The sequence below is a fragment of the Gopherus evgoodei genome, chromosome 7, assembly GCF_007399415.2.
Source record: "Gopherus evgoodei ecotype Sinaloan lineage chromosome 7, rGopEvg1_v1.p, whole genome shotgun sequence".
Taxonomy (NCBI): Eukaryota; Metazoa; Chordata; order Testudines; family Testudinidae; genus Gopherus; species Gopherus evgoodei.
Window position 1 is genome coordinate 96,103,621 of NC_044328.1, and position 72,089 is coordinate 96,175,709.

Here is a 72,089-nt window from a genome sequence, read left to right on the forward strand (position 1 = left end):
TGAGGACTGGGTCAACTCTAGCTTTTTCTTATTTGTGTAAAGAATGGTAGGACAGTATGAAAGCAATATAATCTTTAGAACATCTTGGATCTAAATAAGCAATCTTTTATGGTTCACACTGCTATGCATTTTAAATATTTTTTAAATAATTAATCGCATACCTTTTAAGGCAAAGGAAGGTTAAATTTATTTTGTGGAAAAATTAGTACTAGTCTGGAATTAAGAAAAGAATGATTCCTTCCAATTTCATTTAGGCTATGGAAGTTAAAAACCCACCACCACATACAGAATGAGACTTACACACACACACACACAGCTCTACTGTTGCATTACTGTCCACTGGAAACCCAGACTTCTTCCCAGAATCAGACAGACAGATCCCTATGGCCTTTCCCCCTAGCTACAAACTACTTAGAGAAAAATGACAAATCACGTTATTAAGTTGGATTCTCACATCATTTGCCAAATATCTGAATCACCAATATACCCTGAATCTTTTCATGTTAGTTATATAAATGTTAATTACACACTAGACAGTTTCTGGACAATTTTATTCTATAAAGGGGAAAAACTTGCTGGCAGGGATGTTCACACCACACAAGGAAGAACATGTTAAATTAGGCTAACCTACCTGATAGGCTGCAACTGAGGGAAAGCCAGGGATGGAAAGGGTGATTGATGCAGGAGCCTGACTGGGAAGGAACAGGGAGGGCTAGTACAAAGCCAGGAATTCGGCAGCAGAAAGGGGCTGCAGGGGAAGTAGCCTGAGTCACTCCCTGGGAGAAGGGAGATGGTTTTTTAGGGATAGGAAGTGGTTACTTCCCTGGAAGGAAGTAGCTTAGGCTTGTAAACCCAGAGGTGGGAGCCAGAAGACATAGGAAGAAGTCCAGGGAAAGAGCAACATGGTCTGGAAGCAAGCAGACCACTGTTGCTAAGCACAGGATCCCTGGACTGGAACCTGGAGTAGACATCAATCAGCTCCAGGTTCCCCTACCAGCCACTGGAGATATGGCATAGACTAGGCAGGGGAGAAGAAGGCTGCCTGGTACAATCCTCCAACAGGATGTCGATACACTAGAAAGGAAGGACTATACTGACCTGGGCAGTGGGCCAAGTCATGAAGTGGGAGCACCCTAAGTTGCGCACAGAAAGAGATGGCAGGGTGTGTGAACAAGCAGAAGTGGCATAAGACCTGGAAGGAGCTAATCCCCAGAGCAGCAAGGAGGAGGTACCCTAGCACTGATTGGACCCCATTACATTCACCCTATGCAGAGGGTCATCAATAGGCCTATGAATTACCCAAATTCCATTTAAACCCTCAAAGTTTGTGAGGGGTGTAAACGGTGCATAGGACTTCTGCTAGCACTGAGCTGAATGTTCTCTTTTGGCCCCAATCCTGTGACTGATAGTTTAGTTTTGTATGACAGTATCAGAGGGGTAGCTGTGTTAGTCTGAATCTATACAAGCAGCAAAGAATCCTGTGGCACCTTATAGACTAACAGATGTTTTGGACCATGAGCTTTCGTGGGTGAATACATGTCTGACATGCATCTGACAAAGTGGGTATTCACCCACGAAAGCTCATGGTCCAAAACATCTGTTAGTCTATAAGGTGCCACAGGATTCTTTGCTGCTTGTATGACAGTAGGGGCAAGAAGCCCTAGTTTTATGGAATGACTCCATTGTGCTAGGTGCTGTACAAACAGAGCAAAAAGATGGTCCTTACCCCCCAAAACTTAAAATCTAAGTACAAGACAAGAGACAACAGATGGATGGAGATGGGGGAGTTCAAGAAAACAGTTGAGACTGTACTGGTCAGCATTACAGTCAGTGGTCTTGGCCAGTAGGGTAGTCAAGGGTAAACATAGATAAACTTAGTTTACCCACTTCTCTTTTGGGGAATAGGGAGTTCACTCACTACTTTAATGCCACTGGTCTTGGCACACCAGCAGCATAACTATTGTCAAGTTTTTTTTTTTTTTTTTTTTTTTTTTGAGGCATCGCAGCAAAGGAGAAATTTAAGGAGGGATTGTGGGTGGAGCCCTACTTACTTCAGTGGGCCTCTCCCCAGGTGTAGAAGTCTGCCTGCACACTGTCAATGGGGCCTTGGTGTTTATGCGGCAGGTTCCGTCACTAAGTGAGTTTGTTTACGTAAGTGCAATTAATCCCAGTCTTTGTATAGCCTTGGTTTCTATTATCTCTACACCTCAGTTAAGGAACTCATTACTATTGCATCTAGCTTTTGAAGTTTTCTGTTCCCAGGACACTCAGCTCCTCGTGTGCGGTACTACAGAATTGTCGCCATAATGGGAAACCATTGAACATTTAACACTTTACTCATTGGTGCTCCATACTGAACCCTCCTGCTTTATGGTTGTATATTTATCAAAGGTTATACTTGGCATGTTGTAATAGAAATTTCATTAAGCAAATTTAATACAAGAAAATCCCCTAACATTCTGTTTAGGAACTCTGTCTTGATAGCAGAACGAGACTCTGGGAATGCTGTTCCAGTTTGACAGCATGAGAAATCAGGGACCTTCAAAGTTGTAAGTTCTAGGCTTTTTAAAGAGTGATTATTGTAAGTAGGGTACAGCAGCTATTCTCTTTTTTTTGGTCATTTTACTTGGTATGATTCATACACTGTATTGTGAACTTATTTGTAGTATTGTAGTGCCTTGGCCACCTGAGTCACAGACCAAGATCCCACTGAGACTTAAACACTCATTCATTGTGTTTAAACACATGTCAAGATATTTTAAACTGACCCACAGTAGCAGTAATAACACATGTAGAACTCCATGTGCTTGGCATGTATACTGCAGGTGGTACTTTTGTTGGTATAGCAGGTTCTATGTACTTTTTCTGCAGGAAGCATGGCAGTGTTAGTTCCTGGTCCTGCAATCAGATCTGTATGAGCAGACCCCAGTGGTCATGCTGAGATCCATTGAATCAACTGGAACACTTGTGATCATAAGGGGGGTCTCTGCATAGAACAGTTTGAGGATCAGGGCCTAGGTGTGATCTATCAAAGGCTTATGTGCTTATCATTAAGTGTGGAAATAGTCTAATGACTTCACTCTCATGCTTAAAGTAAAGTGCACAGATACAAATCCTGGTAGGATCAGGGCTTAGGATAAAATCTTCAAAAGTACTTAAGTGACTTGGTTAAGTTTCAGTGAGAATTAGCCTAACTCACTTTTGAAAATGGGACTTAAATCTCCTAAATCAGTTAGATACTTTTGAAAACTGTACCCTTAGTCTGTAACTGATTATCAAATTTGCTCTTCTATGACTAATTTAACACACAAACACAGCTGATGTAAATAACTGCAGTTCTGTAAGGGCACAGGGAGATGATAGATCAAAAATAGGGGGTGGGTGGTTTCTACATTATACAAAATCAAGTAACATTTGCAGGGCTCTAAATTTTCCTCCATTAATTTCTAGTGGTAATTGAAGGGGAGAGGGATTAATGTATTTACTGCTTGGTGTATTGCCTTATCTGCAGTAGCTATTACTTAAGACTGACAGAATGGAAAAAATGCTTCCAGAAGTACACAAATTGCTTTAATCTAATCAGGCTGGAGATGAGAAGGGTAAGAGCCAACTCTAGCTCCCTTTTCTGTCCTTTCTGGTTTCATTGTAGGCTTGCGATTAAGTGTGGTCAAGTTTCTGTGGTTCACCTACAGCATTAGCTTATTCTTTCCCATCCCGCTAACCCCCAAAAGAAAGATAAAGCTCACTTTGGTCCTACATTATCCAGCCTGCCCAATTCACATGCAAACCACGTCAAGGACATGGGGAATGGCGTTTACTTCTGTAACAGTCAACTCTGCATCCTTATGTTAAACTTGGAACCTAAAACCCAAATCTGGACATACTTGTAATGACTTTTCTAGTTCTTGTGGGACTGGAAGCCTGCATTTGAGACTGGGAGATAAAGAAGCTGCCCATAAAAAACTTGGTAAGATGAATCCATGAGGACCCATCTGCACAGCATGTACAACTGTATCAGGGTCCTGGTTACAACATGGATCTCTTGGAGCTGGGCTTCTGTTAGTTGGGGAAAACAACACACAGTATTTGGACTGTGGGCAGCCTGAGTTGCAAGTGGACTCCCTTCTGTATGCAGAATACAAACGTGGGGGGTGGTTGTCTTTCAGTGAAACTGTCTCTTGAAAGTTCATTTAGCATTTGCTCTAAATGTAGAATTAAGGCATCTGTAGAGAGATTTGGAATGCTGACGTTTCATAGTATTATCTGCTCCTATGAGGAGAGGAGATGTGTTGCTGAGACCTGCACCAGGCCAAAGGCTTGTATGCTGGCATGAAAAGTGCAGCCCTTCTTAGTCTATCCTGTTTTAATGTGGCTTGTTTTACCTCCTCATTATGGCCCAAACTCTGCTATATATTATGCATCCAGTGCCTACTGAAGTAAATGAAAGAGGGGTGCATATCTGAAACACAGAATATGGCCCGTATGACTACTGTAAAGGAAAATTCTAATGAAATATAACATTCCCAGTCACTTAACTAATGCAAATTATGATTAAGGACCTGATCCTGCAATTTTCAGCAAATTGGTATGCACATGCAGAAGTTCCATTTACATGTAGAGTACACCCATGTACAACCAACTGCGGGGTTGAGACCTAAATCATAAATATATATTGATATGTTATATATAGTATTAACAAGTATAACTTCCTCAACCCAAGTATTCATGTTGCCTGCCTGATGTTTATCAACCTAGGATGATGAGCTGCAGTTATAGATAGGGAAAAGCAGGAGATTTCCACTGATGAATTTTATAGAAGTTTTCAATTTTTTTTGTGGGGGTGGGGGAGTAGTGGAGGATGGGTTAAGGGAGGGGTGTTCTATTTCTATCGTTTTTTTCCACCCCAAAATGTATCCATGTATTGCTTACATTTTTGTCAACTACAGTGCCCCACACTAATCAGAAATGTGTCTGTTTCTGGCTGATGCTCTGATCTTCATGTTCTGATACAATACCAGGTTGTGTTTCCCCTTGAAGGCAGAATTGCCAGTCGGATATCAAGTGATGAAAAATTGAGTCAGATACCCAATAATCATGAGATTGGCTTAAAAATCACACCCCTTTATTTAAAAAAAAATCTTTGGCTTTTTGAGCCAAGAAGAGTCTCTGATGGGGTGTATACACCATACTGGTATAGAAAGGGCTAAGAGGAGCCTGACAATAAGCCCACTCTGTCATATGTGGCAATAGCCCAATATGTTTGTTCTGTGACATGTGGAGAAGAGAGAGGCAATTAAGGATTAAAACCAGACTGGATAGTTCTGGTAAAGGAAGGACTGCAGGGCAATAGGGAGAAGAGATATCGGATAGAGGTAGCTGGGAGTTTCCTCTTTGGAGGAAAGGAACTTACAGAGGGGCCTGAAGGAAGGAGCTTGTCCTGAAGGGAGAAGTAAGCTGAGGAGAGGGGAGACCCCTAAAGTAGGCCTCAGAGAGGCCCTGAGGGTCTGTGGCTTGGAAGGCACTGGGCCCCTAGGGGGAGAACCTTGGGAGGCAGCAGTATATAATGGTGCGGAAGAACTCTGCAGAGCCTGAAAGGGGTGAAGAGTCAGCAGGGAACTAAGCCCAGGAAGGTTGGAGGAGTTTTGGTTCCTTTTGAGTTGAGGTAGAACACGGTTACCCCTGGAAGGGGTGGAACTCTGATTGTGACTTTGCTCGATGGCCAAGTCACTGCATAGACCACCGCAGTGCAAAGGAGGCTGAGGCACAGGGCTGCAATGCTGTGTCTTGCTATGGGGAGGTGCTCCAGGCTGGTGAGTGTGACAGGATCATATAGTCACACTTCCCTCTGCAAAAATTATGGCTAGACACTTACTTTCCAAAAATAAATATTTATTTAATAGACCCTCAGGACTCCAGGAGCTGGGGCTTTAAGAAAAACACCAAATACCATGAGACTTGCAATAACAGTACAGTAGGTGGCAGTCCTATGGATTTTTCAGTTACCAGTTTCTATCAGTAGAAGTTTTAAAACACTTTCTAGTATTGAAGGAAATTACAACTAAAAAAATTATTTAATCAAAATATGGAATACTTTCCATAATCATCTAAGGCAGTAGGAAATTAATCACTGCAGTTAGCTTTTAAAATATGCCCAGTGCTACTCCAGGGCTGTATTTATCTGTAGGATCCCAATCTGCTGCTGCCTTCAGAGAAAGGCAGTTTTATCTGAAAGTGAAGTTTGAAGAAATATTGCAAAGTTGAAAGAGAGAATTACAGAATTCTTCTATATTTAAGTGCCCAAGACTCCTCATTTTGTCCTATCTGTATTAACCAAGTTAAGAACACCTTACTTACAGGAATGTTGAGGCTCATTCCATTAATACTGAAGCTGTTTGAGATCCTCAAATCAAGGTATTTCAGAAGCGGTAGGCTCAGGTTTTCAAAAGCCCTTAACATTGGCCTAACAGGAGTTAAAGCTCCTGTTGACTTCAATAGGAGCAGAGTTATGCCAGTGTTGAGTGCTTTGGAAAGTGTTACCCATAAATTATTACATAGCACTCCACTAAGTCAGAGTTCTATTTTGCTGCTGCATGGGGGATGTAGGGCGAGAAGCTCTGATGTAGCACAGGGTGGAACTTGGCACACTGCATTTTCACTGCACAAATGCTGTTTTACTCTGCACCCAAAATAAATAAATTTATATAATATTCCTGCACGTGCATCCTGGATACCAAAATAGCACTGGAGAAGGAATGAGTCAGGTTGTGAGTCTGTTGTGGGGGTGGGAAGCCTAATGCTAATATTTCATTGCAAGGTTTATATGAGGCCTTGTATGTCTGACTGGCTAGTTAATGCAGCATTTTCTGGTTAAATTCTTTCAAACCTTACACTTTAAATATTGTATTTAGCAACCCTTTATTAAAAACACAAAACAAGGTTACTCTTGCCACTCTGTCATCATCCATTTTATTGTCACCACCTATTGTAGTGTATGCTGAGGAGCGAGAGGCCAAGCCACAAACTTGACTCATTTCAGCTTCTATGGCTTTTTTTTTAAAAAGGTCTCCTTTCTGACTACCTTAATATATTATTGATACTAATTATTAATTAGTATCAATATCACACAATGTTCCCCCCAAATAGTGGTTTCTTCGCTTCAGCTGCTATATTAAAACAGTTTTGTATGACAGCCAAGGGGCTATGAATTTAACCTTCTAACATGGCAGAAGTGCAACTGGGCGTTTAGACTGGTTTCTCTGGGCTGTAGTCCTTAGCTGCTTGTGTGTTTCTGCTCAAAAGGTTATCTGTTTGTTTAAATTGCTGCTTCATAAGATGATCCCTTCTCTGACTACATTAAAAGGACTAAGATTGTAACATAAAGGCACGGGTGCAGTGGAGAAATGTGCCATATTCATTTATCTTTCAACATAAAATCTTTGTGATCATAGTGGAGAAAAATATAGCAAACTGCTTGGGGTTAAAGACTAATAGGTGATTAAAAATGCTATTCAAATCGACTTTTGAGTGGAATATGACTAGGAAGTAGCTGCTCAATATTTGGCAAATAAAACTTTTTATAAATAAAGGAGCCTGATTTGTTTTATTTCTGAATGCTGAGTACCACTGACTTCAGCTAGAGAAGTGAGTGCCCAGCACTCTTGAAAATTGGACCTCTGTTCTTCAGGAGATAAGACGGGGTTATATAGCAATGCAGGATTGAGGTCCAGGCTTTCTCCATTTCCATGGTATTGAGCTGGTGGCAAGCAAGAGATGGTTGTAGGAGTCACCACTGTGGTTCTCAGCCATTTTATTATCCCCCTGTGTCAGGAGGGATTTCCCCTGTGACCCTGTGTAGATGGCAGGGACTCGCCCCTGCGGCACCTCTTGCTGGTCATCCTCCAGAATTAGCTCTTTGACCCAGGAGTGCCCTCTGCAGGCCAATGATCTGCTTGCGGTTGGCCCCTGTGTCCTTCCCAGGACCCCCCAGTGCCCTTATCTCAGGGTTCTGCCTCCTGCAGTACCCCAGAATCTTACTGGGTTTCCCCACCCCAGAGGAACCCCCACTCTCTATCCCCATGTCACCTCAGTCATGGCTACTGCCAGTCTCTGTTTAGCCCCCACACCCTGGGGCAGACTGTAGTGTATCAGCCAATCATCATAGGCAACAAGGGGTTTGGACTAGCTGCCTTTTCCCACCCTCCAGCTTCCCCTTTGCAAGCACAATACTTAGGAGGCCTAGAACTAGGCCCTGCAGCCTGGGGAGTTACTGGCCTAGGGCTTCCCAGCTCCTAAGGCCTTTCCCCAGCCCTGCCTCCCTCTAGGTCCCCTGGGTGAGTTCCCCAGCATCCAAATGTGTCTCCCTCTCAAGTCAGAGAGAGACTGCTTCCCTGGCCTTCTTATAAGGCCCAATTGCTTAGTTTGGGGCATGGCCAGCTGCAGCCACTTCCCCCAGTCAGCCAGGGTTTTACTTTGCCCAGCTCCAGCCCTCTGCAGGGCTTTTCTAATCCCTCCAGGGCCTGAGCAGGTGCTCACCCCACAACACCCTGAAACAGGCTTTAGGGTAGCTTTGCACCCAGAGAGCAGCATAAGATTGTTGTGCCCCAGGTTTGTCCCACATACTTGGTTTTACAGTTCTAGAATTGTCTGCCTGTCTCTGGGCATTCTGGGATTCTGAGCAGTGAACAGTCAGATGCAGGAGCAAAGAGGAGATTAGTATAAAAGAGGGTCAAATCTCAGTCTCACAAACCAAACCTAGTATTCTGGGTTTGCCCAAGTGAAGTAGGATCCCCTCTCCCACCATGCTGTATGTTGGAGCCAGGGAGCCTGTATAAAGAAGTAATGGCTGCTATTGCTGGCTGTAGGGAGGAGGAGTAATATGCCCTTTCTCTCACTCATGTGGGATTCAGGCTTGCCGATCAGCTCTATATTATGCCTGGTCCCACCCTGGCCTGTCCATATTTCATCCTCCCATAGGGAGTTCTCAGAGCATCTAAGGAGGCCTGTGTCTGCAGTATGCACAGGGATGTGGAGATTGCCTGCCCCCCTTGTGCAGCAGAAGCAATGTGTTAGGCCTTGCATGTTGGCCCAATGGGACAGAACTTGCTCTTAGCTAAGGTCCTGATTCAGCAAAATGTATAAGCACTCGCTTTAATGCTTTGCTGACTCAGGGCCATAATGGTGTTCCATTCTATATCCTAGATCATCTCATTCACTTACAAAAAACTACTTTACCAGTGTCTAGATATTCATATGTACTGGGTAACCAGGGGCGGCTCCAGGCCCCAGCATGCCAAGCACGTGCTTGGGGCAGCAAACCGCGGGGGGCGCTGAGCTGGTGCTGCAAGGGTGGCAGGCAGGCTGCCTTCGGCAGCGTGCCTGCGGAGGGTCCGCTGGTCCCGTGGCTTCGGCGGACCTCCCGCAGGCACACCACCAAGCCGTGGGACCCGCAGACCCTCCGCAGGCAAGCTGCCGAAGGCAGCCTGCCTGCCGTGCTTGGTGAGGCAAAATGCCTAGATCCGCCCCTGTGGGTAACAATAAATGCTGTTTGCCAAAGATTTCTAGTGTTCTAAAAATAATCATTCTTTCCCATTTTCATAGTTTCCCCATTGCTATTTTTAATATACTTTAACTTTTGACGATTCTGTTTGGTTATTACATGGTAAAATTCAGCAATTTTATATAAACATTAAATCCTTTCTTTAAATATTATCTGTGACATACTCATTAAATATCTCTTCAGCTACACAAATGGGTCAATGGAAACACGAATTTCTGAATGTCAGATGAAATGGATTGCATTTTATCTGAAGCTGTACCAGGGGAAATCTATTTTGCTCTACTTCAGTATTTGTAAATATGACAATCACTGCCATGTAAGTGCTTGCTTTAACTGGAAGTGGAATTTACTTCACTCATGCTTTACAAATTTTTTCAGTATTTTTACTTAAATCATTTTAAAGTATCAATATTAAAAGGTAATGTTTGTAGATTTTTATGCTATTCTATTTCAAAGATATTTTGAAGAGATTTTTTTAGATCAATTTTTGGAAAGAAATATGTACAGTACTTTTGGACACTGTTCTCATGTCTGGAATGATTAAGGTCACATGAGTTCCAGTGTGATTTGCACTTTACCCTCTCGCCAATTGGTGAGGTCTGGTGCAGTCATCCTGATGGATGTTTTTAGAGGTGGCGCTATCAGTGCTGACTAACAGATGAAGTAGCTGGTCACCTACTGTTTAGAAATCAATCAGGAAAGGTGAAATAAATTCCACCAGTGGGCCTCCAAAACTGCTCTGAATTCAGAGGAATGCCCATGGAACTCAACTTCCCCAGCCCATTTCTCAGTAACAGTATGATTTTTAAAAAAATCCTCTTTCCCCAAACCTAGGTACAAATTTGCTTCAATGGCTTGATGTTTTCATTTTGCTCTGAGTTGGATGAGTCTCATCCTTGAAACTGTCTTTTTTAAAGTAAAATCACCACAACATAAAAACTGTGTAAATATAAATATCGTGTAAAATGCAAAACCAAGTGAATGAAACTATTTTTCTTCCTCTTACATTGGTACCACAAGTTTAACTTTGTGTGAGTAAAAATGGTGTTTAGCTTGGCATTGGGTAGGTCAAATGAAATAAGCTGGCTTAGCAAACAAACCTAGCCTTGTGTGTATAGTAATGATTAGCCATGGTGGAAGTAAGGAGTCATATGGTAGTGGAAGATCTCATAGCAGCTGGAAAGAAACTAGGAGGATATGTTGGAAAGAAAATTTTGTATTCTGAGTGATTATTAACAATTGCTGTAATAAAGCTGCCAAAAATATCAAGATCCATATTACGTATTAATTTGCTATAGGTTGGAAAATATCATAGTTTAAAACTCTGTGTAGGAACACATTTTTGTAAAATGCTTGTAATTGAAATGTATGTATTGTGATGTAACTGAGGCTACAACTTTGCGGCATTAATCGCTGTGCTTTATTGTTTGTATTTTATATCCCTCCTAGAGGGAAACATTATCTACTTGAAATTCGTAAAGCACCTAAAATGAGTCTCTTCACTTTGTTCAAAAGAGTCAATGTTACTTTGTCATTTGGATTCTCTTTTATGTTTTAAACTGGTGCCTTGCACTGCAGCATTGCCCTATTGCAAGAGCAATGTGTAAATAGGGCTGGACAGGAAGCGGCTTTCTTGTCCCATGAAAATTTTTGGAGGCTTTGACACGTATCCCCCATGGTACATTGAACCCAAGATCTCTTTAGTGTTCTGGTGGCAAACCAGAGGGAGATACCACACAGTAGCCAACTGCCCCATGGTTATGGCACTCTGCTGGGATGTGAAAGGCCTGGGTTCAAGTCCTTGCTTTGCCCATGTTTTGAGCAGGGACCTGAATGCAGTTCCTCTGCATCTGAGGGTGGTGCCCTAACTGTTGGCTAGGCCAGGGGAACAGCTCATTTCTCCTGATGGAGCTGTTCCATTTTGTATAAATGTCTAACTGGGAATGGGGGAGGGGAACTCTCACTCTGTAACATGGTTGTTCTGGCACTCACCTGAGAGGTGGAGATCCAGGTTGAGTGCCATAACACCTGGGCTACACAGTGTGTGACTCAGTCTCAGTCCCAATGAGTATTTATATGAAGTGGAACAGCTCAACAGGAAAGACTGGGACCCACTCAACCCCTAGCAGCCTGGTGCTCAGGGCACTCCCCTGGAATGTGAGAAACCATGTTCAAGGCCCTGCTTTGAAGCAGGGCCTTGAACATGGGTCTCCCACATACTAGGAGAGTGCCCTGAGCACCAGGCTGCTGGCTGTTCTAGGCTGGGTCCCTTTATTATGAAAGGTTTGTCAAAATGGACCCTTTCCCTCCCACCCCCTCAATTCAGTCTTTACAAAGCAGTATTTTCTGATTCTTAAAGTCACTTTTTTCTGAAAATTTCCCACCTTCTCTATGTGCAACAACCAATGCCACTGTGAATGAGGCTGAATTCAGCCTACCAGAAATAAACACAGGCAACTTGTCATGGTATAAATCCCCACCCTGAACCTTAGCGTCCAAGAGATGGGGTACCAGCATGAATTCCTCTAAGCTCAATTACCAGCTTAGTACTTGTAGCGCTGCCACCAGCCAGGAATTCCAGTGCCTGGTACACTCTGGTCCCCCCAAAACCTTGCCTGGGGACCCCCAAGACGCAGTGCCTCTGGATCTTTACACACGGAAAGTAAACCCTTTCCCTCACCGTTGCATCTCCCAGGCTTCCCCTCCCTGGGTTACCCTGGAAGATCACTGTGATTTCAAACTCCTTGAATCTTAAAACAGAGAGGAAAATTCACCTTCCCCCTCCTTCTCTCCACCCCCCCCCAACTCTCCCTGAGAGAGAAAGTAATCCTAACACAGAGAGAAAATTTAACCTTTCTCTCCCCCTTCCCTGGTGAATCCAGACCCAGTCCCCTGGGGTCTCACCAGAATAAAAAACAATCAGGTTCTTACACAAGAAAAGCTTTTAATTTTTACTGTTGTTTTTTCCCTTCTTTAATTATCTTTGTAAATTTAAGATGGAATATGTTACAGGGTCTTTCAGCTATAGACACTGGGAATACCCTCCCAACCTAAGTATACAAGTACAAATTAAAATCCTTTCAGCAAAATACAAATTTGAACTCCTTCCAGCCAAATACACATTCGCAAATAAAGAAAACAAACATAAGCCAACTCGCCTTATCACCTAGTACTTACTATTTTGAATCTATAAGAACCTGTATCAGGGAGATTGGAGAGAAACCTGGTTGCATGTCTGGTCGCTCTCAGAACCTAGAGAGAACAACAACCAAATTCTAACAGCACACACACAAACTTCCCTCCCTCAAGATTTGAAAGTATCTTGTCCTCTGGTCAGGTGACAGCCAGACTCACTGAACTTGTTAACCCTTTACAGTCAAAAGAGATATAAAGTACTTTTGTTCTATTAACTCCTACTATCTGTTTATGACACAACTGAAAGTCAAAGCTTTTTAAAGGCCTAAACAATAAACCCAGGCTCTCTGATCTGAACTCTTCTGGGTTTTGGGGTTTGTAATTCAGCTAAATTGTTCCCAAAGTTTACTATGCTCAAGTTCAGTCAGGTTATAGTGGTAGTTTACGGCTCAGACCTTGTGTTCAAATCTAGATCTGGGGTCATGTTTCAGGTCCACCTCTAAATCTTTTACTCCAGTTAGTATGTGGGTTTACCCAAGGTATTATGAACAGGGACTAGTGAATCAGTTCATATAAAGCAGCTCCCTCAGCCTTCTGCACCTTCATCAATTTTTAGAGCCATTCTGTGACCCTTTCCTGAACAGTTCAAATGAAATATTTGTTCACTTCTGGTGTTTGTGTGTGACTAGAATGCAGTGAGAAGGGCTGTTCTCATGGTATTTCCATCAGGGACCAGAAGCAGAAACGTTGCATATCTCATAGGAAAGCCTGCTCATGCAAGATGTCTGGCCCAGTTAATCAGATTGAAGTAGCCTGGATAGATTTCAAATAAGCATTTAAACTTTTTGGATGCCTTTCCTAACCGATCCAGAATGCCAAGTCATTGGAAGTCTGCCAGTTACTGAGAAATTTGAGATTGCACTGTTCTGGATGGAGATAGTTGAACTATGGTGAGATTCTGACAGTCTTTCTCAATAGAAAAAGCATGTAAGGACCTCTGTGTAACATGCACCTGGAACTTGGATTGGGCTCACTGAGGTCCACAAACCTTTTGTCAAGTTTGGGCCCTAATTTTGTGGAAGTCTATGCCCAGCTTGTGGTTTGGGGGGTTGGAGAAAAAATATTGGATACTTCTTGTGTCCCATGGTTTGGTTCCCAAAGTGGAAAAAGCTTGCCCATCCTGACTGCAGTTCACTTCTCATCTCAGAGTTTCTTCAACCCCCTAACTCAGTGGATGCTAAAGGGGAACGAAAAGCTTCCAGAACCTCTGCACCCATCTCAGTAAACAGAAATGACTGGATGTCATTTTGTGATGATTAAAACCTAATAGAGCTTAAAGAAAATCAGAAAACAACATAGAGAAACACTTAAAAATTAAAATGGGTCCAATAACTTCCAGCTTTTTTCTGGCAGCTCATTTTGAAACCTAAGTAATCTTTGTTTGGAGTCTCTGGAGCAGCAGCAACAATTAAGGCCTAATGCTAATTGCTCATTGTTGTCCTCCCTTGGCTGATCATGCTGCTCTCAGCTAGTGTCTCAAACTTCCTAGTGGGGGGGAAAAATGCAGCTTGTCAAAGTCCTTACAATAAAAATTATTATTCTGTAACTGGTATCATAATCATGTCAATATCAAATAAACAGATGTTTATTGTTAATTCATAATTTTGCCATCAAAAATATACAATCCCTGGAAGAAATTGAAGGGGAAGGCATTTTTTAATTTACTGTGTATACTCCAAAGATTTAAATTGCTGTATGGCTTCCAAAATCAATATTGTATGTCAAAAAGGCTGCATGTTCTCCAAGGGAAGTATTATATATCTAGCAAAAAAAACCCAGTACTGCTCTCCTCAAAATTTTAGTTTTCTCTACAAGAATTTCTCATTGTTAATGTCTCCCTTTAAAGAAATGCCCAGAAAAAAGGGCATTATTTCTGTCAGTCTTGCAAGTTTCAGTTTTTGTTGAGGGGATGTGAGCTCTTACATAAAAGCTACAACTGCCTAATGAGCAAATAATATGCATCAGTCGGAGTCTCTGTTGCTTGATAACATGCCAGAGAGCCACAGTGATGAGATGAATTATGTTGGGTTCTGTTGTTATGAACATTTCCACTGGAAATTAGGGCTGCCATCTGCATTAGACCTTGGGATACTGATTAGTTGCGGTCATTTGATGTAATGGGAAAAGAGAATGGTGTGTAATTATTTTTCATCATGAGCTCTCTTCCTCAGAACTATTAATGGTAGTAGGTTAAATTACACCAAGGCCTCTGATGTAAACTGTAAGCGGATCAAGGGGCAGATGACTTCTGCTGTCGTCTTCAACATATTAAATGCTTCATAGTCATTTTAATATCACAAATAGTTGCAGGTTAATGTGTTGTTTAAGTACTATTCATGGACTTGATCTAGGTAGTTGATGAGGAACCCCAATTATCACTAAAGGAAATGGGAATTGTGCATGCTTAACAGCGTCTTGTAGGATTAGGCCAATTCTGCTGTTTAAAGCCCCAATCCTGAAATATATATGACAAAATGCAACCACTCATGGTGGTAGAGTTAAGTGTATGTAGGGTCAGAGCCTTAAAGAGCAGCTATTTCATAGAAAACTTTGAAGAACGTGGTCTTAAAATATAACCTGTATCTCTCTTCCCCCTTCAATTTAGTATTCTGGACATTTGTCTGAAAAGAACTAGTTTGTTTTAAGAGCTCACTTAGTGCCTTCCTGCCTGAAGTTAAATCCTTAGGTTGCTAGATGACATCTTTTCCAGAATGGCTACACTTACTGTCACAAACAAGGTTAGCATTCCATGAGGTAGAGTAAATAAAACCTTAAAGATCCAGCTTTAACACAAACATCCCTGGTGGTTTGAAAAAGAATCTTGAGGAAAGGACTACAGAAAATTACAGGCTTCAGCAAAATTTCTCAAAGTAATGTTTCAGTTTCACAAAGTGCCAGTAGATATTTTAAAATAAAACGACCTCAAAAACAGTGGAACATGCTTTCTGCTTTATTAGTACTATTCTATTTATTTTGTCAAGCTGTGTGTGTTCTTGATGCTGTACATATATAAAAGGAAGATCATCTCCCCAGTGCGAAGATGCTAATAAGCTTCAACAAACTACACATAGTTTTGCTGATGATATCAAAGTAACTTCCCAAATGAGCTGTTCCAGAAAGAAAAATGGTGCAATAACAAATATAAGCAACCTTTCCATTTACCCTTCTTCCATTAACAATCAAACACCTCATACCCACTGATCCAGTCAGCACTGAAGGTATAAGCACTGAAAAATCAGAGTGCTGCATGAAGACTTATCTTCAGTGATGCAGATTTCCATGTGAAACAGCAAAAAAGGTTATTTGAAAAGTATGAGCCAACAAAATATGGGTTAGATTTTTAATCCACAAGAAACAAAATATAGTTTAAAATATACAAGACGTTTCATCAGTAGTAGGGCTTCCAACTCAAAGTCTTGCATTGCATAAGGAGCTTCCAGGAATAGAAATTTCCTAACAAAATCATGCTGCACTACTTACTAAGGGTTTCAAAAACAGTGCAGAAGCTGGAGCAGATTTTCCAATTACTGTACTGAATACAATGCTGGTAATCATAATTAACCCACCACAGGTCCCTTTAAAGCTTCTTTAACCCAGTATTTTCCAGGTGGAAAGAAACTTTAGCAGCCCTTGCCAGCAGCACCAGGTGTGGTTCCTTTGTCCTTGTGAACCCCAAAGATGTCAGCAATTCTGGACACTGTAGGCTGTTTTGTGAGCAGCACCTGACAAGCTGCTGAGGAACTGAGGTTTCTGGAGTCCATGGCTCCAAGACAGCTAGCTGGTTGGACTGCCCCGGAGGTGGGACTGGGCTTTCTCATTTTGCAGAGAACTTTGAAATTTTTGGTATTTGTCCTGACTTGGAAATTAAACCCAACTTTTACAATTATGGCAATCCTCCACCAAATGGCCTTGCCTTACCCCTCATAGTGCAAGATGCAACACACTGAACAGTGGGTTACACCTGCTCTGTAACTGATCAATGAACTTTTTCTCCTGTGCATGTGGTACCTGCCCCCACCCTGCAGCTAGGGATGCCAGCCCTCCACAATTATCCTGGAGTCTCCAGGAATTAAAGATTAATCTTTAATCAAAATTGTCATCTAATGAAACCTCCAGGAACATGTCCAACCAAAGTTGGCAACCCTACCTGCAGCAGAGTGGGAGAATGCTTAGGGCTTTTGAAATGGGGCTCAAAATGTGTTCATCTACTCTCAGACATTTTGGAAAGAAGTAGGGAATACATGTAGTTCCTTGTTGTGCATCACACTGGTTGTAAAGAAAAAAAGAGCCTGCCTGAGCTTATGTCTAACAATCTACTATGATTTCCTTTCCACTCAGCAATACACATGCCCCAATTCCTAGTAAAGATCTTGGAAATAATAATCCACTGCATAATTTTCTGTCAGCTACTACTGCCCACTAAGGGGCTACCAAAACACCAGGGGTTCTTCCCTGGCCTCATTGAAGATAATGGCAAAATTCCCATTGACTTAATTGGGGACAGGAGTTAATGCTGCAGGTCTGTACAGATGTAGGTTTTGGTCACTACCTATCTGGATTAGACTGAAATTGATGAACTGTAGCTATTCTATAAATTGCAGCCTGATTGTTAAGTAGGGTGTCTTCCTACAAGAACACTACACCAGTGCTTCATGATCTGCTTTATCTATTTGTGATCCCCTAGAGGGAGATATTTTTCACCTTTGAAGTCCTGAATAGTTTGGGGATGTGTAGGCTGGGTTATTTTTAGTGTCCACGGTTAAGTTTGGTTTTTGTTAAGCAGCTGGATAAATTGCTATTTTGTTTATTATTTATGTCTTAGTTATTATATGCTTTTAGCACTTGTGATAGGGGCCTATTATTTGTATGTAAAGCACTGCTACATTTGATGGCCACAGTCCCAATCCCAGCGGACAAGTACAACTATCATACTGGCACCTTTGTGGGCAGCGAGCATGTGTTGCTGAGGCCAGAACGTGTCCATATGGTGTGTGTGTTCTTTTAAATCAGTCCAAACTGAAGAAATGCATATTTTGAAATGGAGAGTGGTAGAAAATTTTCTACTTGACCTGACATTGTTACTTTTCCCTGTTAATTTAAGAAACCGGTTTCCAATGAAATATGATGTCAGCATAAGGCAATAAGCCAGTGTCTCAAGAGAATGGTAAATATTTTCCCAATAAAACCAGGACATTCATGATTTTACATTGAACTTCCTAAAATGAAAGTGTAGATTGTCAAAATTCGTATGATCTTTGTGCCAATAACTGTACTAAATGTTCAGTTTTAATGTAAACTATACAAAAGAGGTTGAGTACAACTATGCATCAGTTAAACTGTCCTGGAAAGTATTAGCACTTCAGATACCAGAAACAGGGGCCTGTGAAAGTTTACTCCTGAAGAATACTGCACTTCAGTAAAGAAATTCATGTTCTCTCTAAATGCACAACTGTATGCATTTAATGCCCAGTGCTAGTTCAACAGAAGTTAATGGAAGGACTTGAGTACCTGATCACACATCCACTAAGAGGGAGACTGAGTCCAGTGAATAGAGCACTGAATTGGAACTCAGGCCTTATTTCTGTTCCCTTGTTATACCATTGGCCAGCCTGTTGGGTGGTCTCTTGGGGAAAGTCACTTAAGGAAACTGAGGCAGAAATAGGTTATCCGTAAAATGGGGATAATGGCCTCTGGCTCCGTAATGAGCTCTGAGATCTGTGGATGAGAAGTGCTATAAGCTAGATACTAATAATTAGTATCTTCATATGTTTGAATCCCTTTATTTCATTATTATTATTATCCACGGTTATAGTTAAAGCTGCTCATAGAAGGGACCTCAGGAGATCATCTAGTCCAACCCCCTGTTCAGAGCAGAACAAATCCCCAGAACAGAACAAAGTTACTTTTGATTCTATTTTAAAAGTTTGCATTTGATAGAGTAGGTACAGTTGGGCTTGTGTACCTTTGATTGGGTGCTGTGGCTTGGTAGCAGTAGAGATGTGTATAGATGATATCCAAAGCCTATTCCCTTAATAGTATCATTTATTTATTATTTTTGTACTAGTAGCTGAAACACCTGTGCAACAGCCTGGGCTAACTTGCTAAGCCATGCATGCTTATATGGGGGTTAGGGGGAGTAAAAAATGGTGAGAATGTAAAAAAAAATTATATATATTAAAACTGGACAGTAACAGACCACAAATCTCTGGGATGATTTGAACATGCTGACATTCTAAATACAAAGAGCTCTCAACCATGCTTGTAGCTGTTTCTATCACTTCACTCTGAGTCAACAGACATTCTAGGCTTCACAGTGATGTTTGGGGTTTTCTTCTGTCATAGTTGCATTGATTTGTGCTAGTGGTAAATAAGGGGTGTGTGCTTGGCAAGTTGTGTTAATTTGGGGGTGTGGGTGTTGGGCCAAGTAATGCACAGACTGTGTGCAGCCTCCTTCCATACAGCTAATGAAATTGTTTCCTGCAAATTAGCTGAAGAGTAAAGGTGGTGGTTACTGCCAATTATCACAATGGTCTATCACGCTTGTCCTCATGAGAACATGCTTTACTGTAGCTGTACACTGCACGGGTGTAATTTGTAAAGTCAAAATGTCTGAGAATTTAAAAATAGAATGGTTACAGACTGGAAAATATCATGATGATTCAACCTGGTGATATTCTGAACAAAAAGCACACTCGGCCATGTTTGTAGCTGTTCCCCATTACTTCACACTGACTGGGGCCTGGTCTACACTAATGATTTTAGGTCGAATTTAGCAGCATTACCTTGATTAAACCCTGCACCTGTTCACACGACGAAGCCCTTTTTTTTTTTTTTTTTTGACTTAAAGGACTCTTAAAATTGATTTCTTTACTCCACCTCTGATGAGGGGATTAGCACTGAAATTGTCCTTGCCAAGTTGAATTTGGGGTAGTGTGGACGCAATTCAATGGTATGGCCTCCGAGAGCTATCCCAGAGTGCTCCATTGTGACCGTTCTGGACAGCGCTCTCAACTTAGATGTACTGGCCAGGTAGACAGGAAAAGTCCTGTGAACTTTTGAATTTCATTTCTTGTTTGGCCTGCATTGCGAGCTGATCAACACAGATAACCATGCAGAGCTCATCAGCAGAGGTGACCATGGAGTCTCAGAATTGCAAAAGAGCTCCAGTATGGACCAAACGGGAAGTATGGGATCTGATCGCTGTATGGGGAGACAAATCTGTGCTAGCTGAACTCTGTTCCAGTAAATGAAATGCCAAAATATTTGCAAAAGTCTCCAAGGGCATGAAGGACAGAGGTTATAACAGGAACTCACAGCAGTGCCACATGAAAATTAAGATGCTCAGGCAAGCCTACTAAAAAACAAGAGAGGCAAACGACCACTCAGGGTCACAACCCCAAACATGCTGCTTCTATGATGAGCTGCATGCCATTCTAGGGGGTGCAGCCACCAGTACCCCAACCCTGTGCTTTGACTCCATCAATGGAGTAGGATGCAACATGAAGCAGGTTTGAGGGACGAGGAAGATGATAGCTCACAGCAAGGAAGCTGAGAAACCAGTTTTCCCAACAGTCAGGATCAGTTTCTCACCCTAGACCTGGAGCCAGTAACCCCCGAACCCACCCAAGGTGGGTTCCTGGACCCTGTAGATGGAGAAGGGACCTCTGGTGAGTGCACCTTTTTGTAAATATTAGACATGGTTTAAAAGCAAGCGTGTTGAATGATTAATTTGCCCTGGCATTCGCGGCCAGTACAGATACTGGAAAAGTCTGTTAACATGTCTGGGGATGGAGGGGAAATCCTCCAGGGACATCTCCATAAAGTTCTCCTGGATGTACTCCCAAAGCCTTTGCAAAAGGTTTCTGGGGAGGGCAGCCTTATTCTGTCCTCCATGGTAGGACACTTTACCATGCCAGACCAGTAGCACGTAGTCTGGAATCATTGCAGAACAAAGCATTGCAGCGTATGGTCCCAGTGTTTGCTGGCATTCAAACAACATCCGTTCTTTATCTCTTTGTGTTATCCTCAGGAGAGTGATATCATTCATGGTCACCTTGTTGAAATAGGGTGGTTTTATTAAGCGGACATTCAGCGGTGGCCGTTCCTGCTGGGCTGTTTGCCTGTGGCTGAACAGAAATGTTCCCCACTATTAGCCACACAGTGGGGAGGAGGGGTGAAGCCATCAAAGTGCAACCTTGTAATGAAAGCACATGTGCTATGTAATGTTAACAGCAAGGTTTACCATGGAAGAGTGTACCCATTGTTCTATAAAATGTGTCTTTAACTACCACTATCCTTTTTCTTTTCCCCCCTCCACCAGCTGCATATGTTTCTCCTTCCCAGAGGCTAGCGAAGATTAGAAGGTGGAAAAAAACACACTAGGGATGAAATGTTCTCTGAGCTCATGCTGTTCTCCCACACTGACAGAGCACAGCAGAATGCTTGGAGGCAGACAATGTCAGAGTGCAGAAAAGCACAATATGAACGTGAGGAGAGGTGGCGGGCTGAAGATGATAGGTGGTGTCAGCTTGCTGACAGAAGGCAGGAGTCAATGCTCCGGCTGCTGGACCATCAAACTCATATGGTCCAGCGTATGGTTGAGCTGCAGGAAAGGCAGCAGGAGCACAGACCGCTGCTACAGCCCTTTTGTAACCAACAGCCTTCCTCCCCAAGTTCCATTGCCTCCTCATCCAGATGCCCAAGAATGCGGTGGGGAGGCCTCTGGCCACCCAGCCACTCCACCCCAGAGGACTGCACAAGCAACAGAAAGCTGGCATTCAATAAATTTTAAAGTTTTTAAGTTTGTTTTAAAGTGCGGTGTGGCCTTGTCCTTCCCTCCTCCCCCACACCTCCTGGGCTACCTTGGCAGTTATCCCTCTCTTTGTGTGATGAATTAATAGAGTGCATGAATGTGAAGCAACAATGACTTTATTGCCTTTGCAAGTGGTGATCAAAGGCAGGAGGGGAAGGTGGTTAGATTACAGGGAAGTAGAGTGAACCAAGCAGGGGGGCTCATCAAGGAAAAACAAACAAAACTTTCACACCGTAGCCTGGCCAGTCATGAAACTGGTTTTCAAAGCACCCTCCTGTACTCTTCTAACTGCCCTGGTGTCTGGCTGCACATAATCAGTGGCCAGGCGATTTGCCTCAATCTCCCACCCCACCATAAACGTCTCCTCCTTACTCACAGATATTGTGGACCACACAGCAAGCAGTAATAATGGAAATATTGGTTTCACTGAGGTCTGAGTCAGTAAACTGCACCAGCGTGCTTTTAAACATCCAAATGCACATTCTACCACCATTCTGCACTTACTCAGCCTATAGTTGAACAGCTCCTGATTACTGTCCAGCCTGCCTGTCTGTGGCTTCATAAGCCATGGCATCAAGGGGTAGGCTGGGTCCCCAAGGATAACTATAGGCATCCCCAACGGTTATTTTCCAGTCTGAGAAAAAAGTCCCTTCCTGCAGCTTTTGAAACAGACCAGAATTCCTGAAGATGCGAGTGTCATGTACTTTTCCTGGCCATCCTACGTTGATGTTGGTGAAACATCCCTTGTGAGCCACCAGTGCTTGCTGCACCATTGAAAAGTACCCCTTTCTGTTTATGTACTTGCTGGCTTAGTGTACTGGTGCCAAGATAGGGTTATGGGTTCCATCTATTGCCCCACCACAGTTAGGGAATCCCATTGCAGCAAAGCCATCCACTATGGCCTGCACATTTCAGAGTCACTACCCTTTATATCAGCAGCTTTTTGATTGTGTTGGCTACTTAGATCACAGCAGCCCCCCAGTAGATTTGACCACTCCAAATTGATGCCCAACTGACCAATTGCTGTCTGGCGTTGCAAGCTTCCACAGGACTATCACCGCTCGCTTCTCAACTGTGAGGGCTGCTCTCATCTTGGTATTCTGTTGCTTCAGGGCAGGGGAAAGCAAGACACAAAGTTCCATGAAAGTGCTCATGCAAAAGTTTCACAGCCACTGGGAATCATCCCAGAACCGCAACACTATGCGGTCTCACCAGTCTATGCTTGTTTCCCGGGCCTAGAATCAGCGTTCCATGGCCTGAGCCTGCTCCATTAACACCATGATGTGCACATTGCCGGGGCCCATACTTTGTGAGAAGTCTGTCCTTATCACTCTCATCACCGCGCTGCCGTCGCCACCTCGACTGGTTTCGCTTTTGCAGGTTCTTGTTCTGCATATACCGCAGGATAATGCACGTGGTGTTTACAGTGCTCATAGTTGCCATGGTGATCTGAGTGGGCTCCATGTTCCTAGTGCTATGGCGTCTGCACTGAAAAAAGGTGCAAAACGATTGTCTGCCGTTGCTCTGACAGAGGGAGGGGTGACTGACGATGTGGCTAAAAGGGAATTAAAATCAACAAAGGGGGTGGCTTTGCATCAAGGAGAAACACAAACAACTGTCACACAGAATGGATCCTTCAAGGATTGAACTCAAAATGCTGGGTTTAGCAGGCTGTTTGATTTCACGGAGCCGGGGGTGGGGAAAGCAAATGAATACAAAACAAATCCGGTCTATTTCTTGTTTTGATCCACTTCGTCTATCTTATACATCTTAGGCTGGCAGCAGACAGCGCAGTATGACTGCTAGCCATTGTCATCTCCTGGCTGCTCACCAGAAGACAGTGCAGTATAACTGGGGAATGACCTGGCTGAGTCATTCCCATGTCTGCCCAGGCACCCCTGACTGACCTCACTGCGGTCGGCTAAAAGAGCACCCAGGAGTATGACAATGATGGCTACCAATCATAATGCAGCATCTGCTGCCAAAAAGCAATGAGCTGCTGCTGTGTAGCAATGCAGTACCACGTCTGCCAGCACCCAGGAGACATACCATGATGGTGAGCTGAGCGGGCTCCATGCTTGCAGTGGTATGGTGTCTGCACAGGTAACCCAGGAAAAAAGGTGCGAAAGGGTTGTCTGCCATTGCTTTCATAGAGGGAGGGAGGGAGAGGGGGGTTGACGGCATGTACCCAGAGCCACCTGTGACACTGTTTTTGCCCCATCAGGCATTGGGATCTCAACCCAGAATTCCAATGGGTAGCGGACACTGTGAGATGGCTACCCACAATGCAACGCTCCGGAAGTCAGTGCTAGCCTCGGTGCTGTGGATGCAGTCAGCCAAGTTAATGCACTTAGAGCATTTTGTGTGGGGACACACACAATTGACTGTATTAAAACGATTTCTAAAAAAACGACCTCTATACATTCAACCTAATTTCATAGTGTAGATATATTCTGGGATGTTCTAGACTTCAGAGTGAGATGTGGACATGTCAGTCCTGGAAACTTCTTGTATAGATTATTGTAGAACGTAAGAACCCCATTCATGAACCAGAACTCCATTGTGCTAGATGTACAAACAGATTCAAAACAGTTTATTTACTGTACTTTGAAGCTTTACAGGAGTGGTAAACTCCCTTAACCAACCTTAACTGGTTTTAAATAATTTTTGTGGGTGTGAGAGAGAGCATAGACTACATACAAATATGGGAGTAATGTTTGTAGGGTGCTACTGTTAAACTTCAATATGAACATCTGTATTGTGCATATTTTTGTAACTTTTTAAAAACTAACAAATGGAACCCATTTACTGCAGTGTGAAATAATAAAACAATATAATAATAATAATATGCTTTAAAAATGGCAATTGAATAATATGGAAGTGGAGCTGTCTCAACCAGTTAGGATGCTGTAAATATATGTACAATAGAACCTCAATTTTGCAAACACCAGTCTTATGAATGACTATGTATAAACCACTTTCCCACCAAGAGAAATAAATCGCATAATGAAAGTGATGTCAAACAACAAATCAATCTAAATCCCTTCATATTCTGATGAATTTTATGCATTAGAAATTGCTTTTCAGTGGTTTGAACAAGAAAAAGGTGATGCAGTGCACAATTCTGCAATTTATGCACAGTATCTGCTGTAATTTTCAGCTGCACATGATGGAAAATACAGTGTTTGTATAAATTGATGCTCCTCCCTGTTAACTCCATAATGACCGCATCCTGGTCTTATATAAATAGCTCAGTGTTAGTCCAGGATACAGTTATTGCTTCATAATCAGGAATAAAGTTACCTAATGAGCCATGGGGTGGGGGAAGGATACCAGGTAGACAGTCCAGCCCTACATACTCCCCTTCTGCATCAGCTGTTCAGCTGAAGGGAGACCATGCAGGGTTATGTAGATGTGTCATACTTTCCCTTATGCCCCTGAACTGCTTTGGAAATGGGGGCCACAGGCTGGCACATAGTGATTGGGATCACATGTAACCTAAAAATAGAAAGTATGGTAAACAAATAGCTTTGGCTTAGGTCATCTGCTCCGGTGGAAAAACCTACTGGAGGAGATAAGAGGAAATCAAGGCGAGTATTCATAATTTTCTAGCTATTTAAAAAAACATTAACACAACTTGTATTAAAAGATCCCTTTTGTCCTACCTCTTACCCTAAGATATAAAGTACTGTCAAGATGAATATATTATAATCCCCTTTAAATAATCCATTTTACTTTCATAAAGCTTGGTCCAGACTCCCACTGGCTTCGGTGGGTGTTGGATTGGGCCTATCGTGACACACAGCACTTGTAAAGAGATCTTTTGGTAAAGTTATTGAATTTTAGATGCTGGAAATATATTGCACCCAAATGGTAGCATTCTAAAAACTGTGCAGAGCCTTTTAAAAGAGACTGTTCCCTAAATTTTGAAATGCTTTATTGGAAGACAGAGTTATAATTTGGTCTGCTTTGGGTTCTTAAAGGTTTGTCAGTACAGGCTTACTTTGATACTCCATGTCTGCTGTTTGCTAAATTGTGGCTGTATCTGAACATAGACCAGAATTCAAGACTCTTTAGCTGATGTAACTTTATGGCAAGCACAATTTTTACATTCAGTGTAAACAGTTTAATGGCTAGATGGGTTGAATATCCTTTAATCCTGCCATCAAATTAAACATGTCATTCTTCCTGGTGAACTGTGCCATTATCTAACAAAAAACTTAGGCACTAACTTTCTTCCAGAACAGACACATTTTTACTGGCTTAAATCTATTAACAAAGGCTTCCCCAATTCTCTGAGTGAGATCCTGGCTCCATTGAAGTCAATGGCAAAACTCCCATTGACTTCAATGAGGCCTCGAATTCACTCCTATCTTTTTGCTTTATTACATGTTAAGAAACTTACTAATGAGCACAGTTGTCAGTGACTGAGCTTCTTCGTGCACTTGAAATATGAGCTCTGAAATATGACTCTGAAGTTTGCTGTTCAGTAATTGGTGCTTTGATTTATGCCCTTTGAGGTTTGACTATTTTGCTAAATATCGTTACCAGGGACACAGGCAGTTAAGATGATAAAAATAATACATAGAAAAAACTTAACAATCCATGGGTCAGTGTTAAGGTTTAGGTGTTGTAATGAATAATTCATTTGCATTCTTATAAAAAATAAAGGTTTTACTGTGTAGGGAAGGTAAGATTTGTGGAGGTTTTAACTACTTCCTTTTAAGTGGTTGGGGTTTATTTATTTATCTTGAATAATGTGGCAGGTACTGTGACTGACTCTTGAAATTATTTAATGCAGAACTGTTTTTGCAATGAAATTATTCCTGTTGAAAAATAGCTTGCTGTGTCCATTCTAAGAGCTGTACAATGCCCTCCTGGATACAAGAGAGTGCAAGTAGAGGAGTAGCATCAGGTTCATATTGTGGCATGCCCTGTCCAGGCTCTATGCACAGCCCTTTCCTGTCGTGGGCATAAGAACTGGCAAGAAATGAAAGGTTTTGCTACAAAATGAGAAGTTATAGCTGCCACATAGCAATGATACCGTTGGTGCCTGTGTGGTGGTAGTCACTTTGGATAACACCAGGGAATGAATCAGAGACCTTCAGACATAAAACGTGAGGCTCTATAGCTTGACCCACTACAGATTCATATTCACTCTGAATCATTCACAGAGGTAGGGAAAATGCACACTGAGCAATGGGTGTTACCCTGCACTCTGCAATGCGCCTTTTCCCTCCAACTCATCTCTGTTAGTGCCACGCTCCCTTTCTAAGTAGGCATTGGGTTGATGGCTTTACCCTGGTTTCTATAGGAATTTTGGATTGCATTGCAAATGATGTCTGAGTAGTAATAGCATGTTGTGGTTCTTTCTCCTTCCTCTGTTTTGTCATCTGGCACAAGTACCTTGAATGACTCCTCCCACTGTGTACTATCTATGTCCCTTTTTCAGCGTTTTTGCAGGAATACACAGATCTTTGGTGCTGGTAGCACATAGTATCTCGTAGGCATTTTGTTTCACTTGCAGGGAATTTTCAAATCTTTTAAAGTCTCTTGGACTTGGTTCTTTGTTCTGTGGCTCACTATGCATGGCAGTGCATGGTCCTAAAAACCACAGGGTGTCTTAGAGCTCACCCAAGGTAGCAACAGCTTACAAAGTAGCCTGTTTAAAACAAAACGACCAACTCCCCCACTCTTTAAACCCAAATCTGGCTTTTGTCTCCTAAATGACCTTTTTTTATTAAGTGCAGGAACCTGACAGAACTTAGGGACATTCCCACTTCAGATTTCATTGAACTGGGAGTAAAAATATTTTCAGAAGAAGGGGGAAAAGATGGGTTTTTTGTTGGGAAGGATATGAGACCAAAGAGATGGTGGTACAAGGGGTTGACCGTCTATATTAGGAAAGGGATTTTTTTTCTTCAAGAGTAAAATTCACCCCATACTAGACCTACGCACTTTTTCAGTCCTCAAAATAGGCCTTCTACTGACCCTCTGAACTTTACCCAAAATGAATGCCCTCAAGGATGCTAGATGCACAAGATGTACTATTTGGTCCATCATGTTAGACTATCTGAAGAATGACAGTTTTTAATAGAGTAGTAATCACAAACAGCAGAGGTCCCCAAACTGTGGGGCATGGAGGAACATTGTGGGGGTGCAGCAGGCTTAGGCCAGCCCCTACAAGGGATGGAGAGGGGGTGCCACCCACCTCTGCCTCGCTCCCGCTTGGAGCCCTGGCTTCTGTCTTGGCCCCATCCCCAGCCTTAGTGTGGCTCCGCACCTGGTCTGGAGGAAGTAAAGGGATCGCCACCAAACAAACCTCCCCAAGAACCCCCCCCACACACACATGGGAACTAGAGCAGGGATGCCAACTCAAATTTAGCAGTGTCCCACTTCTCAATGGGAAGTGGCAGTGCTGTCTTCCTTGCAATACTGCATCCCCAATGCAAGGCATACACAGTCGCATTTTAACTCTCACCCTCCCAAATGCATGATCTAAAATTATGTTCAGCATCCACCAGCAGCATGGGGGGCCTCCCTGACTCCAGAGAAAATTCTGTCAAAAATATTGCCCTAATGTAAGAATGCTTAAGTCTCTGCTTTTGGGAGGAAGGAAGTTGATAGTGTTTAAATGTAAAATGAAGCCATGCTTGAACACCACACTCTCACTGTTTCGCTTTATAAGCTTTAATCCAAAATCTCTCCATTGACTACAACAGGAATTGGAGCAGGGTCTTTGGTATGCAATGGTTGAAGGCACTCTGTATTTCAGCCTTGTGCATTGCCATATGCCCTCTTGTGGCTTATTCCTGTATTCTTTGCCATTCAGAGGGCACCACACCAGAGTTTTATTTACTCCTGAGGACATTCTGGGCCCCAAAAATAAAAATTATGCACATAATATTTTAATATTTCTGCACATTTTGTCAAATAAATGTGGAGGCTCCAGCATGGCATTGAGAAGCACAGGCCACTGGCTGCACAGAAGTGGGAGATTACTGTGCAGCTCTCCCCTCATCCCCCAGGACATGGACTCAGCGGTGAGGTTGCACCCAAACCTGGCACAGCACAGTGACCAGGCCTGCCCCAGAGCCCTGACACTCTGTATGGACAGGCAAGCTCCGCAAGTCAAGATCCAAGTGTGGAGAGGCTTACTGTGGTGGGGATCCAGGTGTGGATTGAGAGGGTTCTATGTGGGGCAATCTTGGTGCAGGTGGCTCAGTGGGGGATCTGGGTGCACAGGGGCTTGTTGGGGGTGGGTTCTGAGTGCAATGGCAATGGAACTCTGTAGAGGAATCCAGGTGAAGGTAGTTGAGGCTCAGAAGGGTTGGGTGTTGGTGGGGGGGGGATAGAGCTTGGCAGGGGTGTCTGGGTGTGAGGGCTTAATAGAGGGTCCAGATGCTGGGGGAATGGGCCTCAGTGGGGTGGGGATCCAGCTGCTGCTGGTTGGGGCTTGGTGGGGTGGTGATCCAGGTGTAGGTGGCTCATCAGGATGATCCAGGTGTAGAAGAATTGGGGCTTGGTGGGAGGGTCTGAGTATGAGAGCATCTGGATGCATGGGGGTTGGGTGGATGGAGGAGAAGCTCCTTGTACCGGGATCCCTCCCCCTGCAATTGAGGAGCAATGGATGCATGAAGCAGCAGTAGGGAAGGAAGGGGGATGGAATTTGCAGAGCTTCCTGCAGATGGGGGTGGGTCTGATGCAGCCCCAAATGCTGTGCAGGGGAAGGGGAAGTCCCATCCTCCCCAGCCCAGCCAGGACTAGTAGATGAGTCTGGTGCAGGGTAGGAGCCACCAGCCAGATCTTCCCCAGTCCAACCCTACCCACCCCCAGTGATTTACCTCTCTGCCGGCTGCCCTGGGCACCTGAAACATACTGCTGGGGAGGGTCACATGACTGCTCTTGTGGCTTCTCTTTGCTTCCCCATCAAAGTCATTTATCTGTGGGGAAGCAAATAAATCTGCAAGAGACATAAATTCAGCGCATGAATTATGTGGCATAGAATTCTCCCAGGAGTAAAAATTTATTCTATTCCTACCCTGCAGTGGAAAAGGATACTTGGACTTATTGCGTGGCAAGAGAGAATTGCCCATTATTTGTAGTTGATTCTGCATCCTGGGAGAGAAGTTTAGGAATGGAAAATGAGTACATGAAAACTCAACTATATTGGCTTATAATAGCCTGGCATTCCAACCAGAGAGGACAAGAGCCCCTCTGGTAGTTGGTTATACCCTCTACCTCTGGCTAGTGGGTGGTGGTTGACTCAGATATACAGATGTCCCTGCTGCTGCTGATCATTATTACAAGGAGGAAAAGACTAAATCTTAGCTCCCCCTTAATCTCTGGCTGTATTGAGAACTCTGCTTCAGGCAAAAAAAACTGTAATAACCAGTGATGAATAGTAGATTTAGTGGAAGTTGGGAATGATCATTAAAAATGGGAATATTCCTTCAGTGCTTTATCAATGGCTGCTAATCTCACTTTCACCTAAAGTCTCCTATGGTGTTAATTTCTGACTTGGAACAAAATAACATTCCTGAAAGATTAGTCTTTAGGGGATGTTTTAATTTTAATTGAATACCTATGATAAAAGTAAAGCTTTGATTTTTCCCCCCCCAGCCTTATTTGATCAACTTTCCGCAAAGATGGTGTTCCAAACTTTTAGCAGCCAATACCCTTTATTTAGATGATGAGGCTTGAGTCTTTCCAAAGAAAACTGATAAATGTCTGATTTCTAGAAAATGTGGGATGATCGGTCTGCTTATGTGGACTATGCAAATATATGCTTAGTACATAAATATATCACAATGCATGTGTTTAAAAGGAAATGTGTAATTCCAGGCAATGTCTTTCAGTATTATACATATAGGCATTGAGAATGGCCTTAATAGTAAAAATGTACCTTTAACTGAGCTCCTATAAAGTAATTAAGAGTTTACAGACATGAAATTTTGTGCAGAGATGAAGTGTGGAATTTTCATAATTGCTCAGTATTGATGTAATTCTGTTCCGACTGGGTGTGTTTACTCATATTTGGTGGGCATCAGAAACGTGCCTGAAATTATAGCTGGCTGAGGCTGGGATTCCCAAAATGCACTGGGCCACTGATGGGACTTCTGTGTCCATCATTTGCCTGCCAGAAGGGACAAGTGAGTATGTAAACTACCCAGGATACTATTCACTCATTCTTCAAGACTTGGTTGATCAGAGGCAGGTTCTTAAAAGCTAGTATTGGAAATACGGGAAAGGTTCATGATACCAGCTTGCTGAGGAGATCAGGCTTGTGTTTGAAGGAGATCAGGCTTGTGTTTGAAGGGGGAAGCAGGGACCTTATACCCAACAAATGATATTGTTATGAATGGTGTATCTGTGCCAGCTGTTTTAGGGGACCCCTCAAACCCGCTCCTGTCATTGCCCAGGAAATTGTACCCTGATGTCAGGGGCCCTAGAGTTTAATTTCAAGCTCAGCAACTGCAGGATGGTAGTGGAAAGTCTCAGTGGTGTTGCCGACAAATCCATCTTGAGACTAGTGTGCCCAACACTGCAAAGAATCGGTGCCTGCTGTTTAAATGCACATAATCTGTGAGGCTAAAGCTATTTCTGCATGGAATGAACTCGACCTTGCATGCTTTCATACTGGTCCTGGGTCCAAGCGGGAAATGGGAAATAAGGAATGCTTAACAGTGCAGGGAGAAAGACGATGACATCTAAGTTTTGTTACTTCTTGGGGCATTCTTACGGTCGTTTTGTAAATCTGATTTTACTTTAATGGAAGGTACAGGCCAAAATTGGAAGGGGCCAAAAGTGCTGCTTATGCACTTTTGTTTAATCCAATTTGCAGTTGCTGGCATTTCCAGTATACTATACTTCGTGACATTTGCACCTGTACAAAACCCATCTTAACAGATTTCCTGGAATGTGTCAATGTTTCGGGGTGGGATTGATGATGGGGATGGTTGCAGTCACTGTGTGATTGTTTAGATTTTCGCTGTGCTTGTCACCTGCCTGAAGTACTAATAAAGAAATCACAAATGGCACTTTGTTCCTTTTTGATTAAGGAGGACATGGCTTCTCTCAAATAACCAGTTTAATAAAGTATAGTAAACATATCTTAAAACTTCCCCTCCCTGTTTGATATCAAACAACTGCGGCTATTACAGAATATGGAGGTAGACACAAAACACTTTGAAAAGAAGCCCTGCAAACTTTGTAACTCGATACAGTGACAGGAAAAAGAGAAACATGCACACAACTTTCCAGTGCTCCTAAACTACCTTCAGTTATTGAGTGGCTGATGGAGTGAATATAAAAAGTCAGAATGCCCAGTATAGCTGCTAGATGACAAAGGCACAACTGTGTCTCTTTTTCTGTTACAGCATCACCCTTTTGTGCCCCAAGAGAGGGGTGGTGGGGAGAGGAAAGCATAGGGACAGCGGGCTGGCCCTGTAAATGAAGTAGGTCCAGCTCATCTGTGCCTGAGCAGGTGCTCCTGTTGGGTCAATTAAGAGACAGAGCAGCACCTGGAGGCTATCCAGGTTCAGTGAGAGTCCCAGAGAGAGGGAGTCTCACTGGGGTCAAAGCAGACTCCCTCAGTCATGAAGAGCAGGTGAGACCTGCCATAGACCAGGAGATTGGAGGAGTCCTGGAAGGAAGCAAAAGGTGATTCCTGGGAAAAGATTAAAGACAGAAGAGCAGCAAGGGGGTTTGCTGGCTGGTGCACACCAGGGCTGGAGAGGGCTTAAGGCTGGAGAAGAAGCAGCAGCAGGTAGGAGCCTGGTGGCTCTAAGCAGGAGCCAACAGATGGAGAGGGCTGAAAGCAGAGGCGTGACAGAGGAGCTTACCTGCTGACACCTCCAGGCCCAGAGAGCTGGACCCCGCGGAACCATGGGAGTGCTGTCGAAGTGAGGGATGCTCTCAGCAGTGAGGCTCTGGGGCTTCCTGCTGATAAGAGTGGGGCTTCACTCCACTTGGAAGGGTGGGGGTGGCTGTCCTGGTACAAGGGCAGGAGAGGACTGACAGAGTCCAGACGTCATCAAAGGCGCTGGTGTGTGGTATGTGAGGCATCGAGGGATGAGAGGTCTTGAGTTTTAATGACTGTTTGCGCTGAGGTGAGAAATGGACTACATGTCTGAGATTTTTGTTGGGGATAATTTGAGTCACATTTTGGTACACCACTAAAAAAATACAACACACAGCCGTGCCTGCACCCTTGGGCTGGTTACTGGCAACTCCACCTCACCAAAAGACAGCTAGATAGTTTCAGTTTCTGTTCTTCCCCATGCCCCTTTGCCCTGTGCTCAAACACAGCCACCTGCACCCCCCTTTAGTAGCAGTGGGGAAGTCCATCATTTGTATGTACATTTGTACGTACATTTTCAAATGGGGCATTTAAAGATAGCTGGAGAGTTGACTGGGTTGAGAGAGACCATTTGGAACAGCCTTCTGATGTCAGCTGCAGAGGAAAAGGTGCTTGGATAAGAATGTGCTAAGGGATGAAAAAGGAGACAATTCAGCAGGAGTGATGAAGGGGATGGAGAGAGATACAGCGCATAAGTCAGGTGGGAGCGAGTTGGTGCAGAGTTTTAGAAACAAGGAGGCCTGTTTGAAACTGGAAAGTTTTTATAATGGAAAGTTTAGCAGGCACCACTATAATAAATTGTAAACATTAGTGCAAAGAGTCTGTTTCATGGATGTGGTATTCTTGAGAAGAGAGGGTTCCCTTTCTTAATATTTTACTTACGAGCACACTATGCTGCAGTAGTTTTCTCTTTGCTATGAAGCTTATAAGGGTATTTCTGGAGTAAAACTTTATCTTGTATGGGTCTCATACTATTGAACCATTTAAATATTGAATTAAACACTAAAGATGAAAGCTCCCTTTGTATCTGTGTGTGCAGAAATCTATGGAAAGATCCATTTTATTACAGAGGATTTCTTATACATTATGATAAATCCAGTCTTGGTTTTATAGTACCCATTGTGATCTGTTGCAAAGAAAAGCATTAAATATAAAAAATCCAACAGCAACCAAGAATAATAGTATTTTATTTCACAATAGAAGGAATATCGTTAATTTTGACTTCCTAAAAACATCGCTGGTCAAGTATGTGGGGGAAATCCTAGTGCTGTTGAAGTCAGTGGGAATTTTGCCACTTATTTTAAGTGAGTTCAGGATTTTGCCTGTTGTCTCTTCCTACGTATATCTTGTTAAATCCAACTTTCTCCATGTAACAGAGGCTAAGATCAAATAGCCCCTCCTACATGATGTTTGGGGACCATCCTATCAAATCCTAGAGAAAGCAGAGCAGTCTTTGTATTCCATTTACTCTCTCTGCAGCCTTGGGTCCCTCTAGTAGTATAATAATTTTATATTAAGTGATGCTTTTGCAGTCATCTTAAATTTCATGTTGTGGCTATTGGATCGTCTTTCCTAGTTTCATTCCTTGTGTTCTTGATAGAGGCTCAAGTGAGGGCTACTTCCAATGCAAATTGTGATCACAAGGAATAGTCACTCCCTTGGAATCTGCAGATTTTATTATTTCCATGAGAGATGCAATTTAATCATTAAGGGAACTGGTGTAGCGCCAGCCTCACATGCCTGCATAGAAGGAAGTTGACCCCAATTTTTTAAGCGGGTGTTTATGAAGTCAAAGGTGCACTTTTAAACAGACTAAGAAGCTGGGCCAGCAGCACAATGCCCAATCTGGCATGCACACAGGAGAAATTATCCACGATTAAAGAGTTTCTGATTAATATGACTTATGTGCCAAAACTGCACATGCAGCGTATGATCTCAATTAGAGTGAAACCTAATTCTTCAAGGCTAAGCTCCAGATTCATTCTGTAATTTCTCTTTTGTTTAACTTAGACATTTTTTGACAACATGATTTTTTTTAAAAGGCAAAAAACCACCATTCTACATTGTGCTTCTATAGAAAATGTCTGTCTTATGGTACTGCATTGAATACCTTGACTATTTAAACATTTTGGGGGGATGGGGGTTGTTGTGCATTCCTCTAAAGCACTGCCATTTATGTTGCTAATGGAGGTATTACAGTTTTCAGGAAAGAAGGAGTACTCGTGTGCAGGTTTTCTGCTTAAAAAGTAACTCTTGCCAAAGAAAACGGCTTGAAGGTGGAAAGGAATAAGTATATAATCACACCACTGTCATTACCTCTGATATTAAGAAAGTAGGAAATGTCAAAGGCCTGTAAGAAAAATAAGTCGAGGTTTAATGAGTCTGCTGGAGAGGAATTATCAACATTAATCATTTAGGCTAGTGGGCTAGCATAGCTGGCATCAATAGAATAACTTTTTCCATCCTGGTTGAATATACAGCCGTTGTTCTAGGCTTGTTTCTAAGAATTTTTCTGACTAATCTCAAAACATCCTGGAAATACAAATTCTGAACTAGTATGATCACATTTTAAGTGCTCTCCCAAGTCAATATGACTACTACTAAAATAATTCAGCATTTAGGCCCTAATCCTGCCCCTATAATGTGTGGGAGCAAAGGGTCCCAGATCCAGCAGAATCAATGCAGGGGGCTTTTGAAAGCCCATGCAAGGGGGTGCACTATCCTTGCCTGTTATCTAAGGTGCAGAATCTGCAGGATGTGGGGAGATTTTTGTGCCTGAACAGGGCATCTTGCAGCATTGGGGAACCAATGTTGAACCAATTCCCTGCGTGCTATGAAGTGGTACTGGTGTGCTGTCTTTTAGATGAGGTAGGAACTTAGCTCCATGGCACTTCTAGTCATTAAAGATCCAAAGGAACCTTTTGCCAAAGAGGGATATTGACCTCAGAGCATTGGCCAAATTCCAGTTCCATTCTGAATTATTAAATTATATTCTGTTTACTACATCTAAATGTCTGCTGTAATTTTGTCTGGATAAGGTATTCTCCACTTCCTATTTTAAGATACTGTGTAGTGTAGCTGTGTTCTGTCAAACAGTTTCTTTCTGTTTTACACTCAGAAACTGGTGAAGCGATTCTCCTATATTTTGTAAGTAATTCTAAGGCATTTTGAAGTGCTTTGGGATAAAAGGCACTACTAAGTATAGTATCATTATGCAATAATCCACAAGGGGGAGTTAGAAATTACCTTGGTAGCAGTCAGATTAAGATAAGGAGTTCTTGCTGCATAACTAAGGGTAGATAGCTGTTAGTGGAAAACCTCATGAAGATGCAAATTCCACTGGTTCCTAACTTATGGAACAGGACTGGAATCTTTTTTCTGTGTAAATGATTAGTTGGAATCACACTGCTCCCCCTCCTTGACATTTGAAACTTTATTTGGAGAATAATTAGTTGGAACCTCACAATTATAATGTTATTTAGAAATATTTGTGTAAGGAAAGTAATCCAGGAGAAATTAGGGGAAAGCATGCTTCTACACAATTTCCTTCTAGTCATCGTATTCAAAACTCTCTTCTTTTGAGTGGAAGAAGATACTGTGCGAAATCATGTTGGCCTAGATCTTCAGACGGTATAACTTAGTATAGCTCCATAAATTTCAGTGGAATGATGCAGGTTTATACCAACTTAAGCTCTGTCTCTTTATCTTTTAAAAGCAAAAGGTGTATAGTAAATAAACCACAGATGTGCTAAGAGATTTCATGACTTTCCTTTGTTTTTCCTATTTAAACAAATACTTTGCTTGAGGCGCTCATTGAGATTTTCATACTGTGCACAAAAGTCACCTTAAAATGTCATAGATTTTAAGGCTAGAAGGTACCATCATGAGGTGGTGTAGCCTCACCTCAAGTTTTATTTACTCCATTTAATTGTATGTTAAAAATATATTTTAACACCCCCCCTCTCTTGTTGACAGAGGAACCAGCCTTTTGCCACATGCCTGGCAATGTGCTGGAGAGTGGCATGCTTTCTCACTCACCAACATACACCGAAGGAAGACTGGAACTTGAGTAAATATGAAAAGAATCAGGCTGTGTTGTTGACACTATTGGCACATATCCCAGCTACAGACGCAGAGTGTGAATATACCAATGTCCTAGGAGAGAATAGACTCTACTTTCAAAGTAATCTTGCTTGCTAAAATGACTCCGTCCCACCTGGTGTCTGATCCCAAAGTCCACTGAAGTCATTTTGGAGACTTCCATTGACTTCAGTGAGCATTGGATCAGCTCCCCAGAACCCTGCTTTATCAGAAGGATTGATGCACTCACATTCTCTGATTAGGGTGGACAATCTAAACAACACTTGGATTCTGCCAAAATGGCTTTGTTAATAGAGCAAACCAGGAATCTCGAATCCTTTGAGCTGTGGATGTTTCACAATAGCAATAATCTTCTCTAGTTGATCTTCTGCCTAGTGAGTGGCTATTTCCTACATACAAACCTTGAATACTTTAATTTTTAAATATACCCCATCACATTCTATTATGGGGTCTGCAGTATGTACATACATAAATACAAAATGAGCATAAGCAATATTCACAATTTTACAGAATGCCATCTAAGTACATGTCTCTTCAGAAATAAAATAAAACAAGGTGTCTGCCCTGGAGTTTATCATTTTAATGCACAACATATAGCATGGCTGAGACAGAAACAATTACAGGAGAATGTGGAGCGAAAACTTAAGTGAAGAACTCGTGGGAAAGTCTAAATGCACAGCTTTGTGGTGCTGTTGTGGTCAGGCAATAGAGTAGTGACTTGAGTGGTGATTGGTGGAATGTTAGCTGGAAGAAGTGATTCTTGAGGAGGGAGTTAGAGTGGAGTGAAGTTAAGCATAACAGAGGCAAACTGTTACAAACTCAAAGGATGGTATGCACAAGGCATAGAGCCTTGAAAGAGGGAACAAAACAAAGGGATCATGAAGGTGAGGGCATTTAGCAGAATGAAGTGTGTGGGAAGTGGTTGGAAATGAGTGATATGTACATCAGGAGGAATCATGCAGGTTAGACCAAAGAGTCTAAATAGGATGTGGAGAGGAAAGTGAGAGGGTCATGGTGGCAGAAGCGGAAGAAGATAAAAGCAGGAATGTGTTGGGTAGACTGGAAGGGAGAGAGATGAATCTGTAAGGCAGGATAGGAGGGGACTGCAGTAGCTAATGGCAGGGGTGACTAATATGTGGACAAAGATTCTGTCAATGGGTGTCGGGAGGAAAAAATGGATTTGGGAGGTGCTGAACAGAAAGAGCCAAAAGCCTGGATGAGAGGGATGAAGAGAAGAGGAGTTGAGAATGACATATGTTGTGAGTTTGACTGGCAGGGAGGAGAGTGGAGATACTGACTCTGGGATAGGAGGGGAAGGAATGTAGAGAAAAGATTAGCAGTTTAGAATTGGCAGTAGAAGAGCCAGGATGAGATGAGAGAGAAAAGGGAGCAAATGCAAGACTGAACAGAGATGGAGAAGTAACTGGGATTGAGGAGGGGAATCAATTTAGAGATGCTTAGAGAAACATGCCAGCAGATGAGATCTAATGAGAGAAAGCCCAGGGTGTAGCTGTGGGATGGGGATAACTTGACATGAGAGGTGAGGAGGGAAAGCCATTAAGGTAACCCCACTGAAGGAGTGATCAGTGAGATGGGAAGACAACCAAGGGAATGTGAAGTCCTGAAAGGAAGAGCTGATGAACAGGGAGATGCTGACTGTCATAGGGAGCTGGAAGACCGAGGACATAAACATGGAAAAGAGGGCCTGGGACTTGGCCAGGAACATGGATCTATAGTATCCTTCACTGCAGAGAAGAGGGGTGGAATCTGGATTGCATGGGATCAGGAGAGAGACAGGTGGTGAATTAAAGATGGAGGTAATGGACATCACAGTGGAACAAAGGGCAGAAGGAAGTTGGGGGCAGTAATTAGGCAGAATGGGGTTGAGGGGAGGTTTCTGTACAATAGGGGCTGGCCCAGTGCACCTGAAGGCAGAAAAGGCAACAGAGAGAAGGGATGAGGGAATGAGAAGTCATGAGCTGAGCTGGATGAATACTCCAAAAATATTTCCACAGAAAAGGCTGCTTAGACTATGTTCACTCCAGTTGTATTTGCATTCTTTTGGGGTTTATTTTCTGCTAATATTCTTGCAGATCAGCTGACTGGCAACCCGTAAATCTAAGGGCTTACTCAGCTGAAATAGCACATACTGCAGTATATTCATGGAATGTGAATTTTTAATTCAAATTTGTATTTGGTGATTCTAAGAATCACACTCATCCATTCAGGCCATGTGACATGGGTGAGAGGCAACTGCTCAAATATAAAATATTTGCAGTGAACTGCTTCCAAAAAGTTACAAGGCAAGAATATACATCAAAGTAGTTACCAGTGAATGTTTCCTTTATGTCAACAGGATCTGAGGCTTTGTTGGACCAATATGGGATGCACATTCTAGGGTAATGTACCCATTCCTGAACATATCCTGCTACCAGCCTCCAGACTTTCAAGTTAAGGTGCTCTTAGCAAGAGTGCATCATCTGATCCCATATGCTGTTGTAATCTGGGGGCAGGGGAGGAGAGGAGAGAATAATCTGCAGTAGTTAGGACTCGGACTATTGGATTTTGAAGATTAATACCAACAACTTGGGCCTGATTCTGATCTTAGTTTACACTGGTGTAAATTATCTGCAGTACCATTGAAACTGGTATAGTCACACTGGTGTTAATCCAAAGAGAGAAAGATCAGAATTGGGCTCACTGAGCTGCATAAAGAGGTGAATATATGCGGCCTGTAGAGAACTCGAGTAATGTGCTACCTATGGCTAACCTAATGAAGTAGTCTAGAGTCTAGACACAACATTCTGCATCAACTGCAGCTTCTAGGGTAGCCGCCTATAGAATGCATCCCTCTACTTTTATGGGACTGATCTTACCACTCTCTTAATGTGTAACTCTGTACAGCAATTACAGCACAGTTGAATTTACAAGTTACTACACTGTTTCACCATCACCCAGCACCCAGTAGTTAGGCTTATTCTGAGTAACTGAAACATAATTATCATGCTGTCTGAAACTTTCAGGCATCAGGTAATGCTTTATTTTATGAGGAAAAAATAACTTTTATTTAAACTGTAAAATCTGTATATTTACAGAGTGGCTATTTTTGCTGTTCAAATTTTACAGCAATTACACTGGGAGTTTTTTCTGAAAAATTGAGCATTCACTTAAGTCACCCACAAGCACTTCCTATGTAACTAATTACTTGGATTAATTGGATAATTGTGTTCAGGCAAAAGAAAATGAAACATCTTCTAATGGTGACTAATAGCCACAGCAGCATCTATTAACTCAAGAATAGCAAAGGAGTCTTTACCATTTGTGGTGTTTGTATATTATAGCCATAATCTGGGTCTTAGCTCTGGAGCAAATTTTATGTGTGAAAAATTTTATATCATAAGTCAGAGAGGTAAAATAGATTTTTGCTAGTTCACTCTGCTTTTATCTAACTAAAAATAGCTGTCATGCACACAGAACTGTTTATCAGGGAATGTGAGGACAATTTTCTGTGTTTGGACATAATAACTATCCTGTTTGAAATGCCCTGTAAATATTTTGCTGCTCCATTAGTGTGGTCTGGGTAGGTGCGGATCACATACGGCTTTCCAGTAGTGCTGTTGCAGTTGGAGTTTGCATCATTGTAAGAGAAATTCTTGTATGTGGGCCCTCAGTCCAGAGCCACTGTTGTGTAGTGTTTGACTTATGCAGTCATCTGCTTCTGACTGCATGTGTTTTCAAAGGCTAAGGAGTAAGTGTCCAGAAAAAAGGGGCAACGGTAGCATGTTGCTTCTACAGGGAGTATTGGAATTACTGTAGCTGGTAAACTACAGCAGTTTGGAAAGCTGTTCTGGGTTAACACTGTTGAATGCTGCAGAACATTTTCCAAGAATATTTGCTAACAAATTGGCTTTGTCCATATGGGTACATCTTTGGCAACTTCATGGGGGCAACATCCATATTTAAAGTTAAGCACGTGCTTAAGTGCTTTGCTGGTTGGGGGTCAGAGGGCTCTGGATTGAGTTTAGAGTAAATTGTATTTCCATGATAATGTTTCCATGATAATGTCATGGCTTTGGATGGGTTTAGGAATTTCTGGACATATGCACAAAACTGAAGTACAAGCTGAAGAAAACATCACTTCATTCTTTTACTGAATGACTTTCAGGTGCCAACATGTCACCACTAGCCTCCTGTTACCTTCCACCAGCAATTGTTTGGTCATATAACTCAATGAAAAATAAAATTTGAAAAGGAGGGTGGGTGATAAATTCCTATCATTAATGAGTTAAAATAGTCCTGTCAAACACTGCCTCTTGAAAAATATTTCTTACTTTGTGCAACACTGTAAACGCAGAAGATAAGAATCTTGAGATTATATGTGTAGACATTGCAATGGTCTATGTAAAGCACTTGAATACTGTATTTTATAGACTAACAAATAGCTTACAGCAGTAATGAGTGCAGAAGTTAAAGGTGCCCTGCAGCACATCTGGATTAGTCACCAGCAGTGACATTCCTGACAGGGAAAGTTTTGTGAATTTTATATTTTCAGTAGGAATAGTTTATTCGTTTGAGCGAGAGCAGCCTTTTGATAAATACCTCTAACTTGCAGTAAGAGCCGTGAACTCCTTTTTTCTCCCTTTTTGGCTTCTGAGCACAGCATGGACATTGCGTGCAGTCTGTGTAGGGGATTTGGCTTTGGAGACTCACAAAGTTTTTAATACACTTTTTTACACAAATAATTTTTGGTCAGGAAATCTGTTTTGCCACGTGCTCTCTACAAACATGTAGAAGGTGTTTAATTACAGTATTTCATTGATGAGCCCCAAATCACCTACCAACAATGCCTTCTTTTTTTATTAAACCTCTTTGACTCACGCTTTATTTAATGAGCAAAAAAGATGTATCTTTTGTTAGATTCAGCTAATGTGACTTTGAGTTAAAAGACTGAATAATGTAGTATTGATTCACTATGGGTCTGTCCCTGAGGTGTGCATTAATCAGCATGAGTCTTGAACTGGAGATGGGGAATGGTGGTGGTTCCTTCCTCCTCTCCGCTCTTGATCAGCTGGAAGGTCTGGCCATGGCTGAACCTGAAAATTGCTTGCTTTCACCCAGACTAAAAGTAGCCTGAAAATGCTCTCTCACAGACCTGAAGTGGCTTTCCTAAAACACCCCAGGGAAATAGTAAGAAATCGAGAAAAACAAATGAGTGTGTAAATAAGAAACCTAATTGAAAGGTTTCTTCTTCTCTGCTTTTGTCTTACTTTCTTCCTAATTTCCTTAGTGTTTTCTTACCTCTTCACACCCCAGCATTTATTCTTATTTCTCTCTGTCCTTCTCCCTTTTGATTACTTTCTTTCATCTTACTAGTCTGGCCCACTACCACTTTCCCTCCCCTTTCTCCTGCCACTCCCTCTCTCTCTTCCTTCCCACAATATTATGTCTCCTCTCCTACTTTTGCTTTCCCACCTTATATATTCTCTCCCTTCACTTCCCTTGCTCCCTTATCTCTCACTCCTTTCTACTCTGGCTCCCTATGCTCTGGTTGCTTGCACTCTGCAGGAGGCTAATATAGAGCAAGTGCACGCTCTCGAAACAAGTGGTTAATAGAGAACGTGTTGTGCGTGACACTCAAGAATATGAAACGCTGTTAATGAGTTTTGTAGGACCAATAAAGGTTATTGTTGTGTACGGCAAATGGGTTCCTTTGTGCCATTTTTTACATCAGCCCTCAACAGCAAGGACCCAAACATGAACTCCTCTGTATTTCTGGCTTGATCTTGGCTGCCTTCACTTGAAATAGGCTCCTGGACATGGCCTTTTTTTTTTTGTTCTCTTTTTAAAGAACATGTGTAGCTTCTCTCCACACTGCACAAAGGTCTTTTTCTAACTTCCTAGGCTGCACCCTTGCTCTCCTATTAGTTCCAAAATCTAGTGCAAGAGTAGGGGACCCCCCAAGGTGTTGTAGAAAGATCCACACATGGCTAGTATTGTTAGTATGGGACATCAGCCAAAAAGCGATTTGGTATAACTTTGCAGGCCTGCTGTGAGCATGGGGATGAAGTGCAGTGAGTATCTCCAATGTCTCTGAGCTGCGTGTTAATGAGCAATTCTTCATGGTTCTAAACTATCTTGCCATGATTAACATTTAAAAAATATTCTTTTTCTAAAGATAAACCTTATGCCATAGATAACATCTCTTGACTAATGCAGAACAGTCTATGAACCACTGACCTCAGAGGGAGTTTTGCCATTGCCTCTAATGGCAGTTGGATTACATCCTATATCTGTATTTTTTGCTTCTGTGGCAAGCTCCATGCAGCAGGGATCACATTACTCCGTTCTGTGGCCAGTGCTAGCACTCTGTCATGCTTAATGACTATAATGGCGAAATGCATTAGTGGAAAGGATTCACTGCCTGTTCACTTTTTTTCAGAGACCGTCTATATCAGTCCAGACTCTTGGGTTATGGTACTTCTTAACCAGTAGATGGAAACAAATCATGAAGTCTTTTGACGACATCATGCCCCTTCCCCGTCCCATAAATCAGCTGAATACTCCAAAAATGGAACCAAGGGGAAAGACAAAATGGACCTGGTTGTCCAATAACTAGAGACAAACTGCTTTAATATGGCGATTATGTGACCATGTGAGTGACTCTGCTTTCAAACTTTAATAGGAGGTCTGGAATGGTACAGGTTTCAGAGCAGCACCCGTGTTAGTCTGTATCCGCAAAAAGAACAGGAGTACATGTGGCACCTTAGAGACTAACAAATTTATTTGAGCATGAGCTTTCGTGGGCTACAGCCCACTTCTTTTGATGCAATAATTCCTTTTGAAGTGGAGCATATCATTTAAAAAAAAATCCAATCTCAATTTAAACATGGCCAGTGATGGATAATCCACCACAACCTTTGAACAATTGTTCCAATAGTTAATTACCTTCATGTTAAAACTTTCTTATTTCCAGCCTGCATTTATCTAGCTCCAGAACTACAGAAAATATCTCCCTCCATATTTAATTTATACCAGCCCAAATGGTTAGAGTCTCCCAAAACAGTTAAAATATTTTTTTAGAGGTGGGATTACCAACTGTTTGCATTTTGCAACCTCCTTCTGCCAAAGTCTGAGCAATTTATCTGTATAGTTTGGCAGAGATGAGGGCTGGAACTCAGGTTGCTGCCTTGCAAATGTGTCATAAAGACACTTCTCTTTCTGCCCATGAAGCTCCCATTGACTGGGCACTGCGACCTATAAAGTAGTATGGTGCTTCTTTCTCGGCTGCAGAATAAGCTTCCCTAGATCAGGTCTTTAATCCATTGCAATGGTGATTTGCAGGCTGTCTGCCCTTTCTTTAAATGCTGGTGCAGGATGAATAGTCTCTGCAATTGCCTAAATTCTGCTTCCCTTACTGTGTAAATTTGGAGGGCCCTGTGGATGTTCTTGCGGGTGCGACAGAATGTGGGTTGCATTCCTGTTCCTGTTGTATTTTTTTTATAGTGCTTTGGGCCTGATTTCTGTCCGTCTTTATTATGACCTTAATGAAAAATCATATAGCTCCTTTCAAGAAGGTGCTTGCATCTCCACCCCTCTTCTGATTGAATTTACTGCTGTGTAAAACTGGGTTTTTAATGACTGTAATCAAAGGGGGAACCTTGATCAGAGGTATAAATGGGGGGAGCCGTAAGAATATTCTACACCAATATCAATGTTGGAAATGAGCAATGCACTACCAGTCTGAGCTTGTCTTTTTGCCTTTAGGAACCTGAAAACATCCAGTCATGACCGTGTCCAATCACCCTGTGAACAGCGGGTTTGCTGCTTGCAAGTGGATCACTTGATTGTGAACATCAGTGAAGGGGGGCAGCAGTAGGAGAAGGGAAAACAAAACACACTGCCCTTATCTTCCTTCCCTTTTCTGTATGACTGAATGAGCTTTAGACATCCCTGCTTATGATTTCAAAGCTGTTGGTTTATTTCAGAATATTTGGTGTATTGAAGTAAAATGGTGGTACATCCACCAAATTGCAATGTATTACCAAAGTCTGATCGTTCAAAAAGTGCTGAACAAATAGCGTGGGATGGTTGGTGGGAGAATATTTTCCAAATATTTTCCAAAGCAAACTTTGATTTGGTTGTAACTGATTTTTTTTGCGTGCACTTTCCTTGAATACTCTGCAAACAGTCAGAAAAGGTGTGTTTTTTCTTTTGTTTTTTGCTTTTAGTTAAAATCCTGGAATGTTTGCTGAAAGCAAATTTCAGAGCTTTACATTTTTATTTATAAAATCTGCAATTCATACTGCATAGGCTGTGCACAGATATTACAATGATGCAACCAATATCCGAACCTAGATGGGCTAGTTACATAACCAAGAATAACTGAACTGTGAATTGCCCACCTTAAAAACTGAATATATGACTTGAAATTAATGCAGTAAATGACCTAACGTTCTGATCTGCTGACTGAGAATAGTCACTGACTATCCAGTTGGAGTTTCAGATAATGAATACCGTGGAGAATTTTTGCAATCTGTTCAGACAGTCCACGCATAGGAAAAGTAAAAAAGCAAAATTCATTGAATAAGTTATTTACTCACTGTGAGTGCTAAATTATCATATAGTGAAGTGACTTGCATAGGCAGCTAAAATTAAGGATTTTTAAACTCTCTTTAAAATGTAGTCTATAGAAAATATGGAATATTGCAAGAGGGATGCTACAGAAAGACTGGAGCTGTTAGGTATAATTTGTACCTCCTTAAACCACAATTTTAACCTCAACTGCCCGTGACCCTTAACAAGCACCAAATTCATTGACATCATTTAATTTCTAAACCATAGTAAATTTGGCCTTGACGTTAAAGAGTTCTCTATATGATTTACTTCATTAGACAGCTCATTATGAGGAATGTCTATAAATGGATGTGAGGGAAAATCAGAAGACATAACCACATAAAGGAGAATGGGGGACAGTATTCCAGAAGGGACTTACCCCATGAATTCACTGTCTCAGGTTATTCATAAAGCAACTCATTTAATGAGAGAAAAAATTGAAAAAGGTATTTCTCACAAAGTCATTATTATACCCTTGTTTCTTCCTTTCCATTTCGTCTGCACTGTTGTTGACAAGTAGTTTTGTTTAATCTCTGATTAAACTTTCCAGTTCTCACATGAGACCAACTTTCAGAGGGGTCCTTATATTTGTGCCACAATCACTTTCATATATAACTCCTAGAATGTACATGTGCAGATAAGAATTGCATGTGTAACCCACACACTGCCTGGGTGTGGTGTTCTGTCCCATCTAGTGGCACTGACACCACTTAAAGAGAGAGCTAAAATGAATCTGCTCTACAGCCTTTGCAAACAGCTAGTTGGCTTTTAGCTCATGTGGTAGAGGCTCATGCACTAAGCCCTGGAGGTCCCTGGTTCGATTCCACCCACCGACAAGGTTTTACACATGTGTAAACTGAATAGCTCAGTCTGGGCCTGTCGCTTCACCCCTGAAATCAGTGAGGGTTTTGTCATGATAATCCTTTTCTCTGTCTGATCACTAGACATGAAACCCCACTTACTACTTCAGCAAGTGGCAGAAGATCCAGTGTGATAGCTCTTAGGGGGTTGTTCTGGTGGTTTGTTTTTATTCAGACCAAACTTTGAGGCTGTTTAGGGAGCACCCTAATGTCTCTACAGGCCTCAGGGTGACTCCAATGAGTTCTCAACACTGCTTTCCTCTGATGAAACTATCGAAATTATGATGTTTTCCTTGAGCCTTGCTGACATTGGATTTCCTGGATCCTCCTGACCTACAAGAGAAGTAGTAGCAGTATGCAAGGATAGGGATGACCACAGGTTTCTAGCCTAGCAGGTGGAAGTTGAGAGAGGTGAAATTTTTGAACAAAATCCCCCTCCCCGTGTTTGTTTGTTTTTTTTTAAAGTAGGTTTGATTTGACCAAAATATCTCACAAGTTTTGTGTTCATTTGAGTGAATTGCTTCAGCTGGGGGGCAGAGGGAGGAGTTCTGAAAAGTGATCATGTTTCATTTTAACATTTTCAAAACAATGTTTAGGCCATTTGAATTTTCAAATGAAAAATTCTTTCAACTTAACTTTGATTAAAAAAATAAAAAGAGAAAGCCCAAAATATAAACAAAATGTTTTGTTTTAGGTTGAACTTGAAATATCTCCTTTTCAAATCTTGCCATGTGTTATATTTTTGGATTGACCCCAAACAATTTTTTTAATTTCCAAAGAACAAAAAATTAATCAATTTATTCACACAACTCTAAGTGGCAGGATTGCACTGTTTGACGTACCAAACAAGGAGACTGACCATCTTCAAGGGCTTTATCCAACACCCATTGAAATCAATAGTAGCCTTTCCATTGACTTCCCTGGGCATTGATCAGACCCTAAAAGCTTCCTGTATGGAGCTAGCTTCACAGAGGCAATTGTTCTTTGCCTGAGATGAATGTTATAAACAATTCCCAATTAAAAATGAATTCATTTTTCCCACTGAAGCCAGAATCTTGCAAGGTGCTGAGCACTGGGGCTTTGAGTTAGAAGACAACTATTCTGGTAATTTTTCCCAGTGTGCAATATTCTTTGCTGAGTTCTATTTAGCTGTGGATTAATAATAATCATTTAATGGACTTCATACATTTTGTTTTTTAGATAAAATAATTGAAGAATTATTTTCATCAGCAGCTGAACTAATCCGTTTCTAATACATATATAAGCACTCCTAGCCAAAATCCATTCTTTTGTTTTGTGACTACTTTAGAAGCAGTTTGTGAAGTAAGTTAAGCTATAAACCAAGTACCAGCAGTCAATGAATTCCATCTAGTGTCTTAACTTTGAACTTGAGCATGTATTTAAAAACTGCCAATTTAAAAAAAAATCCTTTCTTGGTACAGCCCAGAAAAATGGTCATCATAAGGGGAAATGAAAATTATTTAGACTAAAGTCAAAGCAACAATTTAACATTCTTTTGTGTACACAAACACTCTTCTGAAAGTCACAAATCATAGCAGCTTGATGTACGAAGTCATTTTAAATGCTACTTACCTAAAGCCAGGAGATGAGAAACATGTGGCAGACCTTTTCTTGCAAAAGTTCAGGGAAGGGAGGGGCGAGGGAGAGGATGTTTGCATCTGTCCGAGGGCCTAAAAATACTCTAAAAGCCGACAGTTCACTTAAATCATTAATCCTACACTGAAGACATTTCCACACTTTAATGGACTGCAATTAAACTCAATATTTCTTAATACGAGTGTCAGGTGTTTTCAGCAGTGGTGCAAATGACTGCTTAGTGCTATAATTCTGAAGGAGAAGGCATTTAGTCCAGGCTCATTTGAAGAGCCAAATATAAACAAGAGCACATAATTCCATCTGCTTTTTGGCAATTTGTTGTTCCTTTTAGGTTCTCTTTCCCCGTTTGTCTTGTGGACACAGTTTGCAGGAAATGTCAGCCTGTGTGATTGATAGCATGAGATTGGATGTACTGACTTCATGCTTTCATAAAGCAAGACAGCTGTTGGGAGAAACTTTTCCTTCAAGAGCTGGAAAGGTTTAAATTTTCCATCTCTTTGACTATTTGGCCTGATGAAGGATTGGGTTTTACCAGACGAGTAAATAAAAAGATGGCTAAGATGTACTACAAGGTCATTCAAGTGATCTTTAAATAGCAATTACAGGGGGGGCGGGAACAACTCCTATGCATTTGGAATCTGCTTTAGTGAGCCCTAAAGTATTATGCTTGAATTCTCTAAAATATCTTAGAAAGCAGTATTTAAAAAGGACTACCTCTAATAATATGATTTTACAACGTAAGCTTGTCACATGCCAGGAAACAATGAAAATGATTCACTTTTTGTCAACTGGGTTTCAGTGGTTCTGACAATTTGGCAGTACCCCAAAGTACTATATACCATGCTATATACTTGCCAATTTTTTTTCTAGCTAAGATTAGACACATTGGTTCTATTGTAATTATTTGTTACATTTTTTGGATAAGTGAATGAAGTATGTTTACCTTTATGGCAAAAATTATCTTTAAGAAGAGGGGCAATGCATATTCCTTCTAAATTTATTTTAGAATTCTACCTACCCTCTCTATTTCATTTTGTAAAGCATTGATTTCTGAAGCTGTTATGAGCACTTTGTTGACAGATCACTTTATTTTGATCTGACTTTTTTAATGGTGCATTTTGAGTCCAAGTATCTGGTGTGTGGTGTGTGGTTTTTATTTATTTATTAAATAAAAACATAATTTGACTCAACTAATTTAAACTAGTTAACTACTTCCACTCATCCGTAAATAGTCTTTGCCAGATCTGTATTTCAACTGGACATGGGCCAGAACCAAACCTCAGGAACTGAACACCCCCAAACTCTGGAGAGGATTGGATCCAGGTTGCAATTTTTGAAATCTGAGCCAGACTCTAACTGGTATTCAGTCTAGCGTTTTAGACCCATGCCCATCACTGCAATATGTGATGGTTCTTGCTCAGAAAGTACTAACATGGTTTCCCAAACTAGACTGGGCCTAACCTTACTGGTCTCTGACAACATTTTAACTCTATGCGGAACCATCTGTTCCACCTTGTGTGTAGCTGTGAGACTGAGTACCTTTCCCAGACTTGAGGAAGAGCTCTGTGTAAGCTCAAAAGCTTGTCTGTCACCAACAGAAGCTGGTCCAGTAAAAGACTATTTCACCCAACTTGTGTCTGTGTTTTAGACCATTTATCAAACTCTGCTATTGTATAGCATTCAAGTATGTATCATGAGCAAATATTACAACAATTTTTCGTTAAAGTATAAAACATGGGCAGGTCCTGGCTATGATCATCAAGGAACCTTTGCTAGTTAAGCACCTTGCTAGCAAGAACTATTTAAATGCAGTCCTGCCTATCGTGATGTGAAATCTAGTCTCGATGGACCTCACTCAGTATTGATGCCCACTGAGAATCTGCATTTCAAGAGCCATTTTGTATCCCTGAGACACCTGGCAGGCTGCTTCAACAGTGTTAAACATATTGGGACCCCATCTTCTGGTCACAATCCCAGCATACATACCAGGTGATGTTGAGTGAGCAGGAGAATGGAATGTATTACTGTGCCCACCCCCAATTCATTTATGCTGCCATTCTGTACTCTCAGCCTTGTGTTTCTCAAGAGTCATAAGTTCATGGCAAAATACTTAAGGGAAAAGAAAAATTTGTGTTTATAAAATCATGATTATAAGAAAATTTTACATTCCCGCAAATCCTAGAAGACTTCAGATAACTCTTGAGATGGTTTAGGAACCAAACTGAAATAGAAGCTGTTACGTAAAGCAGACAAAGCATGGCATTAACTGCTTTGGGGATACATTTTGTAGTACTTTTGAGGTAAGAAGATATCAAGGAACAATTTGGGTCACTTCATTCAGATCCAGTAAACATTTCCATAATTACTAATCATCAGTGCTGCTTCTCGACTGTGTCTGGATGCTGGCAACAATCTAATCACTTACAAAAATATACAATCTCGACCTCCTCCAATTATCATGATTGTACAGAACTGGAAAAAAGCCAGTCTATATTAGCCTCATACAACCGCTGTATTGTTGGACCCTGAAGGCCTTAATCATTGGTTCAAATAGAGCTGAGAATCTCATCTTTATTTTTTTTTTTTACTAGCACAGACAGCAGTGTCTGCCCAACCAGACAGCCACGTCCACCTCTCATATAATGCCATTAAAATCAGCAGTGTTATATCTGGGAGGAATCTGGCCATTTTCAGTACTAGGGTGTGTTGTGGTTGCATAGCAATAACCAAGGCTCCAGCAGGTAGCTATGTATTTCTGACCCACCCTTCCACTAACTTCACAAAATCCATCCTGCTCAGAGAAGTGCTTTTCTGTCCATATTTGTATTGCAGCAGTGATTAGAGACCCAAACTGAGATTAGGCCCCCATTGCTCTAGGTGCTGTACAAATCCATAGTAAGAGACAATCCATGCCCTGCCCTATTTATAATCTAAATAGCAAAGTCAAACAAAGGGTAAGAAGGCAAACAGAAGTGAACAGACTTGCCTGAAATCACATAGCAAGTCAGTGGCAGAAGTAGAACCCACCTCTCCTTAATTGTAGTCCAGTGTTCTAACCACTGGAGTAAGCTGTCTCTGACAGTTTCTATTTACTATACTGGCTGATCCAAACAAGTTCCTCTCCATTCACTAGAATAAAAAACTACACATAAAATACGCATAATGACAGCACTCAACCAATCGGAACCAAAGCACAAACAAATCTTGCAGAGCAGCAAAAGAAGTAAATCTCTTTCTAATACAGAAATGTAGCGTGCCCATGTTAATAACTTTTTTACTTTTTTCTAATAATAATAATGTCCTACAGTAGAGCGGTTTCTTAGCACTGAAACTATCCAGTGTAGGTAGGCATTGATACTGTGCTCATCACTCTGTTCTCGGAGTGTCAGCTGAGCAGAAGTTTTCAATTAACTTTAAGTAGTTATTGGTCCAAATGAAGTCTTAACTAACCTGGCTGAGTGTTTGCCTCTGTCAGTCTTTGTTGGGATATTAACACTGTCGCGCTCAAATTTGAGTTGATTCTCATCTAGGTTCAGAGGGAGGCTCATGATTTCTCTAGAAATTTTCTTTCGTGGTCAGACGGGTGAATGGAAATCCTTCTGTTCAGCAGGATGAGGGGAGTCTCAGCAGGGGCAGCTCTAGGTATTTTGCCACCCCAAGCATGGCAGACAGGCTGCCTTTGGCGGCTTGCCTGCGGGAGGTCCCCGGTCCCGCGGATTCAGCAGCACATCTGCGGGAGGTCCGCTGAAGCTGTGGGACCAGCAGATCCTCAGCAGGCGTGCCGCCGAAGGCAACCTGCCTGCCACCCTTGCGGCGACTGGCAGAGCGCCTCCCATGGCTTGCTGCCCCAAGCACGCGCTTGGCATGCTGGTGCCTGGAGCCACCCCTGAGTCTCAAGCATGCAAGTCTGCTGCAGCACTGGTATTTAACCCCAGCAAAGCTGTAGCTCCACAGGGTGAGGTAGGCCAGGAGGAAACCCTGTTTCTCTCCATCAGCTGTTTGTAGTGTCATTTCAAAATACATAAATATAAATACCTACCAAACATTGTTGAAATTATTGTTTACTTGTTATATGGCTTTACTCTGCCATGAACTGGACTCTATAGTTGCGTCCTTTATTCCCTAAATTGAAAGGAATGAGTGTCCATGAAAAAGAAATACTTATTTGTATTACTATAGCATCGGGACCCTGTTGTGCTAGGCACTGTACAAACACAGAACAAAGAGAATGTCCCGGCTCCAAAGAGTTTAAGGCCACGTCCAGACTAGGAATTAAAATCGATTTTAGATACGCAACTTCAGCTACGAGAATAACGTAGCTGAAGTCGAATTTCTAAAATCGAGGTACTCACCAGTCTGGACGGCGCCGCATCGATGTCCGCGGCTCTCCGTGTCGATTCCGGAACTCCGTTCGGATTGATGGAGTTCCGGAATCGATGTAAGCGCGCTCGGGGATCGATACACCGCGTCCAGACTAGACGCGATATATCGATCCCCGAGCAATCGATTTTAACCCGCCGATGCCGCGGGTTAGTCTGGACGAGGGCTCACATTCAATCTAAGTAAATAATCCTGCGGCTACGTGCACACCCTAATGAGAGAGGGGCTTGTCAGGAGTCATATGTATAATGGATGAGACTATAAGGTCACTGATATTTTAAATGAGGGACACAAGTCCTAGAAAGTTAAATACCCAATGAAATGAGTCCTTTCATATCCTGTGCTCCTTGCGTGGTCAAATCTTTCACTGAAGCCGAAAGATCAGATTCTGATCTTTGTTAGACCAGTGTAAAGCAGAGCCCTCAGCCAATAAGAGTTATGCCTCAGTACAGAATGCAGAAAGTGAGTGAAGAGTTCAGGATTTGGCCTAGTATGTTTATTCAGAGGAATTCTACAGTTATGGGAAGAGCTGACATCAGTAGAGGATGGTATATTGATTTTTACGGCATGTCTGCACTGCAGAGCCCTTGGCAGTCTAGTTATGCTGGCAAATCCCCCTAGTAGAGATGCAGCATATGCAAACACAAGTAGATCTTCTACCACCTCGCCAGTGACATTAGCTATGCCGACAGAAGCACTCATCTGTTGGGATAGTTGCATCTACACCATGGATGTTGCTGGCATAGCGGTTGGCCAACACACTTCTAGCTGATATAACTATGCTGGAAAAACTATGTAGTGTAGACAAAGCCTGATTTTTTCATGATGGGGAAAGATTCCTTTATCATACAGGGGTTATTGGGTTTTGTTTTGTTTTTTAGAAAAAAGGTCAGAGTGGGAGAAGGAAAATGTAATGGAGAAAGTCTGGTAGCACAGCCTAATTTGGGATACGGAACAACCTTTATTTCTTGTTTTAGTATATTGTGTTTTCAGGTGACTCCCGTGTTATGGCAAGTACTCTAAATGATTTGTTTTAATATGTAACTTACCCAGGGCTAGCAAAAAACAACTTGGCCCTTCACCATATTTAAGATAATCATTTCAAAGAACACTGAAAAAAACTCTTAGTTGGAAGTGTTCAAGTGTTTTAAAACCTGTGTTCATTCTTCTTCTTTTCCCGGATGATGCCATTTACCTATTTCACAATGAGAGGTGGATTAGCAGGAGAGTGGAAAGTGCCAGGATATCCTACACAGGGAATATGATAGTAGCAAGAGAAAACCTTTAAGAAGCTCCACCTTGGACTGCACACATCCAAGTGAGGACCCAAATTCTGAACACATCAGTCTTGTTGGGTTGATGGGGAATTCTAAATAACATGTCCTTCTCCAGCATTGGGCTAGGAATATTAGATTCATGAGCTTTTCCAGATCAGCTAATTCCATTGTTTTCTAAAGGAACAGAATTCTCTTGTGCATGGCAAAAGTTTAGCCTTTTCTGCCCATATTGCCAAATAACTGGCAGGTGCTTACATTAAAAAAAACAAAATATATTCTGTCAGAAAACCCCACCTAACCTCTGGGGTTTTAGTTGTTGTTTTGAGAAAGCCACATGCTCTGTAAAATATTGGCTCATCTAGGTTTGCATCTTCATTTCTGCAACTACCTACAGTCACGGTCAAATGCTGCATTACTTACTCAGCCACAGATCCCATTGACTTCATGGTCAGTTGAGCCTTATGATGGGTTTAAATTTCTACTCAGCAACAGTTTTTACTATCCATGATTGTGTAACTCAGAGCATTTAAGAGGAACCCATTCATCAGGAGACTTTAAAAGCACTTTGCATAACCTGCTGTGGTATTCCTGTATAATCACTGGATGTTTTAAAAATTGTACAGTTGGCAAATAGCTTGCATAGTACTGAATCCATATTTGAAACGTCAGGCCATATTGTTAACTCTTAGAGGACAGCAACCAGTTTTTCTTTTCAGCTCATGCAGAAAATAGATAATGTATATGCAAAAGAGTTCCCTTGGGTTTCTCTCCCAGATGGTGGGTGACCCTGGCTATGCCCAGTTATTTATACCGGTGACTCATGCACAGGCCCCAGTTCCTTACTTGTAAGGGGGCCTTGCCCTTGGTGGGCCCTTTTTAAGTCCTTTTGGAGGGAGGATCTAAAAGGAAAGTTAAATGCCCCAGCACATCTGAGAATAACTTCTTCATGGGGCCCATCAAAAGGGAGAAGGCCAACAGTACTCCCAATGGTATAGCGGCTGTGTAATGGTTTTCGAGGCATTCCTCTGGCTGGGCTACTGAATCAGGGTGCCAACAGGCTTACCCTGGGAGTTTGGTGGGTCAGGGTAGGGACCTCTTGGATGGGAGTTCCCCCTGCAGCTTCAGAAATTGCTTCTACAGTTTCCTACTAAGGTGGTCTCTCCCTGGAGCTGACTGCACTTCCCTCCTTTGTAAAGGCTGCTCTCTATCATACATGATTGGGAGGTGCGGGGCTAACCCCCTACACTGGGCCTCTCTGTCATCTTCCTCATCAGTGTGAGGTCTGTATACCCCGTCACAGCATGCCTTTCTGTATGGGTTGATTGGATGTTGGTAAGTCACCACAGGAATTGTAAGCAAGTAAAATGTCAGATTCTAACAGAAAGAATAATAGGATTTTACTTGGGGCAAAGAATACACAGTGCATCGAATTATGACTTTCAACTGACTCATCTGAGTGTTTGCATTAAAAGGAAAATAGTCTTTCTATTCTAATAGTCTGGCCACCAAAAACCAGGCTCTCCTATACTACTGAACTCACCAGAAAGCACAGCAACCCAATCACTGAAAACCTAATAGAAAAGAAATCTAGTTTTTCATCATAATCATTAAGGACAGTGGTTCTCAACCAGAGGACTGGAGCCACCTGGGGGGCCGCGAGCAGGTTTCAGGGGGTCTTCCAAGAATGATCAGCCTTACTCACTGGGGCCAAGAGCAGAAAGCCGAAGCCCCACCGCATGAGGCTGAATCCCATGGCCCTGAGCCCCATCACCCAGGGCTGAAGCTGAAGCCTGAGCAATGCAGCTTCGTGGGGGGGCTGTAGCATGGGGCCCCAGGCAATTGCCCTGCTTACTAGCCCATGCCAGCCCTGGCCTTTATATGCAGAAAACCAGTTATTGTGGTACAGGTGGGCCGTGGAGGTTTTTATAGCATGTTAGGGGGGGCCTCAAAGGGAAAAAGGTTGAGAACCCCTGTTCTAGGAAATAGGATCAGACTTTAACGGCAACAACAACAGCTCCTGCCACTGTCAACTAACTTTTCTCCAAAAAGGATGGTTATTACCATCTTTGGTACCATCTAAGAGGCTATCAGACAGGGTTTTTTCCCCTTTTTAATATGCTCTATAGCTAAAGGAAAATGGAACAAGGGATGCTGTCAAAATGAAAGCCTTACTTATTACTTTACTTTTCAAAAGCTTTTATTATTTTTCTGTATCTTTCAATAAAAGGCTTAAATGGTTTTTAATGGTGTGTTTACTATAGTATTAAGCAGGCTGAGGTCTCTCTTCATACCAAACTTTGTTTAACATTGTTTAAAGTTAGACAAATATGGGGCCATGTTGACATCTTTGATTCTTTGGGCCCATTTATTCTAGCCTTTTTTTTTGGTTTTGTTTTGTTAATCTGTTTAAGTTTCTGGCTGGGAAACACTCGTATTGCTGAGTATTATAGCCAGTGTTGTAAGTTATGATATTGACACAGTCATGGCAGTAAATCTCTGAAATTAGCATGACAAAGTCTGATTTGCATAAATGTAGTGTGGTGTGTTTATCCATTCTTTAATCCTTATCAATAAGTAAATGTAGCTACCTAGTTATCTGTGGAAATGCATGCAAGTGCGGTGGTAACCGAGAGGTAAGCAATAGGGGGTCATAGTTGGAAGGCATTTGCAAATACATTGTTGCCAAAAGCAAGGCAGATCTCTGTTCAACCAAACTCTGAGGTGAAATCAAGCTTGACTCATAACAGTACAGGATGGCAGGATTTTTAGAAGTATTCAGACATTTCCCCAGGAGATTATTGAAGGAGAATAAGAGAAATTACTGAAACCAGTGGTCTGAAATGAAGGTCTTTCTTTATTATGAGACATTCAAGTTCCCAATCCATACATATTCTCACTTATTAGAACTGTCTACCCTCACTCACCCAAATAATCCTGTAAAATCAAAGGGCCTACCCAAAGGAGTAAGATGAATAACATTTGGTCCTCTTTCTATGTTTTTTGTAAAGCACTTACCACAGTTGGGCTCCAGTCCTGGAAGGGGCCTTTGGGCTGCTGTTGCTAGGCGAATCAGTAATAGTAATAAGGGCAATACTGTGCATTTAGTGGGAATAGAACAGTTCTGCCACCTATTCAGTGGAATCAGAATATCTGTGTGATCACTTCAGTCTTTTGAATATGTATTAATTTTTTGTTTCTACAGTTTGGATAGTCAGGCAAAGGGAATTCAGCACATCACTGAAACTGTATATGTATTAAAAGCTTTACTAACACAAAAGCAGACTCTACAAACCCCACAGTCATACTAACTTGACATGGTAGCATGATAAATTGACTTTTGACGTATTCTTCATTGTAGAAGAGCAAAGAGGCTGGCTCTAAGCTTAACCAGGATAATGTATTTCCTTACAAACTAGGTTTCTCTATTTTGTTTTGGGGGCTAGATACTATCTCTCATTCTTTTCACTGTTGCGTCCATTATTCTTCACCTGTGGCTTGACATGACTCTTGAGCAGAAATGAGCTAGAAGAAAAGCAATTAATTCAGCACCTTTTACTGTGCAATTAAACAAGAGGTTGAGAGCTCAATGGTATACAAGAGGTCTGAACAGCTTCTCTTGCTTTTATTTTTGTTGAGTAATCTCTTAAAATAAAAAATCTTCATTTTGAGGGATTGTCTCATCTGTTTCTTTCTCTGGAGAATCACAACTATGTTTTTTGTCTGTGTAAATTACTTTTTTTGTGAACAAATTGTGTGCATCTTAGTATGTTAAATAGGCATAATAAATCATGAGGATAGTTATGGCACAGTAAAACATGCATGTAATACTACAGATAATTATCTCCCAGAATAAAGAAGGAGTAGAAGAGAAATCATGATGCTTAAAGCCACTGTTTATTCTCAGTTCTGTGCCTGGTGTGGTACAATTACATGCTGTCTCTTACACAGGGTAGATGTGCATTCTGCCCATATAGGTATATAATTACAATAATAGTGGTCTTATATAATACTATTATAGAAATGTAGGGCTGGAAGGGACCTCAAGAGGCCACCTAGTCCAGCCACCCACACTGAGGCAGGACCAAGTATGTCTAGACCAACCCTGACAGGTGTTTGTCTCACCTGTTCTTAAGAAACCTCCAATGATGGGGATTCCACAACCTCCCTTGGAAGCCTATTCCAGTGCTTATAATTAAAAAGTTTTTCCTATTCTCTAATCTAAATCTCCCTTGCTGCAGATTAAGCCCATTATTTCTTGTCCTTCCTCAAGTGGACATGGAGAACAATTGATCACTGTCCTCTTGAGAGCAGCTCTTTAATATACTTAAAGACTATTATGAGGTTCCCCCCCCAGTTTTCTTTTCTCAAGATTAAACATGCCCAGTTTTTTAACCTTTCTGCATAGGTCATGTTTTCTAAACCTTTGATCATTTTTGTTGGTCTCCTTTGGACTGTCTCCAATTTTTACATATATATCTTAAAGTGTGGTACTCAGAATTGGACACAGTACTCCAGCTGAGGCTTCACCAGTGCTGTGTGAATTACCTCAGGTATCTTACATCTGATACTTCTGTTAATATACCTTTTTTCTCAGCTGCATCACATAGTGGAGTCATAGCCAATGTGATCCACTATAAGCCTCCAGATCCTTTTCAGCTGTGCTATCAGCTAGTCAGTTATTCCCCATTGTCTGGTTGTGCATTTGATTTTTTTCCTTCCTAAATGTAATACTTCACATTTGTCTTATTGAATTTCATCTTGTTGATTTCAGATCAATTCTCCAATTTATCAGTGTTTTGAATTTTAATCCTGTCTTCCTTAGTGCTACCCCTCCCAGCTTGGTGCCATCTTCAGATTTTATAACTGGACATTCCACTCTATTATCCAAGTCATTAATGAAAAAATTGAATAGTATTAGATCCAAAACAGACCCCTGCAGGATCCCACTAGATACAACCCCCACCCCCCTGGTTTGACAGAGAACCATTGATAACTACTCTTTGAGTACAGTCTGTCAGCCAGTTTTGCACCCACCTATTAGCAATTTCATCCAGACTGACTTTCCTTAGTTTGCTTTTGAGACTGTCATGTTGGGATAGATCACATCTACAGCTTTCCCCCTGACCAGTAGGCCAGTAACTCTGTCAAAGAACCAGTAGATCTCAAAGTGCTTCACAATCATTTATTGTACAGTATTCATTCTCCCAACACCTCTGGGAGGTAGAGAAGGGTTGCTATCCCCATATGCCAGAGAGGCTAAGTGAATTGCCCAAGTTCACAGAGGATGTCTTAGGTTACTTTTATTCACATAAAACTATGGCCCTGACCATTGCCCTCAAGCAGCCTCGAGCTCCACATTACAGTCAGCTTAGTATTAACCTGTCGGGATGGGCCATCAATGAGGTGGTAAGTGTCAAATATTTGGACAGTATAATAGAAGGTGCGGAGGATGCTTGAAAGATGTGGACACTAATATAGGAGCAGCTGCTGTCATATTTTGAGCCCTTCAGAGGTCTCTGTGGGGATTTTGTGATATCAAACTTGTATGAAGGTGCTAATTTGTAGACCCATAGTTACACCATATCTGTTAAAACGTGGGCACTGAGGAAGGCTGACACATACCAGACTGATATTTTTGATTCTCGTCTTCATCAGCTGCTGCACATTATCAGTGGTAAGACAAGGTCAGAAATAACATCTGAAGCCAAATCCAGCAACCACCTACATCGCCACTGGTTTGGTTTCAGTAGCTTTCTTCATATGGAAATATTATTAGAATGGAAGACCAACAAATTCTAAAATGTGTGTACCAAGGAATGTCGCTACATGGCCAGAGATCATGTGGGCTACAAAAGCTTCAGTGGTGTGATAAGATTGTCATTGATGGACATAAACTGAATATCCAGCCAGACCACCTAGCATGAGATCAATCTGGGTGGTGCTTGATCTGAAAGGAGGCTATGTCTCTTTGGGATTTTCCGTGATGATGAAGAGACAGCATGTCTACAGCAGAATAGGGAGTTGAAATGTACTGCTGAATGATGACACAACTTGTCTAGATGTTAGTCAATTTTTTACAGTTTTTATTTCTATAAACTGTTTTTTCTTACTATTTGAGCAGTTAAAGGGCTCTGTTCTCTTGATTAAATGGCACATGTTTGGGGGTAAGGAGGTATTCATATAACTGATCTTGAAACTATTTGTTACTAAACTTTTAGAAAAAGAAAATTGAGGGATCCTATTTCTTCTTTGGGTATATGGGTAGACTCACTGCTCACTTAGCTTACCCTTTTTGTATAAATAGATGTGACTCTTATGTGGGGCAGACTGACTATTTAACACAGTTCCATGGACCTGCTGTAATGGAAATTTATTTTTAAAGTCTGAGTGCAAGGAAAATAAAGTCATAGCTGCATAAGAGGACAACTGTGTTCTAGAGCATGTTCGTCTTGATTCTGTGTTTTGTGCGGAGCTCTTTACAACCAACATTCCTATTCCATGAGTTGGGAGCTTGAAGGAGCTGGTGATACTGCTGTGAACCATATGTCCTAGTTTAATACACCTACGTCAATGCCAACAGCTGAGTGCTTTAATTTTTTTAATTGTTTGTGTAATAGATTCCCTGGGCTTACTTCTCTGTTATCTGGGTGCAGATCAGGAGTAACTCTGCTATGGTCTGTGGAATTATACCAATATAAAACAGATTAACATTCAGACAGCCTAGCTTCAACATTAATGGTCTTTGGAAAAATTTGTTCACCCACATAATACTGTTTTTTGAAAAATAAATCAGATTCTATCCACCAGCTTTTACAGATATTTCTAAGGAAGCTATCCCATTACCTTAGTTGGAAGGGCTGACATAAAATCTCAGTGATATATAATTTTCATATCTGCTCAGACTTGTGTGCAGTTTTATTGCAGTCTTAAATCACATAAAATAGCTATCCTCATAAGTAATTCTGACATAGAATTTTATGTATGAATCAAGACACAGTACATAAAGAATAGGTGATAAAATATTACACCAACATTCAGAAATTAAAATACTGACTTTTTAAACATCTGGCTTAGCTGTCTTTCTCTGCTGGAATATGTAGTAATATTAAAGGATTAGCATAACCAACAAGAAGTGTTAAATGATTTGATTCCTGGAATGAGAGAACTCAGGACCCAACATTTAGAACATCATGCAGCATAAGAATTATTTTCAATAAAACACTTTGCCTCCATGTTCTCTCATATACTGGAGATAAAACTCAATGTTGCATTTAGGACCCTTTGGAATATGAGATTTAGGAGAATGTTGTTTGGTTTTTGTTTTGTTTTTTTTTAAATGTATAGCTCCCACTTTTTAGAAGTAGTGTTAAAGCTTCATGATTTTCATTAATTGTTACTGTTAGAATTTGAAAAATTCACCGAAAATGGGAGAGAAATTATCCTCTCTTCAGGATCACCACCAATTCAGGAAGGAGCGAGGAAGGAGGGGGGTAAAATGTCCTGAACATAAATCAAATACTTAAAACATAGATTTGTAAAGAAAGCAGCCAAGAGATTGCTTGCAGTGCGATGAAAAGCTAAATTAAAACTATGGGCAGTGAAACAGAATGACTAAAAGACCCATAAAGAATTCACGTAATACTGCAAAATAGCACAATATCTACACCTACACAATGAAAAAGACCAAAGATCAGCAAATTAAAGCCTTGGAAACGCCAAATACAAGCAGTAGCATTGGTTGAAAAAAGAAAATGAGGGTAAGATTTAGAAGTTTGTGCAAAAATGTGTGGTTATGACTGAGAGCTGGTGCGACTTGATCTGGGGTTCACTCCAATCCAAAAAAACCCCTGTGTTCATTTTGGGTTGGATGTTAAACAAAACATCAGGATATAGACTATATGGGAAGGCAACTCTTATAGTGCTTTCTCCCTGCTAGACTAAGCCTAAGTAGTAGGCTGCCTCTCCTTATCACTCACAAGGCCAGCTGCCCTGGTTCCTCCATTTTCCAACCCACAAGAGGGAGTTTTCATTTCCTCCCCCTTCCAGCAGGTTCTTCAGCGGGGCATGCTGGATTGACACTTCCCCTCAGTGGACCCTCTGGGAAAGGGCATATTAGGTAAGGTCTGGTTCAACTCCTATTCATAGAATCTTCTAGCTGTGGGCTGTGCAGCATCTCCACTCCTCCAGCCAGTCTCCTCTCAGACAACAGAGCGGCACTAAAGCTGGTTGGAAGGAGGGGAGAGGGGATTATTCTCCAGAAGTGCCTGAGGAAGGATGCTAAGTGTGTCTGGAAGGAGCAGACTGGAGCATGTTTCAGTTTTAGTTTGTAGCTGGGGAAAATGATTTTAAGGATTAGGGAACCTTGTTAACATTTCCAGGGCCTAATTCTTATTACATTAGGGCCCCTTTATGCCACTCTCCACAGTCTAAATGGGTCTTAAAGTGCATGTAAATTAATTTCAGCAGTGTAAAGGGATCTGTGTGCATAAGAAACAGGTCCCCAGAAATAGTGAGAGAATGAATACTGCTGCATTCTGGAGCAGATGAGGTCTTTTTCTTAAAACATTTTGGTGAGTCCAACTTTACAGCGCATTCTTTTTATAAAATTAAAAGTCTCCTCAGTGCTGGAGTGTCTGTTATATTCTTCCAGCTGGTTTGCTGGCAGACCATGTGACCTTTTTTAGCGGTCTTAGAAGCAAAAGGTAAGAGAGAGAGTTCCACTATCCCAAAATGTTACTTACCTTTTTCCTCCCTATAAGTTTTCTTCTGTGGTGAGAATTGTTTCTGCCCCCAGGTTTCCTTCTGTGTCTTGCACTCTACCAATACAGAAGATAGAAGTTGGACAGCTGTGTTCTGCAAACAGGATTATAGAACATAATGACTAAATTCTTACAACCCAAGTTAGAACCCATACATTAAATCGTAATACTCCAATATCAGCATCGACCCCTTCTAACTTCTTTTCCCAGGTACAAAGTATATGTTGCACAAGCATCGCTGCACTAACACAATGTGGTGATGCTATTGAATAATACACTAATCTAAACCAGGACCAACATATTAAATTCTATGTCAGCTGCAGAATTGGAAGCATCCTCCACATCATCTCATATACAGGGTGTCACAGCTTATCCCATAGATGACTGTTACTGTGCTCAGGAAGAACATGGCGTGGCATATTAAATGAGGAAAATAGGCTGTCCTTTTTCACAGCTGGACACAGATATTCAAGGGAATACTGTGATTTCCTTTAATACTTAAAAATAACTTAAGGCTGAATGATAAATTGGAAAAAGAGTCCATCCCATTCATCCACCCATTTGTGGCTCACCTGTGGCTACAAAGATGAAATTGGATAAAATTGTTCTGTAATCAAATACACAAAATACAAAGAGGGAGGAAATGTTCTGACATTGATTTTCATTTCGCGCTAGGTTATCTTCTTTCCTATCTGTCTGCCTGTCAAGTGCCTTCTTGCATATTGCTGGTATATGGACTTTTGTGGGCCCTCTCAGGTACTTAGTTAAGTGTTTTGCTGGATTGGAACCAGAATGATCAGCTCCTTGCCTTAGGCTAGTATTCTCAGACTCTGTCCCTCTGTGCTTCCATCCGTGTGACGGATGGAACTCTAATAATTTCTTTTCTTGCTGCTGCACCCCCCCAAGGAAAGGCAGCCTGTTCAGTCCATGGTGGTAAGACAACCTGTGGCAGGTTTTCTGTATTCTGTACTTTTAGTGAGCAATTTTTTTGTCCTCAAACAATCGTCCCCATTTCTCCTCCTCCCCTGGATCACTTGCCGGAGTTATCCTCCTCCAGGTTCTGTTCTTTCTGTTTCCCGCTGTGATCCTCATGTTCCTTTTTTTGGCACCAAGTTAGCTCTTCTATCTTAAAAGGAAAAACATAACACCAGTACCAGATGGATATACCTATCCAGATGTACTGACCACCTCTGCTTTATTCTGTGAATGGACAAGAGCCTGCACCACTTTAAAAAGGCTACTGAACCCACAGACTTTGACTGTCTGCTTTTCCCTGTCGGTGTACAAAACACTCACTCCTATGCAGCTGATCACTTTGGTCAGCCAACACCAGGTCTAGGTTGTGATGGTGTCATAAACAGATAGCTAAGGGTTAATGTCTCTTTCACCTGAAAAAAAAGTAACCTGAAGCACCTGACCAGAGGACCAATCAGGAAACAGGATTTTTTCAACTCTGGGTGGAGGGAAGTTTGCATCTGAGTTCTTTGTCTTCTGTCTGCCTGAATCTCTCTCAGCTATGAGAAGGATTTTTCTATTTCCTGCTTTCTAATCTTCTGTTTCCAAGTTGTGAGTACAAAGTTGGTTTTTTGTTTTGTATTTACATGTCTATAGTTGCTGGAGTGCTTTGAATTGTATTCTTTTTGAATAAGGCTGTTTATTCAATATTCTTTTAAGCAATTGACCCTGTATTTGTCAACTTAATACAGAGAGACCATTTTTATGTATCTTTCTTTCTTTTTATATAAAGCTTTCTTTTTAAGACCTGTTGGAGTTTTTCTTTACTGGGGAACTCCAGGGAATTGAGTCTGTACTCACCAGGGAATTGGTGGGAGGAAGAAGTCAGGGAGAAACCTGGGTGTGTTAGATGTACTAGCCTGACTTTGCATTCCCTCTGGGTGAGGGGGGAAGAGAGATTGACTCTCGGTAATTCTGTTCTCCAGGCTGGGAACGGGGAGGGTGGAATCCCTCTGTTTAGCTTCACGGAGTTTGCTTCTGTGTATCTCTCCAGGAACACCTGGAGGGGGGGGAAGGGAAAAGGTTTATTTCCCTTTGTTGTGAGACTCAAGGGATTTGGGTCTGGGGGTCCCCAGGGAAGGTTTTTGGGGGGACCAGAGTGCCCCAAAACACTCTAATTTTTTGGGTGGTGGCAGCAGTACCAGGTCCAAGCTGGTAACTAAGCTTGGAGGTTTTCATGCCAGCCCCCATATTTTGGATGCTAAGGTCCAAATCTGGGAATAGGTTATTGACATGAGTGGCAGTGGTGAGATAGAAGCCAGTAGGAATATTATATTTTTCTTTTCTCTGCTTAGGGCTTTAAGCAGAGGGGAACAGTTTGGTTTTAAAAGGAACCAGAGAGAATTTTTTTTTCTGCTCTCTCTGGCAGTTGTGGCTTGCATATTAAGCAAGCAACCATTAAGAGACTGTTAAGGGTCTTTTGTCACACAATAGCACTCCCATTAGGAGGCAAATACCAGCACTATATACATGCAAATAAAGTGGTTTACTTTACATTGAAAAAATTAGCTAGGAAGAAAGGGAAAAGGCACTGTTGCTAGGCAGACCCCAGGAGGCAACAGAGCCTGCAGTTCAGAAGATAAACACCGGAGGGCACCCCAACACAAGAAAACAGGAACCATGCCTACCAAGACAAAAATGGAGGCCGAAGAACAAATCAAAGAAGCTGAACACAGGCGAGAACTGGGAAAAAAGACTACAAGAGATGGAGCTGAGAGAAAGAGAAAGAGAGGCAGCCTACAAAAGAGAGCAAGCAGCCAAAGATGCAGACCACCAAAAACAGCTGGAACTCCAGAGGGAAGCCCACCGACAGGCCATGGAATTAGAAAAGGCTAAGCAAAACACAGCCAACCCTAACAACCCTGCGCCAATGATTGTTCCACAGCACAGGAAATTCCCCACCTACAAGGCAGGTGATAACACCGAGGCCTTCTTGGAAAATTTTGAAAGAGCCTGTCTTGGGTACAGCATCCCTGAAGACCAGTACATGGTAGAATTGAGGCCACAGCTCTGTGGACCTTTAGCAGAGGTGGCAGCTGAAATGCCTAAGGAGAACATGAACGACTATAAACTTTTTCAAACCAAGGCCAGATACAGAATGGGGATCACCCTGGATCATGCCCGTCGGCGTTTCAGAACCCAAAAGTGGAAACCAGATGTGTCATTTCCAAAACACGCCTACTACGTTGGGAAAAATTATGAGGCCTGGATATCAGGACACAATGTTAAATCCTTGGACGAACTGCACCTCCTCATACAAATGGAGCAGTTCTTGGATGGTGTTCCTGAGGACATCACACTGTACATACAAGATGGAAAACCCAAAAATCTCACCGAGGCAGGGGAGATTGGAGCCAGATGGATGGAAGTGGCAGAAAGCAAGAAAGCTACTGTCAAGGGGAACGAATACCCCAGGGGGCACACCGACCATAAACCCTACAACCGAGGGCAGCCAAAAACCCCACCTACAACCCAAGTAAAGCCACAGACACAGTATTCTTCCACCTCACCAGTCTCCAGTAACTCACCTCGGCCCAGTGACCCATCAGATGGAAGATGCTTTAAGTGTAATGAACTGGGACATGTCAAGGCCAACTGTCCCAAGAACACCATCCGAGTGCAGTTCATTACACCACCATCACACAAAAGATCCCCAGGCCCAGATGCCTCTCAAATACCCTTGGAGCAAAGGGAAAATTTGAGAGTGGGCGGAAAGAAGGTTACTGCGTGGAGAGACACGGGGGCACAAGTGTCAGCTATCCACCAATCCTTCGTAGACACCAAATTCATCAACCCAAAGGCCCAAGTGACAATTTACCCCTTCATGTCACAAGCTGTAGACTTGCCTACAGCTGAACTGCCTGTCCAGTACAAAGGCTGGTCAGGAATGTGGACTTTTGCAGTCTATGACAATTATCCTATCCCCATGCTACTGGGGGAAGACTTGGTCAACCAGGTGATGCGGGCCAAGAGAGTGGGAATGGTTACACGTAGCCAAACCAGGCAAGCTTCCAGACCCATTCCTGTTCCTGAGCCATCCACAGACGCCCCGTCTGTGTTACCAGAGACCCAGACAGAGGTAGTGGACCAGGATTCCATGCCAACCACTGAAGCAGCCACAGCACCTCCAGTCCCAGACCCGGAACTGGAACAGCAACCAGCACCAGCAATTGCAACCACATCTTCAAACTCAGCGCCAGTGGGCGCCAGCGAGCCAGAACTGGCAAAAGCAACAGACAGCCATACCCAAAAGGCTCAGCCAGAGCCTGAAATACCCTCAGGTGCACCAGTGGAGAGCGGTTCACCAGCAATGGAAACAACCCCATCACCTACATCGCTTCCAGAGGGACCAAGCCCAAGTCCACAGTCTGAGGAAGAACTGGTAACCCCAGCCTCAAGGGAACAGTTCCAGACTGAGCAGGAAGCAGATGACAGCCTTCAGAAAGCTTGGGCGGCGCCACGGAGCACCCCACCGCCTCTCAGCTCTTCTAATCGATCCCGGTTTGTTATAGACCAAGAACTTTTATACAAGAAGATGCTTTCTGGTGGACACCGGGAAAAATGGCAGCCACAAAAACAGTTGGTGGTTCCAACTAAGTACCGGGGGAAGCTCTTAAGCTTAGCCCATGATCATCCCAGTGGTCATGCTGGGGTGAACCGAACCAAGGACCGGTTGGGGAAGTCCTTCCACTGGGAGGGGATGGGCAAGGACATTGCCAAGTATGTCCGGTCTTGTGAGGTATGCCAAGGAGTGGGAAAACCCCAAGACCAGGTCAAGGCCCCTCTCCAGCCACTCCCCATAATTGAGGTCCCATTTCAGCGAGTAGCTGTGGATATTCTGGGTCCTTTCCCAAAAAAGACACACAGAGGAAAGCAGTACGTACTGACTTTAGTGGACTTTGCTACCCGATGGCCGGAAGCAGTAGCTCTAGGCAACACCAGGGCTAACACTGTTTGCCTGGCCCTAACGGACATCTTTGCCAGGGTAGGTTGGCCTTCCGACATCCTTACAGATGCAGGATCTAATTTCCTGGCAGGGACCATGGAAAAACTGTGGGAAACTCATGGGGTGAATCACTTGGTTGCCACCGCGTACCACCAGCATACCAATGGCCTGGTGGAAAGGTTTAATGGAACTTTGGGGGCCATGATACGTAAATTCGTCAACAAATACTCCAATAATTGGGACCTAGTGTTGCAGCAGTTGCTGTTTGCCTACAGGGCTGTACAACATCCCAGTTTAGGGTTTTCACCGTTTGAACTTGTGTATGGTCATGAGGTTAAGGGGCCATTACAGTTGGTGAAGCAGCAATGGGAGGGGTTTACGCCTTCTCCAGAAACTAACATTCTGGACTTTGTAAGCAACCTACAAAGCACCCTCTGACACTCCTTAGCCCTTGCTAAAGAGAACCTAAAGGATGCTCAGGAAGAGCAAAAGGCCTGGTATGACAGACATGCCAGAGAACGTTCCTTCAAGGTAGGAGACCAGGTTATGGTCTTAAAGGCGCAACAGGCATGCGGTAACTCGTCCAGACAACTATCCAGTGCCACGCACCGATGAGCTATTGGAGAAGTTGGGACGTGCTCAATTCATCTCTACAATAGACTTAACCAAGGGGTACTGGCAAGTACCACTAGATGAACCTGCCAAGGAAAGGTCAGCATTCGTCACCCATGCGGGGGTGTATGAATTCAATGTCCTTCCTTTCGGCCTTCAAAATGCACCCGCCACCTTCCAGAGGCTGGTAGATGGTCTACTAGCGGGACTGGGAGAATTTGCAGTTGCCTACCTCGATGATGTGGCCATTTTTTCAGACTCCTGGCCCGAACACCTACTACACCTGGAAAAGGTCTTTGAGCGCATCAGGCAGGCCGGACTAACTGTTAAGGCCAAAAAGTGTCAAATAGGCCAAAACAGAGTGACCTACCTGGGGCACCAGGTGGGTCGAGGAACCATAAACCCCCTACAGGCCAAGGTGGATGCTATCCAAAAGTGGCCTGTCCCAAGGTCAAAGAAACAGGTCCAATCCTTCTTAGGCTTGGCCAGATACTACAGGCGATTTGTACCACACTACAGCCAAATCGCTGCCCCACTGACCGACCTGACCAAAAAGACCCAGCCAAATGCAGTTAAGTGGACTGATGAGTGTCAAAAGGCCTTTACCCAGCTTAAGGCAACGCTCATGTCTGACCCTGTGCTCAGGGCCCCGGACTTTGACAAGCCATTCCTAGTAACCACGAATGCATCTGAGCGTGGTATAGGAGCAGTGCTCATGCAGGAAGCAACAGATCACAACTTCCATCCTGTCGTGTTTCTCAGCAAGAAACTGTCTGAGAGGGAAAGTCACTGGTCAGTAAGTGAAAAGCAATGCTACGCCATTGTGTACGCCCTGGAAAAGCTACGCCTATATGTTTGGGGACGGCGGTTCCAGCTACAAACTGACCATGCTGCACTAAAGTGGCTTCATACTGCCAGGGGAAACACAAGAAACTTCTTCGTTGGAGTTTGGCTCTCCAAAATTTTGATTTTGAAATTCAGCACATCACAGGAGCTTCTAACAAAATAGCTGATGCACTCTCCCATGAGAGTTTCCCAGAATCTAGTAGTTAATAAGTGTTCTTAAAATGTACAAGTCTGTTAGTTATATACTTAGTGGTATATGTAAAGGTGCATGTGTTGTATTAATCTGTTTATTTTAAAGTTCTAAAAGGAAATCGCCGCCAGTGAGCTTCCCCACTGTCTGCAATTTGGGGGGCGTGTCATAAACAGATAGCTAAGGGTTAATGTCTCTTTCACCTGAAAAAAAAGTAACCTGAAGCACCTGACCAGAGGACCAATCAGGAAACAGGATTTTTTCAACTCTGGGTGGAGGGAAGTTTGCATCTGAGTTCTTTGTCTTCTGTCTGCCTGAATCTCTCTCAGCTATGAGAAGGATTTTTCTATTTCCTGCTTTCTAATCTTCTGTTTCCAAGTTGTGAGTACAAAGTTGGTTTTTTGTTTTGTATTTACATGTCTATAGTTGCTGGAGTGCTTTGAATTGTATTCTTTTTGAATAAGGCTGTTTATTCAATATTCTTTTAAGCAATTGACCCTGTATTTGTCACCTTAATACAGAGAGACCATTTTTATGTATTTTTCTTTCTTTTTATATAAAGCTTTCTTTTTAAGACCTGTTGGAGTTTTTCTTTACTGGGGAACTCCAGGGAATTGAGTCTGTACTCACCAGGGAATTGGTGGGAGGAAGAAGTCAGGGAGAAACCTGGGTGTGTTAGATGTACTAGCCTGACTTTGCATTCCCTCTGGGTGAGGGGGGAAGAGAGATTGACTCTCGGTAATTCTGTCCTCCAGGCTGGGAACGAGGAGGGTGGAATCCCTCTGTTTAGCTTCACGGAGTTTGCTTCTATGTATCTCTCCAGGAACACCTGGAGGGGGGGGGGAAGGGAAAAGGTTTATTTCCCTTTGTTGTGAGACTCAAGGGATTTGGGTCTGGGGGTCCCCAGGGAAGGTTTTTTGGGGGCCAGAGTGCCCCAAAACACTCTAATTTTTTGGGTGGTGGCAGCAGTACCAGGTCCAAGCTGGTAACTAAGCTTGGAGGTTTTCATGCCAGCCCCCATATTTTGGATGCTAAGGTCCAAATCTGGGAATAGGTTATTGACAGATGGTGAGGCCCATATTAGGACTGTCCCCCTGTATTTGCATAGGACCTAAATGTGTCTTATTGGCAGATCTTTCTTTGTGTTTGTTGAAAGCCAATGAGACAGTTACAAATAAACCAATAACACTGGTCTACAATTTTTGAGAAGTCGTCTGCTTCAGAGATAAAATGTGATATTTATTATGTATTTTGATGTGCTGAATTCAAATATGACAATTAAAACAACTGATTGGCTACTGTTTCTAAGATATTTAAGTTTTTACATTTTATGTCTATGTATATTGTGCAGATAGTAGAGTTTTAATCATCAATTGTAAACCTAGGTCTTTTCATGTGTTTATGGTTGCTTTACATGATAATATTTCACCTGTCCTGTTTATGTAACACTTTAAAAATCAGCAAAAGGGTTATATAAATCAAATTTATTATGAAACAAAAGGCAAAAAACTATTATGTACATAGGTTAGTCCTATTCAGTGTCTACTCGGCGCTTCTTAGCTTGTCTCTTGTATTCATTAAATGGAGCTGTCATAACATTTTTCCCAGATCTGGACCTTAGCGTCCAAAATATGGGTGTTAGCATGAAAACCTCCAAGCTTAGTTACCAGCTTGGACCTGGTAAAGCTGCCACCAGCCAGGAATCTATACAGTGCCTGGCGCATTGTGGTCTCCCCAAAACCTTCCCTGGGGGACCCCCAGACTCAGATTCCTTGAGTCTCACAACAAAGGGGAATAAACCATTTCCCTTCCCCCCTCCGGGTGTTCCCTCCCTGTGTTCCTGGAGAGATATACAGAAGCAAGCTCCGTGAATCTAAACAGAGGGATTCCACCCTCCCTATTTCCAGTCCTGGAAAACACAAGTACCGAGAGAGAGCTAATCTCTCCTCTTCCTCCCTCACCCAGAGGGTATGCAAAGTCAGGTTAGTAAATCTAACACAAAGAGATTTTTCCCCCTAACTTCTTCCTCCCACCAATTCCCTGGTGAGCTGCAGACTCAATTCCCTAGAGTCCCCACTAAAGAAAAACTCCAACAGGTCTTAAAAAGAAAGCTTTATATAAAAAGAGAGAAAAGGACATAAAAATGGTCTCTCTGTATTAATTGCTTAAAAGAAAAATGACTAAACAGCCTTATTAAAAAAGAATACAATTCAAAATATTCCAGCAACTACACACATGTAAATACAAAAGAAAACAATATAAACCTATGGTCTTTCTATCTTTGTACTTACAACTTGGAAACAGAAGATTAGAAAGCTGGAGATAGAAAAATCACTCTCATAGCCGAGAGGGTCAGACACAAGACAAAGGACAAAAGAACTCACACCCAAAACTTCCTTCCACCCAGATTTGAAAAAGTATTGTTTCCTGATTGGTCCTCTGGTCAGGTGTTTCAGGTTACTCCTTTCCAGGTGAAAGAGACATTAACCCTTAGCTATCTGTTTATGACAGGAGCATCTCTTGTCACTGTCCAGCAATAGTCTGCAAGCATTGATGGGCTCCATTTGTCCTGATAGCCTGCCAGGAGATTCCACTGCTGTAGTCTGGAGCCCATCAGCTCTGCCTTACTCTTGAGTAGTTCCAAATCCCTGACAAGGTCATTCAGTTCACCTTGTGTTATGAGGTGTGGTTCAGAGGAGGAGGATGGGAGAAAATGTGGGTTCTGTGACACTGATGGTTCAGGACCAGAAGTTTCATCCTCTTCCTCTTCCTCGTCTGACTCAAGTGAGAATGATTCTGGTGCATCAGGAACCGGCAGTCCTTCTCCGTGGGGTACTGGGCGTATAGCTGATGGAATGTTTGGATAATGCACAGTCCACTTTTTCTTCTTTGACACACCTTTCCCAACTGGAGGTACCATGCAGAAGTAACAATTGCTGGTATGATCTGTTGGCTCTCTCCAAATCATTGGCACTGCAAAAGGCATAGATTTCCTTTTCCTGTTCAACCACTGGCGAAGATTTGTTGCACAAGTGTTGCAGCATATGTGTGGGGCCCATCTCTTGTCCTGATCTCCACTTTTGCAGCCAAAATAAAGGTGATAGGCTTTCTTAACCATAGTGGTCATACTGCGCTTTTGTGATGCAAAAGTCACGTCACCACAAACATAGCAGAAGTTATCTGCACTGTTCACACAAGTACGAGGCATCTCTGCTCACTTTGGCTAAATAGAAATGTGTCCCTTTGCAAAATCAAACACTGACAAATAAGAGAGCACGACACTGTATAATTTCTAGAGCTGATATAGGGCAATTTGTTCAGCAGTGATGTAAGCTTCGTTATGATTGCATCATCCATGACTTCTAGGAATGACATGATGCAATTCATATCATGGATGATGCAATACCAGCTTCAGATAGCATCATTCATTGTTTTGCCTAAAAAGCAAGT